This window comes from Humulus lupulus, chromosome 4 (genome assembly GCF_963169125.1).
Source record: "Humulus lupulus chromosome 4, drHumLupu1.1, whole genome shotgun sequence".
Lineage (NCBI taxonomy): Eukaryota > Viridiplantae > Streptophyta > Magnoliopsida > Rosales > Cannabaceae > Humulus > Humulus lupulus.
In genome coordinates, this window is record NC_084796.1 from 13,343,376 (window position 1) to 13,415,464 (window position 72,089).

At 33.1% G+C, this 72,089-nt stretch overlaps 1 protein-coding gene across 1 annotated transcript; it reads left to right on the forward strand.

Annotated features, from left to right (window-relative positions):
• Positions 1-39,596: 39,596 nt before the first annotated feature.
• Positions 39,597-50,509, forward strand: LOC133829994 (uncharacterized). The gene is made up of 3 exons (XM_062259867.1): positions 39,597-39,884; positions 39,997-40,207; positions 45,515-50,509. The coding sequence occupies exons 1-3, from the start codon at positions 39,720-39,722 to the stop codon at positions 50,290-50,292; spliced, it is 5,154 nt and encodes a 1,717-aa protein (XP_062115851.1). The 5' UTR covers positions 39,597-39,719; the 3' UTR covers positions 50,293-50,509.
• Positions 50,510-72,089: the final 21,580 nt, after the last annotated feature.

A 72,089-nucleotide genomic window follows, 5' to 3' on the forward strand; every position in this document is an offset into this window, starting at 1 on the left:
CTATCTATTACTACAGACACATGGACTTCCATCCAAAATATGAATTACATGGTCATCATAGCTCATTGGATTGATAATAATTGGGCATACCAAAAAAGAATTATTACCTTTTGCCAAGTGATAGATCATAAAGGGGAAACTATTGGCAAAGAGATTGAGCGATGTCTGAATGATTGAGGTTTATCTAAGTTGTTTACCATTACGGTAGACAATGCTTCCTCTAATGATGTTGTCATTAGGTACTTGAAAAGGAAGTTCAGAGAGAAAGAGAAAGGACTTATTTTGGAAGGAAAGTTCTTACATATGAGGTGTTGTGCCCATATAGTAAACTTAATTGTCAGTGAAGGATTGAGGGAAAAACATGAGTCCATTGCTGCAATTAGAAATGTTGTGAGATATGTTAGGTCTTCCCCTTCTAGGCTTATAACGTTTAAGGAATGTGTGAAAGAGGAAGGGATTGAATGCAAGAGACTTCTCTGTTTAGATGTCCAAACAAGGTGGAACTCAACATTCCTCATGCTTAATTGTGCACTCAAATTTTGAAAGGCATTTGAAAGAATGGAAGGTGATGGAAATTATTCGAAATATTTTAATGAGGCTGACAAAGATGGGAAGCCAAAGGAGGGACCACCATCTGAAAAACATTGGCAGGATGCATTAATTTTTGTGAGATTTCTTGAGACATTTTATGATGTAAAATTGAAGTTTAGTGGGTCCACATACGTCACCGCCAATAAGTACTTCATTGAAATATGCAACATGCAACAAGAGTTGAATGACTTAACACTTGATGATGAGGAGGATGAGTTGTTGCGTTGCATGGCAAAGAATATGAAGCAGAAATATGACTAGTATTGGGGAAAGCTTGATGAATGTAATGAGGCACTTCTGATTGCCTTGGTTCTTGACCCCAGATATAAGCTTGATTATCTCCATCATTGCTTTGGTGATATTCATGATGATGTAACGTGCACTATGATGGTTAAAGGGGTGGAGCAAACTATACGGGCAATGTTTGATCAATATCATGAGTCAATTGATACACATGTTGATCAATCAATGACTCAGTCTCAAGCTATTGTTTCTGGTTCGTCCTCATATGTCATGTCTGCTCGACCTACCACCAGTAATACCAGTAACAAGGGTAAGAGGTCACGTAACTTGCATGATGAGTATGTGGCGCGAAAAATGAAGAAGGAGGGTGGTAAGACAAAAAATGAGGTCGATAAGTACTTGGAAGAGGCAATTGAGCTACCAAGTCAGAATTTTGATGTTTTGGGATGGTGGGCGAGTAGTGGATGCAAATACAAGATGTTATCGATCATGGCTCGTGATGTGTTAGCTATATCAGTTACCACAGTTGCTTCTGAGGCGGAATTTTCAACTGGGGGTTGAATTTTGGATCCTTTTAGGAGTTCACTGAGCCCAAGGATGGTTGAAGCATTAATTTGTCTCAAGAATTGGTAGAGCGATTCACATCAACCTATCATCGTTCGAGACTACATGGATGAAGCAGAAGTGCTTCAAACCTCTGACGATCTTGAGTCTGGTAATTTTATTACGAATTTTCATTATTTCAATTCAAGTGTCTAAGTGTTTTATATTCTAATATTTATCTTTATTTTAATAATATTTGCAGAGATGATGATCGATGCTAGTGTTCCCTCTGTTCATGCTCCATCTTTAGTTTCAGCCTCAGGCTCAGCAGCCTCATCGTCTGCACAACAATCTGGGAATTGAAGTTTGTTTGGGAATTATGGTTGTATTTTTTGGACTTTATGAACTAAATTTTTTAGTGTTTACTATTTAGTATTTAGTATTTACTATTTGGACGTTTGTACCTATTTTGGACTTTGGACTTTATGACTTCTTTTATTTTCCTATGTTTGTATTTTGAATTTGAACTATTGATGGACAATAGTTAGGGAAGAGACTTTATGAAGTTTTTAACTTTCTATAAATTGTGTTGAAACTTGAAATTATGTTTGGCATGATGGAAATGTGGTATAAAAATTATATTTATTTTTATACATTATGTTCAAATTAAGTTTCTAAAACAACATGACAAACGTAAAAAAAAATTACAAGACAAAAGTAAAAAAAAAACTCAAAAAATGACATTTTTGAAAGAAAAAAACTGCCAAAGCCCATTGAAGGCCCAAACCCGAGCCAACCCGACCCGAAACCCGAAAATGCTTTAAATCTGAATTTGTTTCGGACGGGTTCGGTACCATTTTCTTACACCCGAACCCGAGCACCCGAAAACCCACCCGATGTTCCGCCCTACAAACATCTCTTGTTTTTTGAAAACTACAAAAAATATTTTATGTTCTCATTTTTTAGAACACAACTTTAAAAACAATAAAATAAAAAACAATGTCAAACAAGCCCTATATTTTTAATTTTAAATTATTTTCACATTCTTATTCTTTCTCAAAATAATAAAAAAAATCATTTAAATTTTTTAAATTAATCAAAATAATTAAAACTTATATTTTCCTTTATTTTTTTTAAAAAACTTATATTTTAAATTGATGGAAAAATATAAGTTTTCAATTATTTTTTATTAATTTTAATAAAACATTTATTAATTTTTAATTTAAAATAGCTATTTTGAGAAATAATAAGAAAGATAAAATAATTTAAAATTTAAAAAATAATTAAAACCCTATATTTTTCCTTCATTTTCTTATAATTTCTCGAAATAATAAAAAAATAGGAATAAAAGTGCAACATTTTAAAAACATTGGGTATATTTACTGCAAAAAAAAAGTTGGGGTATAAAAGTGTAATATTTTGAAAACATTGAATATATTTATTGCAAAAAAAAAAGATTGAGTATAATAATGTAAAATTTTGAAAATATTGAGTATTTTAGCCACAATTTACTCTTTCATTATACTCCTATTTCTCTTATTATTACCTAATACTTATAATAAATGGAAAGAAAAAGAGAAAGACAAAATTAGTTCGTATTTTATTTATATAATATTAATTGACAAAAAAATACTTATTATAATCCATTAACGTACAAAATAGTAAGAAACTCGTTATTTAATTACACTCATATTATTATGTGTTATATTATTTTAAATAATATAATGTTAGATTAAATAATGTGTCAAAATATGATTTGTCACACCTTGTAACATATTATTGAGAGTTACAAAATCAGTTACAAATTTGTAACTCCCAAATATTATGCAATAATGTGTAGATTGAGAGTTACACATTTGTGTTTGAAAATATGGCTGTTGAAAACATGTGTTTTACCTGCCATGAGGTATATGGAGGTTACAAAATCATGATGGAAGAGATTGGGATGCTTTTTGGAAAACTGAAAAATTGGAAGCTGAAATTGCACTGTGGCCGCGACCATTGATTATCCCTGACCGCAGCCTGGGGGATAGAGGCTAGTGGCGGCGGCCACTGATACTCTTGGCTGCGGCTTGGGGCGCTGACAACCTATTCCAATTTTGTTTTTTCTCCAATTTGAACGGTTTTAACATCTCAAGTAACTCCCAAATCTTCATTTTAATTCCATAAACATCAAATTAAACATTGGCAACAGCCATGGGGGTTGGTGGAATTTGAAATTCAAAGGATATCTCAAACTCTATAAATAGGAGTCTAATGCTCACTTGTAATACACTAATTTCTATCCACAAAGCACTTGTCTAGAAAATACATCATAGATTCTTGATAATTTGAGAGAGTTATTTCCTTGCGAGATCACTTAGTGCTTAGAAAATATGAGGAAATAAGCTTTTGGACAAAGGTCTTAAACTTTGTTCAAGTTAGTGATCCTCACTACTCTACACTTTGGTTGTGTGAGAGTTCTTGTTCTTTATTTCTTTTGTTCTTATTTCTTTATTCTAGTCTTCATCTTTATTTGTATTATTTATGATTTGAGTTGTATTATTCTTCTATATCTTCTTTCATCTATTTGCTTGTATTTTGTGCAATTAAGTTGTAACATTACTTTCATCAAACACCTTGTCTATTGTATTTTTGCATAGAATTATATTTAATTTTTTCCATATTTCCATTAAATATAATATATTCTCTAATTCCATTAAATATAATATATTCTCTAACATTATGTATTTATACTTATTATATTTATATATCTACTACTATTGTTGATATTGTTTTTTTTCCTAGCACATAGAATACTAATTGACGAGAGTGAAATAGTAACATTACTTGCTACTATTGGCTAGAGTGGAACTGCTTTAATATAGCTTAAAAAGTTGTAAAATAATTTTTTTTTTCTAAATTTAAAATAAAAATAATTTGAAAATAATTATTTATGAAAAATTTAAAATTAAAAAGTGAACATACATTAAAATAAAAAGCTTGAAAAACAGTTTGGTAAAATATTTTAAAAAATGTTAAATTAAAATTACAAAACAATGTTAGAAAATAATACAACTTAGTTATGCAAGAAACTATGACATATTTTATAAATTATATATTTACAAACAAAAAAAGCCGTACAAATATTAACAAAGTAAAATTCCCGTTAAGTGGCAAAAATAGCCATATATAGTGTAAATTCCCCAATATGTTTTCACATCATATATATAGAATAATAATAAAAAAAAATCAAAAACTAAGAATTATGTGAAATAAATAAATAATTAGGAGTTAGTTGCTACAGTTTATAGAATTAAAGACTTGATTGCCAAAACATTTTCTTAGGCACTAAATTACCAAACATGATGAAACTTAAGGAGCATGTACGCTAAAAATTTCATAACTCAACATAAAAAATCAACTTTTTTACATTTGTAAATATTTTTTTATGCCTATCTAGATTATATTTTTTGTGGTAAATTTGACATAAAAAATCAACTTTTTTACATTTGTAAATATGTTTTTATGCCTATCTAGATTATATTTTTTGTGGTAAATTTGACCTAAAAAATAAATCATTGTAATATTTGTAATTGTACTTGAACGCACAATATCCAAATTAACTTTTTTTCTTTTCTTTTCCAAATGAATCCAAATTAACTTAAAAATTGCATTTTGGACACATTTAGAGCTAAGGTGAAAAAGCATCTCAAGTGTGGAATTAATTGCCAACTGATGGGTTCTTACCTATCAATGCTTCTAGCTATCACAAGATGAATGTTGCGATTATAGCAGAGCTACTTGAAGAGGGGATTATCACAACTGAAATGTACTTGCTGGAGCTGTTTTAATACTCTTTTTCTTGTTTTTTGCCCCTTAAAAGTGATTAACCTCTATTGGCCATTTAATTTCTAATGCCCGAAACAAATGTCTTCTTACAATTCAAGGGTTTCACTTACACAATTTGCACTACTACAAATAAACAAAACTTCCCTATTTAATGTTTGACTATTCATTGTTGATTAAGGTTGATCTACTCAATTCTGCACACTGATCTCATGTCACTCATGCTTGGGACAACAAGGGTGCCCAATGTGTATCCATCACTCATGTTGGTTTTTATTATTTATTATTTAAATTTTATATGCATGTATTAACATATTTACTCTAGTTTGTATAAAATTTAACAAATAAGTCCTTTGCTGATTTTGTTTATTTAATTTATTTTAGATTTTATCCTCTTATTTATATATTTCTACTATTATGTCCCTACTAATACAAATAATATTTATAATATTAATAAATTTGTATATTTAAAACACATTATATTTTAGAGAATTACTAAGAAGTACCATTAGTGCCTAACATCACACAAAAATGACACACTGTTATGGGTGAAATCCAATATTGAATTCTACATATTTTAATTTAATAATTATTATGAGGTATCGTTAACTAATTATAGAGTGTCACCTCTTAAGGTGTCAAATGACAACACTGGCATATCTATGTAAAATGTAAGTGCTTTATTATTTCAATAATAGAAATTTTTTATGGGTAAATAGGAGATTTTCCCTTTGAGCTTTTTTTTCGTGGAAAAATCCCTCTGAACTATAGCAATTATTGTAAATGTGCCTCTTATTTTTCATTTGTTTATTTTTTTTAAAATAATTTGCTCATGTAGCACTGATGTTGCGCTAATGTGGCAGGATTTGACAGTTCTAACATGCAAATATATACATACATACATACATAGTTATATAAAATATGTATATGCATTTTTAGAACTAATTTTTGTATAGTTAGCATCAATAAACTCGATTTTGACCAACTTCAGTTAATTAAATAAATTATCGTACTATAATTATACATGTGACATGTGGCTACATAAAAATGAATAATATGTAACAAAAGGGGTATGTTTGTAATAATTTTCATAGTTCGAATGACATTTTTGCCACAAAAAATAATTCAGGAGTTAAACTCCACAAGGTTATAGTTCAAGGGGAAAAATTGCTATTTGTCCAATTTTTATTAGAGGTATTTGTGGCATAAATATCAAATGTTTCACACTTGTTACAGTTAAATACCTATTTTTTTATTTTTATGACAAAAATACTCAATGTTCAATATATGTTAAAGATAAATAAATAATATTTTTTCTTTGTGACAAAAATATATAAAGTTGCTAAAACATTACTTCTGTAAGTACCTCATATGTTAGAATTATTAAATTGTTGACTAAGCAAACATTTGTCACTCTGTAATCAGTTCATTTCATAATTTCTTTTTAAAAAATATTTTAAATTTGAAAAATGAATTAAAAATATATTTTAAATTAATTCTAATTTAAAAAAATACATATTTTGATGACAAAAATACCCAAATTACGAAGTTATACATAACTAATGAGTCAACATGTTCAACAACTCTAACAGAGGATGTATTGACAAAAGCGTTTTAACAACTTTGAGTATTTTTGCTGCAAATAAAAAAGATTAGGTATTTATTTTAACATATATTGAACATTGATTATTTTTGTCGTAAAAATAAAATATTAGATATTTAACTGTAACAAGTGTGAAACATTGGGTATTTATGTTGCAAATACCTCTTTTTATTATACCACCGAGGTTCTATGACATTCTCTCATGTACTTCTGCCTAAGACCATCTCCAATGCAAAATATAAATTTTGTGCCAAATTTAGCACAAAAAATGAGATAGTGTTATATTTGACCCAATATTTGCAATTGTGCTTCAATGACAAGATGCAAATTAACGCAAAAAAATCAATAATTCATTTAAAATTTATTGAGAACATACAAAAATTATTATTTTTTTGTTATTTTTTATTATCCAAATTATGTACTTCAAGAAATTTGTTACCAAAAAATAAAAAATGATATATGACTGATCATTAATTGTCAACAGTAATTAGTAGTAATGTGGTAACTAAAAAAGTAGTATTTATTGATGTGTCAAATTTGGTTAATGTATTTTATGCCAAATTGATACAACTTTTAGCATGTGCCAAATTTGGAATATTTTTTGGCACTCCATTAGAGGCGTCAAATTTGACACTACATTAGAGGTGCCAAATTTGGCACTTTTTGGCTCATGCTATATTTTATGCCAAATATGTATGTAGCACGCTATACACACATATTTAACACTTTTATCATGCGACAAATATAATAAATAAGATGAGTTAAATATAGCAGTTCACTATCTGTTGCACTCCTTAGGCCAACTCCAATGCAACAAGAATACAACATATATTTGTCGTGATTCCCTCAAAATCACTCCAACCCAACTTCAAATAATACCTCATTTAGCCGTGTGTAAACAGTGTTACAGTTTATATGATGTGCACTGTTCACACTGTAAAATACTACTTTTTTTTCTTCTTTTTTTAATATATATTTCATATCTCTTTAAAAAAAATTATATATATTTATATCATATCTATATATAAACATATGAGTATTATTTGAGTCAATATTTTATGTTGGGCTTTTAAATTATAAATACACATGTAATTTAATTTTCTAAATAAAATTTCAAATATTTCATAATTAATTTTTTATATAATTTATTTTAATTTGTGTATGAAAATTCTTACTCAACACTATAAGAAAATAAAATTAACATTGAAATTGATTAAAGATACGAAAAATAATTAAAATATTACAAACTTACATTCTAATATTAAAATCAAACATACCAAACATAAAACAGAAAACAACAATATATATATATAGAACACAAGACAAACTAAGATATACTTCTAATAATTTTAAAAATTATTCCCGGTTCCGCCAAGATATCCATAATATTGACTATAATCTTGTGAAGGATTTTGAGATCATTGATGTTCATCTTCAGCTCATTCTCCTTGTTCTTCTTCATATTGAGATCCTTGGAACTGAGATGCTCGATATTGAGATCCTTCTCCTTGTTCTCCATGTCCGGATGTTTGTGCTCTTGATCTGTAAATTTTTCTCTTTTCGCTTTGAATAAATTGGTGAAACTCTAGATTGGATATAGAATTCAAATTCGTAAATAAAATTTTATTCTCTTATCTCATTCTAGCTGCATCAACCTTTTGTCTCAGAAGTTCATTTCTTTCAAAGTTACCATTTTCTATAACGTTAACAAGTTTTTGACTTTGGTCCATTAATTTATTAAATTGTATCACTTTTTTGTTTTCCTTTTGCTTTTTTCACATCGATAGGTCTTTCAGATAAATTAATAGGAACTTCCTCATCATTCATATGAACTCATAACGGTGGGTGCCGATGTCGGTGATTCGAAGCTAGAAGAACAAGATTGGAGGGAATTGAAATTACGACCTTGTTGTTGGAATCTAGCTGGTGAATTGGTGTTGTCATTTGTAAATTTCTCACAATCTTTAAGAATGGACCACACATGATAAAATTTGAACCCTCTTCTGTGTTGGGGTTTTATGCCCTAATTAAAACTCAAATTCTTTGTAATCTCATTTTATTATCAATAAAAGAATAGAAATCATTTTTTGACTTGGTCAATCACTTTGCTCACATGTTTTATTTTCATGATTATTTATTTAATATAAACTTCTATTAAATCCCGAGTGTATAAGCTAATCTAACAACTGGCCTCAGAGCCTTTGGTAATCTTTATTTTCATGCATGAACATGTTTAAAATTAGATTATTTGATATATTTGAATAATTAGATGGTTTTCATGTTTTTATGAGCATATTGATTTTATTTGAATTTTAGCAATTTTTAAGTTATTTTATTGTATTTTCTATGCCATTAATTTTTATATATGCTTTATTTTGTATAAAACATATTAAAAATTAATTAGAAAATAATTTTAGTTTGAAAAATTGCACATAAAATTTTTATTTTATTTCTTTAAAATTTGACTTGGTTAGGCAGGCGTAAGTCTGATTTATTCGTGTATTGATCGTGAACATTGACAAACAGGGGTAAGCCGTGTTGCCATGAATCCATTGCATGGATCAATAGGTGACATAAGTCATATATATAATTCCTAGGATGTATTGATCCTCCCAAATAGGCATCAATGCATGGAACAGTAGCCAGCGTATGTGATCCTGTATTGTATTGATCGTGGAACCATGGATTTTTTTTTATTATTATTTTTTTTAATATATATATATATATATGAAAATGAATTATTTATAATAAAGTAAAAAATATCTTATTTGTTACGTATTTAAAATAGTTTTTAAAAATAAGATATTTTTGTTGGTTGAGATTTAAATAATTAGATATTTTATACAAAAATTCAAATTTAAATTTAAAATTAGACTAACAACTTAATTTTAAATCTTTTAATATATTAAAATATTAGAATTATGATATCAGATATTTAAGATATTTTCATTTAAATTCTTAAAATTTTTATTAAATCTTTATTTGAAAATATAAATATCTTTTTATTCTATAGTTTTTAATATTTAAATTATTTGAAATTTGAATATTGTTAGTTAGATATTTTTATGGATATTTGAATTTGTTTAACTATTTGAGATATTTTAGGGTTGTTATAATTATTTGTATTTTATTATTTTTAAATGGTTAAAATATTAGATAATAGTTGTAACAATACAAGATATTTTGGAAAATAGTTAAGATATTGATTTAAAAATTTTAAATTGGTTAAATTTTGAAAAATATCATTTTTTTCAGCCAATTAATAAAATATTTTTTTTAATAAATGGGATTTAAATTAACTTTGGTTAATTGTTGATAAATCCTATTTAAATTAAATTAATATTTTTTTCAAATTAACCTAAAACCAAGTTGATTGTTGATAAATGAAATTTAAATTAACTATTGTTAATTGTTGATAAATTTCATTTAAATTGACTTATTTTTTGTAAAAATTTAATTAATTTGAATTTTTTTGATAAATTCTAGATAATTAATTGTGGTATTTTTGCAAATGAAATAAATTGTGGTATTTTTGCATAAATTCATAGAATTGCTCATATAGTAACATGATTAGGCCCATCCAATTATAACATGTCTCTTTGCACTATATGTGGTATTTTTGCAATTGGGCTTAGATGCATATAGTGGTCCATATGTTTGTTAGATATATGGTATTTTGCCAAATAAAATATTCATAAAATGATAGGTTTTATTTGGGCCCATTAGAAAATGTAAAGTTTAAATTCCTCTCTTGTGGGTGATTCCACTTGTGAAGGCCAATTTGCTTTGCATGACTATAATGGGCCTAATCAATTAATAACAATTTATAAAACGAATGTTTAAATTCCTGTCTTTTGGACCTTGTATGGAAGATAGGGGGCCTTTGTAGTGGGAACGACATACTGGACCCAGCCCTCCTCCATACAAGCCCAATTGTTAAGGCCCATTTACCTGAGTTGGACTTAATTGTATAGGTTCATTATATTAGTTAAACCTAAATATTGATTAGCAACAAATTAATTATAAATTAATTGAATTTGTTTCAATGTGACACTTTAGAATTAATAAGAAATTATAGGACTTTGGTTTTAAAAATTTTAATCTGTTTAATTTTTTTTTTTTTTTTTGAAAAACCATAGTCATTAATTTTCTAAAAATAAATAATAAAAATACTAATTTTAATTTTATAATGAGCTTATTTTAAGAATTTTATTCGATCTCCACCGTTGGTTTAACATAGTCAATAGCTTAATGGGGCCTCGAGGTGCTTTGATTCGTCCCCCTACGGAAGGTGTTCATTAGTTATTTTGACAAGGTTAGATTTCGAAAGATAGATAATTATAGGTCAAATTCTACTAGACTCACCCATACGGTGACTACTAGAACTAAATCTATGATTATTGAAACCGTGGGTCTAGCTCATAAAATAAGAGATTTTGTTTTCTTATTTTGATCGAATAGTAGGTTGTTAATAATGGTGCCATTATTAAATGAGTTTACAACTCTATTTAACTAGTGATATTTTTGACTCTCGCCAACCGGGACAAGGATATCATAGATTAGTTAAAAACCTAAAGAAATAGAGATATGATTGTTTTTGGTATTTTTTCTCATATCTTACATATTTTTGGTATATGTTGTGCTATTTCTTGAAATTTGTGTGAATATAAGTTTTATTGAGCAAATGTGATTGATTTCTATTTTTTTGGTACTTTGTAGTTTTGAGTTATGGCTGTGTCTACTCCCATCCTTTCTCAACTTTCGATGGAGAAACTCACTGGAGAAAACTTCCTTAAATGGAAGCAAAACATCAACATTGTGTTGATTGGTGACAACTCCGAGTTCGTCATGATTGAGGAATCCCTAGAACGAGCATCGTCTCCGCATGTTCTTGATAGCACTGTAAATGCTTGGATAGCACCGTCGCTGCACGTTCGTGATGGCACCGTAAATTCTCGGATGACACCATGTCTGCACGTTTGTTCTTAACTCAACTATGGTCTGACGCAGCTCATGAATGAGCTTCAGACTTTTGAGTCTATTATGGGTGGACCTAGTAAAGGAGGAGAAAATAAGACAACTACTACTGCTGCTGCTGATCCAGCTAAGGCTGAAGCTAACCAAGCTTCATCTTCAAAAGCTGGAAACAAGAGGAAAGGTGGGCAAAACAATAACCCCAAGCCTGCAAAAGCTGCAAAGGCGAGTGCACAACCAAGTGCACAGACGCCTAAGGGGAAAAACAAGAAAAGCAAGAAATGTAAAGGTAAATGTTTTCACTGCAAAGAAAATGGGCATTGGAAACAAGATTGCCCCAAGTTTCTAGCAGATAAAAACAAAGGTAATGATTATAGTTCATTTATCTTAGAAACATGTGTTTTAGAGAATGATAACTCTGTTTGGATTATTGATTCTGGATCTACTAACCATGTTTGTAACTCTTTACAGCTTCTTGAATCGTGGGAGGAAGTGAACGAAGGCGGCTTAAAGCTTAGAGTTAGAAACGGAGCGTTCGTTGCGGTCCAAGCTAGAGGAAGAGCTCGTCTGAAGTTCGGAAATAAATTTTTAATTTTAAAAGATGTATTTTTTATTCAAGATTTTAGTATAAATTTAATTTCAATTTCCATGTTGCAATCAGAACGATTTGTTATGACTTTCACAAGTTTTAATATATCTATTTCTTTCAATGGATCACAATTGTGTATTGCATGTTTGGAAAACGGGATTTATATTCTGCGACCTAACGAACCCCTCGCTCTTAACAATGATTTATTCAAAGTAGCTAAACCTAGGACCAATAAACGTCAAAAGACCGATAACAATAATATGACGTATTTATGGCACTTGAGACTAGGTCACATTGGCTATGATAGGATTCAAAGACTTACAAAGGACGGACCTTTGAGGGAACTCACCTTAGGTGAATTACCTGTCTGTGAATCTTGTCTAGAAGGCAAACTGACCAAGCGTCCATTCTCTGCAAAGGGTGATAGGGCCAAAGAACCACTTGGTCTTGTGCATTCAGATGTTTGTGGACCTTTGAATATACAAGCCAGGGGTGGTTTTGAGTATTTTGTCACTTTCATTGATGATTACTCTAGATACTCATTTCTTTACCTAAAGCATAGGAAATCAGAAACATTTTCAAAGTTTCAAGAATTCCTAGCAATGGCTCAGAACCAATTAGGTAAGAGGTTAAAGATATTGCGATCTGATAGGGGTGGAGAATATTTGGATATGCAGTTCCAAGATCATTTAACTGAACTTGGGATTTTATCACAACTTACTGCCCCAGGTACTCCGCAACAAAATGGTGTAGCGGAACGCCGAAATAGAACTTTATTGGAAATGGTTAGATGCATGCTTAGTTACTCAACTCTGCCAACTTCGTTCTAGGGACATGCAATTGAAACCGCAAATGACATTCTCAATGTCGTGCCGTCAAAATCAATCCCCAAAACACCTTTAGAACGCTGGAATGGTCGTGAACCTAGTTTACGCCATTATAGAATTTGGGGGTGTCCCGCTCACGTCCTGAGGAAAAAGAAGGGAAAGCTAGAACCGCGAACTGAAGTTTGCATGTTTGTTGGCTATCCTAAAGGTACTCGGGGTGGACTTTTCTACAGTCATTCAGAAAAGAAAGTGTTTACTTCTACAAATGCTACTTTTCTGGAAAATGACTATGTCCAGAACTTTAAACCTCGCAGCAAAGTAGTTTTAGAGGAGATGGTTAAAGAATTGACTCCAACCAATGTTCCATCGTCATCAACGCGTGTTGATGATGAAATTCCCACTCTTCATGTACAACCGACGCAAGTCGATTTAAATGAAGAAAGTACCACTGTTCCTGAGCAAACAGTCATGGAGCCTCGTCGTAGTGGGAGGGTTTCTAGAAACCCAGTTCGCTATGGTTTGGATGGTGAAACCAATATGGTTGTTGGTGACACTAGTGATGATGATCCATTGTCTTTCAAACAGGCAATGGCTAGCCCTGAAAATGAACTATGGCTCGAAGCCATGAAACAGGAAATGGAGTCTATGTACTCAAATTCCGTCTGGGATCTTGTGGAAGCACCTAGTGACTTTAGGGCCATTGGGTGCAAGTGGATCTACAAGAAGAAACGAGGTGTTGATGGAAATATCGAGACTTATAAAGCTCGATTAGTGGCAAAGGGCTATACCCAAAGAGAAGGCGTGGACTATGAGGAAACTTTTAGTCCGGTAGCCATGCTCAAATCCATTTGCATCCTCCTATCCATAGCAGCCGCTCTCGACTATGAGATTTGGCAAATGGACGTCAAGACAGCTTTTCTTAATGGAAAGCTTGACGAGGTCATTTATATGGATCAACCAGAAGGATTTAAAGTATCTGGACAAGAAGGAAAAGTTTGTAAGTTAAATAGGTCCATATATGGACTTAAGCAAGCTTCTCGTTCCTGGAATCTTAGGTTTGATGAAATAATCAAAACCTATGGCTTTGAACAAAATATTGATGAGCCCTGTGTTTACCAACCGAAGGCAAATCAAATAGTGGTATTCCTGGTTCTTTATGTAGATGATATCTTACTCATTGGAAACAATGTTAAGAAATTATCAGATGTGAAGAATTGGCTGAGCACTCAATTCCAGATGAAGGATTTGGGTAAAGCAAGTTATGTTCTAGGTATCCAGATCATCAGGGATAGAAAGAACAAACTTTTAGCTCTATCTCAAGCAGCTTACATTGATAAAGTGCTTGAACGTTTCTCAATGACAAATTCCAAGAAAGGGCGTCTACCGTCCCGCCATAGAATTCATCTTTCAAAGAAGCAGTCTCCCCAGACTCCTGAAGAGGAAGATGCAATGAGAAAAGTTCCTTACGCATCTGCAGTTGGAAGTCTGATGTATGCCATGTTGTGTACTAGACCAGATATCTGCTATGCAGTGAGAGTAGTGAGCAGGTATCAGTCAAACCCAGGACCGGAACATTGGATAACAGTCAAGCATATCCTGAAGTATTTGAGACGGACTATGGATTATATGTTAGTCTACAAGGGTGGTGTTCTGAACCCTATAGGCTACACCGATTCAGATTTTCAGACTGATGTCGATGATAGAAAGTCTACTTCTGGAATGGTGTTTACTCTTGGGGGTGGAGTTGTGATTTGGAGAAGCGTAAAGCAGTCAGCAATCTCAGATTCCACCATGGAGGCTGAGTACATAGCTGCATCAGAAGCAGCTAAGGAAATAGTCTGGCTAAAGAAGTTCTATTCGGATCTTAGAGTTATTCCAGAAATGGATAAACCGCTTGTGTTGTTTTGTGACAATACAGGAGCGATAGCCAACTCGAAAGAATCTCGAAGTCACAAGAGGAGTAAGCATATAGAAAGGAAGTATCACATTATTCGAGAATATGTGGCCAGGGGAGATGTGAAGGTTATGAAGATTGCAACTGAAGACAATTTTGCGGATCCGTTTACAAAGACACTACCAGAAGCTACATTTGATAAGCATATCAAGGAGATGGGATTAGTAGAATTAAGGCATTAGTTTCAATTAGTGCAAGTGGGAGTTTGTTGGGGTTTTATGCCCTAATTAAAACCCAAATTCTTTGTAATCTCATTTTATTATCAATAAAAGAATAGAAATCATTTTTTGACTTGGTCAATCACTTTGCTCACATGTTTTATTTTCATGATTATTTGTTTAATATAAACTTCTATTAAATCCCGAGCATATAGCTAATCTTATTTATAGTGACGTAATCACAGTGGAATATTAATATGATTATATGTTCAAAATAAGTTAGTCCTAAGATTAGTCAGTGCACCGGATTTACACTGACTTGCCAATCTACGATATGATCTACTTACACATTACAGTGTTATGTTCTTTCCAGAACATTAGCAAAGTAGATAAGATCAGATGTATTTGTTACATCGGACAGGACCGATATTGACAGTTGATAAGATAAGTAAACATACCGTTATTATCTATTCTAGTCATATCATATAGTTGACCATAGGTCAATTCAATCTCAATTCTGTGTGGTTAGTATTCTAACTGATTGTATTATTTGAGTTCTTTGACTTGTTCGTTACCAGCTTACCCTACGGACTAGCCCATACTTACATCTTGGGAACTCGGTAGTATAATTGAGTGGGAGTGTTAATCATAGATATGAACATCTATGGCTTCTGATGAAGAAGTGAAATGATGGTTTCCTTTTAGTTTGGTTCAAGGTGTTAAATGATAGAGATCTCATTTCAGTAATTAAATTAGTTTACTTAAATATCATTTACAAGGAGCTAAGTGTTTTAAGGATAAAATACAATGAGGGGTAAAACGGTATTTTAGTCCTATCTCATTGTAGACCGTCTATAGAAGATTGAGTGACAATTATGGTTGTAACAATGGATAATTAATAGCGTATCTATATTTGTTATAGAGCGTTCTATGAATTCAAGAATGCAATTCCAAGTCTATAGTGGAGTCACGAGGAATTAATAAATTAGTAAATTTATTTGTTAAATTTATGATAACTTATTGGAGCTTGATTTCATAGGCCCATGGTCCCCATTGTACCTTGGATAAAATCATCTAGATAGTCTCAATTAATTGATTTAATCATCAATTAGAATTATCAAAGTTGATCAGGTCAATTTTGGATAGTTTCAAAGAGTTGTGTAATTTTGAGAAGAAAAGAGAAATTATGGCAGATTTATTAATTAAGATAAATTGGTATCTAAATTAATAAATAAATTTAAATCAAGGTTCAAATTATAAATAATTAATTTGATAAAGGATTTAAATAATTAAATCAATAGAAAATAATACAGGCCTTGATTTTAAGTCCAATGGGCTTATAATCAAATGAGAAATTTCACGGGCCTATAGCCCATGATAATTTCGACCTAGGGCTTCAAAATGACTGTTATTTTATTGATTTTTTAATTAAATTAAATGGCCTAATTGAGTCTATAAAAGGAGTGCTTAGAGAGAAGATTTTAGAGACAGCAGATAAGTCACAAGTCAGATTTTCTGATAGTTTTATATTCTCTCTAAACACAAGTCCTTTTCTAAGCCACTTTGTTATTTTCTCTTCTTCTCTCTATATCTATCTCATGTGTTGAGAATTGCCCACACTAGTCTAGGTGGTTCTAAGGATACATTGGAAGATCGTGAAGAAAATAGAAGATCGGTTCAGTTTCTTGATAATACTCAGCGACAGAGAGGATATAAGAGTTAGAGAAACTGAAGGAAGGACTCTTTAATTCCGCTGCGTATACTGTAAGTATTCTATTCTTTGTTTCTCTTGAATTCAATTTTAGAAACATGTTTTAGGTTATCTCGTATTAATTTGTTTAATATTAGATATACATGAAAATAAATAAAGATCCTGTATAAGCCTTTTTCCAACATTCTGTACTTTGGATCTTGTGCTAATAGCATCTTCTCTTGATTTAACTGTTGAATAATAAATAAATGTTGTCAATAAAATTAAAAACAAGTTACTAACTAAAAATTAACTATAACAATATATACTCACAATATCTTCTTGTGAAGCACCACTTGGATTTTTATTTTCAATTTGGTTAACGCATCCTGTTGCGAAATTAATAGTGTGTGCAAGTATACACAGTCGTCAAACACGTAATAAAGTGATAAGTCAAGTATCGTCTCCACAAGGATTAAAAATTGGAAATTAATTCACAAAATTAATTACTCACAAATTGGTTTCAAATAAAAGTAAAACAATAAGATAAAACTAAATTAATGAAAAACAAATAAAATTAACAAACAAAAACTAAAAAAAGAAACAACTTAGAATTATTAAATTGTCCTAAAAATGCAATTATGGTAACAATGTTGCAGAGGAATGCTATAGCAACTAGGCAGAGTTGACTAGGAATTTAAATTTCATAATCCTTTTTCCAAAGTGTTTATGGTTTGGTTCTTTAATTAATTAACATATTCCTATGCCCAATTAATTTCAAGAACACCAATATAAGTACAATTCATCTAAGTCATGCAAGGTGATATATATCCCTATACAATCACAAATCCAAATCTAAGAAATTAAGAACTTGCATCATTCAAGTTTGTGTCCATTAACATTAACCTTTCCAGAATTAATATTAATTCATCAACTCACAATTGGTGATCAAACAAAAGTAAGCATTAGACAATATACACACTTGAATGAACAAAACTCATCCACCAAAACATTCATGCAACAAAGTACCAAATCACAATTTCAAGTCAAGAAAATAATACTAGCAAAATAGAAATTAACTCATAAATAGACGTGCAAAAATACAAAATTCTAAATTAGAGAAAGATAAAAAGAAAAAACCCATATGGAGTTTGTCACAAGACTCCAAGCTTTTCCTCCAAAATCCTCTTCTTCTTCCTCTTGATTTTTGTCAAATCTCTAAATAAAATTACTAGAGAAAAATACCAAAACCTAAAACTAACACTCAAATAAAATATTTTTTCCTTTTTCTTTTTCTTCATTTTTCTGGGTGTTTTTCTCTTTACAATGGCAGTTCTCTCTCCAAATGGTGGCTGCTCCAAGGTTGAAGAAGATAAAAATTAACTCTCTAGGCTCCAAAATTGGGTATAAACCCTTTCTTTTTCTTCTACACGTGGGGACCACTCTTCTTTTCAGAAATTTTCAGCTCCTTTCCACCTTATCCTCACACTATTCAAGTCTCTCCCCCTCATTTAATCACTTGCCAAGTGTGCAAACTTTATGTTGCTGACTGTACACACTTTGCTTTAGCAAAGTTGATTGATGCTACAACAAAATGCCAGAATTTCAGCTCCAAGATGATTTTCTTGCACATGTTTCACTAAGCTTTCCAAGCACCCTTTCTTTTTTCCTTCAAAATAGATACCACATTTTTAGAATATAATCCCATTATTTTCCACAAGAGTTATCATTAATAAAAACAAAATACACAAACAAAATTAAAAGACAAAATGATTAAAACCACACAATAATAACACAAACACTCTATTTCACTTAAATTTTTAAGTTCAAAAGCTCAATTAATAACTCTAAAATATAGAGTTATCACATCCCCTTAATTTTGAAACTGCCGCAAGAATTGTCGTCATTAGAGTTTACAAAGATCTTCTCGGTCGAGGTTGACTAATAAAGTGTTCAGAGTGATACGCTGATTCAACTCTTGCCCACAACTGATCTTTGGATTGGTTAATTCCTATGATTAGATTTTGAGAAATGTCAAGATACACATGACCAAGTGCACATCTTCTTCAATTGAGTATGAAGAAGTTCAAATTGAAGTCATTTTGAAAGAGAAAGAAGTTGGTTTATGTAATGCCTCGAAATCCCTAATGCGGTTTAATGGCTGGATTAGTAGGCCGGGAGGACCATAATTATTTAATTATGCCATTAACTGATAATATGCATGTTTATGTGAATTATATTATAATATGATGTTATATGCATGCATGTGGATCCACATTTGATTATTAGGGTGTTTTGGTAATTTGGTCCATTGATGGCATATTTGTATATTTGGGTGCATATTGTGATTTGTGAATGAGATCTCATTATTATGGAGATATATTCGAGCTATTCGGCATGAGATGGTCTTATATTATTGATTAGCGATTTTGTCATAATGGGGGTCTTTTATTGGGATATTGAGTTATGAGGATGTTATTTGATGATAAATTGGGAGTTATTGAGATCAGGAGGAAATTCTGGGAGTTTTGACTATAATATCCCCGGGGGTGTTTTTGGGACCCCAAGCACTAGGTTTTATTTGAGGTTACTTAACCTTGAAGTAGCTTGTCAGATAGAACCGTACGTTAGAAAGCCTCTCTTCTCTTCCCGATAGTTCACTTTAACGTTTGAAGCATTTTTGAAGAAATCTCGAGTTCTAGGAATCAAATTCAAGCGAGGATCGAGGCATAGCGATCCTAGGAAAGATTGGAAGCTTATTAGCCGAAGGATTTAGTTGGAAACAACTCAATTGGAGGTAATTCAAGTTTTAAGTTTTTTAAGTTTTTAAGCTTAGAATTGGACTTTGTGAATCGTTGGGTTTTTGGTTCGTTTGAACCTCGGGATTTGAAGGCTTTGGATCATTGGGAAGCTTAGGAAGTTTGATTTGATGATTTGGAAGTGTTTAGGTATGTTTTTGGAGGATTTGGGATGATGGAAAACAGATTTATGGCTGGTTCTGGGTTGGGGGCTGCGACCTTGTTCTTGGGCGCCACGGCCCTAGCTCTAAGAAGCTGCTGGGGAGGTTTTGGCCTTGCTGGGCACCACGGCCCTGGGCGTAGGGTGCCGCGGCCCTTGCTCCTGGAGTGGCTGGGGGCCGCGGTCCAAGGTGTTAGGGCCGCAACCCTTGGACAGGTTTGAGCCCGTTTGAGTGTTTTGGCCCCGGGAACTTGGTTTTAGGCCTCGGGATTGTTCCTACTACTCGGATTAGTGGGGATTGATGTCCCGGAGGCTAGATCTTGGTTGTTTGGGAACCTTTGGTGTTCATTTTATTGATGGTGTCCCATATATGGTTATGACTAGGTAACCGCTAAAGGCTTAAAGGTTGATTGTTCTCAAGGGTTGTTCTTATATTAATTCTCACTCGAATCAAAGGTAAGAAAACTGCACCTTGTGTATATGTGACATGCATGGTTATTCTTGATGCATGTTGGATGCTTAAATGTGACATGCATGGTTATTGTTGAGGCATATCAAGTGATTAAATGTGATGCATGTGTTGCACGAGAAACATGTGACTAGGGCATGCTTTGAGTATTGAATATAAGATTGTTCAGAGCATGAGCCTCTGTGTTTGTGCATGGTCCTAATTATGCTGGTAGTTGTTAAGTAAGCATGTTGAATGCCCTATATTCGGATATTTGACACATGATATATGTTTGGTAGCATTGCTTGCTTGTGTGTGGCACCAATTGTTCAGGATCGGCACTGGCCGCATATCACTGACCTGAGAGCCAGAAACGGCATAAGCGTCGAGGACGCAGGGCCGAATGAAGATTATATGTAATCGATATTAGCGTTGAATGACTCATATGGGGTATTAATGCTGGACCAACCCGAAGGTCGATGAAAATTATAAGCGCTTGGCTAGTTTAGGACTAGTTACTCAAAGCCAGGGCCTAAGGCTTAGGTGACTGTTTGTCACATGGCTAGGGAACAGTGTTCCATAGTTATGACTCTAGGGTCATGAGGAAGGTTATGTTGGTGACTAATCATCATGCACCTATCCTGTTTAAGCTAGTGAAAGGATCACTTATTTATAAAGGGAACGGAACCCACCTTAGTGACTTGTACCACTCTCACTCTTTTATTCAGGGCTATCAGCCCGGTATGGTTACCGAAACCACCAATGATAATTCACTTATCTGATTGTGATTGACTCGACAGTCATCCCATCAGGAGGGCAGGATTCCTTATCCTGGATATCCATCATTACGCGGATTTGTTTGCCTGCTTGACTAGGGCTATATCTGCTAGGCGTGTGCCTTATGATTTGATGACATGTTATTACTATGCATGAGCATATTGAGTTTTCTTGCTGGGCTTCGGCTCACGGGTGCTATGTGGTGCAAGTAAAGGCAAAGGAAAGCTGGACCATCCTTGAGTTGGAGAGCTTAGGTGGCGATGTGTACATATGCAGCTGCTCGACCGCCAAGGTCGAGGTTTGAAGGAGAGAAGCTAGGATTAAACCTTGTTTTGCCGCTTAGACCGGTTGGTTGTAAATATTTTCTTGTAATAGACCTTTAAATTATATTTTTGGGATTCCAATGTATATAATAAACGTTCTAATGAAACGTTATATCTTAACCAAAAATTTTAATCCCTAAACCGCTAATCATACTTAGTACACGATTTTGGCCAAATGACTCGATTAGCGAGTTTAGCACTGTTTACAAGGCACATCGTAACGGTCCATGGAGTTTAGGGCGTTATAGTTTATAACTATGTTGAAAATGTGTGGTCATCTTATGTGAAGAATATGCCATTATATAGGGATGTAAAAGTTAGATTTCTTATCTTCAATAATTTGAAATCTGAAGACAAAATACGATGTGACAATATAATGCTACATGTATATTTTCTTAAGACAAAATAATTTGAAATCTGAAGACAAAAGACGATGTGATAATACAATGTTATGAGTATCTTTTCTTAAGACAAAATAATTTAAAATCTGAAAATAAAATACGACGTGACATTACAATGCTACGTGTATCTTTTCTTATCTTCAATAATTTTAAATCTGAAGATAAAATATGATGTGACAATACAATGCTACGGATATCTTTTCTTAAGACAAAATAATTTAAAATCTGAAGACAAAATACGATGTGACAATACAATGCTACATGTATCTTTTCTTATCTTCAATAATTTGAAATATGAAGACAATGGATATCTACACTATAAAACATTGTCTTCATGTAGACCAACAACACATACAAATCAACGTGGATTAAAGATGAATTCTCATTATGGTAGTTCATCTTATTTGGCATCGTCTTCTTCCTCAGATGATGAAGATGATTATTATGATGATTTAGAAAAGCAAGTGGTATGTTAAAATACTCCTAACAATAATTTTTGTATCGCTCAACACCAAAATAATGAAGGGTCACACAGGGGCTCAATTCCTGGTCATATAGTAGTCAACCGTGACCGAGAAAATGTTGATCGCAATCTCTTCAACGACTATTTTTCAGAGAACCCTCAATTTTCTGCCTCGATGTTTTGCCGAAGATTCCGAATGGATCATGCTTTATTCCTTCATATTTATGATGCTGTACAAAGGCATGACAATTATTTCGTCCAATGAAGAGATGGACTCGGTAAGCTCAGGTTATCGAGTCTACAAAAAGTAACAACTGTATTTCGAATGTTGGCATATGGTGTACTGGCAAATGCTATCGACGAGTACATCAAAATAAAAGAATCTACTGCTTTGGAAAGTTTGAAATGATTTTGTCGTGCTGTTATCGAGGTCTTTGGAACCCGCTATCTCCGATCACCTAACGCTGATGATGTTGCAAGGCTACTACACATTGGTGAAAGTCAAGGTTTTTCAGGAATGTTGGGTAGTTTAGATTGTATGCATTGGAAATGGAAAAATTGTCATGCGGCTTGGGGAGGACAATACGCTGGTCGCAGTGGATCTCCGACTATTATTCTTGAACCTGTAGCTGACTATGATCTTTGGATATGACATGCATATTTTGGTCTCCCTGGATCTAACAATGATATTAACGTGTTAGAGGTGTCCCATCTTTTTGCTGATCTTGCTACGAGTATTTCTCCACCCGTTAATTATGTCATTAAAAGGAAAGAGTATAATATGGGTTTGTAATGACCTGACTAACTTAAAGACCTCGACCATTAAAATCATTAAGACATAACTATTAATACATACATAAAATAATAGAACTTTATTAAAATATCCAAAATACGGGATCTCATTGTTATTACATAAAAATCACAAGGAAAATAAAACATTTAATAATTGTTCAAATACTAAATGCGGAAAAACATAAATACATAATTAAAAAGACTTGAAACACAAACGTCATCATTGATCTTTCCCATCAGTCCATTCATTCAGTTCTCGCCCAATACACATGCCAAAGCTGCCATGAATCCGTCCCGCCTTCTGTTATACCCAAAAATTGGAGAATGCATTCTAGGAGAGTTAAGGGGAGTGGTCCTAGGAGACCCCAAGGAGGATGTGGTCCTAGGAGACCCCAAGAGAGTGATCCTGGGAGAACCCAAGGATGAGGTCCGAGGAGAACTCAAGAAAGTGGTCTTAGGAGACCCCAAGGAGAAAGTGGTCCTAGGAGACCCCAAGGAGGATGTGGTCCTAGGAGACCCCAAGGGTGTGTTTGAGGTAAGCCTCCCAAGGTTTCCTAAGTGTTGGCTCGAACGTGTCCAAGGTAGGTAGCTAAGGAGGAGGAGTCCCATGCAAGTCAAGAGTGGAGACTTAGTTTTTGACAAGGAGAGCCTACACAATGTCCGATCGGACATAGTTGGGAGATGCTAAAGGAGAGTGCCTCAGAATTGTCCAAGGTGAGGTGCCAAGGAGGATGCCTCAGACCACCTTGGTCCGAGGAGAAGGCCACGAGGTCCAAAGGGACCTTGAATGGAGGAGGTATGCTCGGACTTGTTCGAGGAGAGAAACAAGAGAGAAGGATGCCTCGGACCACCTTGGTCTGAGGAGAAGGCCATCATGTCCGATCGGACATGTCATGGAGGAGGTTGCCTCAAAGTTGCCCGAGGTGAGGTGCCAAGGGAGTTGGCTCGGACCACCTTGGTCCGAGGAGAGCCAAGCTTGTATCACCTTGGTCCAAGGAAAGCTTGAAGGAGTAATCAACTTGCATGTGAGACTACGTCAAAATCCCCTGAACGACTCTAGCAAGAATTGGTCTAGGCACCCGGGAATCTCTCATTCCTCACTCAAATTGAGGAATTAGTTGTATTTTAAATATTTCTTGTAATATAAATATAAGATGAATAATAAAATATCCCTATCTAAAGGGGATATCAGTTGAGTATCCAAGGCCTATAAATAGATGGCTTATGGGATTAGAGAAGGGGTTCTTCTGCTTCTTCTTTCTAGAGAGAGAAAATTGGGTCTGTGTATTCTAGAGAGAGAAAGTGCTGATATTTGAGAGAACTCTTGTATTTTCACAATATGTACTGAAGAAACTCAGTTGGCTCAGTCCATCTGATCTTGAGTATAGGTCTATAAATCACAACTCTAAGTGGATTAGGCTATTACCGACAATCGGGGCTGAACCACTATAAAAATCTCTTGTGTGTTCTTTATTTTCTTTATTATACCGTCTGTGTCGTTTACATTCTCTTGAAGGCTTGTCGTTATTGGCGTTCTCACGTCGTTGGCTAAAAAGACAGTCAACACCTTCCATGCTCATTTTCCTGCACCATCTAAATAAAAAGGAATGAGCCTAATGCCAGTAAGGAAAAACTACTAAAGCATATCATAAATCATAAGATGTAAAAACATAACTCATAAAACGTATGACGTAAAAATGTAAATCATAAAACATATAACTACAAATTAATGGCCATTAACTCATTATCGTAGTATGTGATAGAAACCATCTAGGTCCTCTTACTACTATTTAGAAGTAGGTTTAGACACAAATATAGTATATGATAAACCATCTAGGTCCTCTTGCTACTATTCGAGGTAGGTTTAAACATAATTATAATCTACGATAATGATACAAATTCTTGGAATTTGCTTATTTGCTATCTAAGCAACTATATTTCCCAAATGACTACAACATAAAACATATACATAGATACATACACATAGCATATAAACATCATCATAACACATAAAATCAAGCCTATTTTCCTTACCAAAAACTGGGATACTGGAGACAAGAGCGGGATTGGAAACTCTTAAAACCAAATAGTAAGATCAATAAGTTTCCTAAAGAAAATAAGATGAAGAGAAGATCTAAAACATCAAGATAATAACTCACCAAAAACCTTAAGTTTTAAGAAACTCAAACACCTAACCAAAAGCCATTATAACAAGTTAGGATTTTGAAGAAAAAATGAAAAGAATAAGAGAAACTATAATGAACTAAACCTGAGGATAAATAATACCTTGGATAGATTAGAAATTCGATCTACACATCAATATCAAAATATCACTTTATCTTTAGAAAAGCTTAGATTGGAAAGCTTTTAGCCCCAAAACCCTAGTGTTTCTCTCTAGAACGAACTTCGCAGCTTGGAGGCTCTGAAAAATGCTTGAATGATGATGCAAATGGCTGAGTGAAAGGTCCTGTTTATAGAGTTCGAGGATTGAAACTAACTCCTTTTAAAATGAATAAATAATTAAATAAAAATTGAATTTTCTGCTTAACAGATGCCCAGAACTCGGTCAAAAACATTCAAGAGCAAGTCCAAGTTGTTGAGTGCTGTTTCTAGCTTGGATTCCATGGACTTTCAAAATATGTATGTGGAGTCGATACGTCGCCTCCTATAGGTGATATATCGCCTCCCCCATATTCCCGAGCCTTCGTGGTTTCGTTCGTGCGAAGTCGACGTGTTTTCCGTATCAATCATATGTGATATATCAGCCCCTATAGCTGCGATATATCAGCATACAATGATATATCAAACACGTTTTTGCACACTTTCAACACACTTGAATTTGTTTAAACCACTTTGATTGAGTAAAACGTGATCCTAATAGCCGAGGGAAGGTTCTTGTTGATCCCAAAAGAGGGTATTTTAATATTTAAACTCGCAAGTGCACGAATCGTTTCGGAATATAATGTTCATGTAAGTACGAGGTCGAACCCATGGGAGCTGACTAACATCAAAAGAAACTATTTCAAACAAAGCAAGAATATTCTAACCTAGTTCCAAATATTTGATGAGATTTTTGTTTTAGAAAAAATAAAAGACAAGTAATAAAAAGGAGTTGTCTAAAATCGAAAATGAAACTATTTTAAATCAAAATTAATAAATTCTAACCTAGCCCCAAAGATTGATGAGAATTTGTGACAATAAAATAAACTAAAAGATAATAATAAAGATATTAAAGACAATATATAAATATAAATTAATAATAGAAATCAAGATAGTAAAATAAGATTATTAAGGATTAGAATCCACAAAATATAAGTTCAATATTATTTATAAGTATATTCACTACTAGAAATATAGGTTTTTACTTCGGTTTTTATAGTGAGCATACAAAAAAAGCGAAGTAAAAACCTTTTCAAACTCTTTTACTTCGCTTTTCAAATTGGCGCTCTGAAAAAAATTACTTTCTACTTCGCTTTTTTAAAAAAACGAAGTGAAAAATTCATAGTGGAGAGGGCCGTGTTTGTTTGCACAAGCCCTTATATTACGTTTAGAGATAGTAAAAATGCAAAAAACTAGCCAAACCAAACGCGGCCCTTGTGCACTTTTAACTTCGGTTTTTTGGTAAAAACCGAAGTAGAAAGTGTACCTTCCACTTCGGTTTTTACCAAAAAACCGAAGTTAAAAGTCTCCAAGGGGTATGACTTAAGGACCTTTAACTTCGGTTTTTACCAAAAACCGAAGTTAAAAGTGCTTTATAAGTCCCTTCCCTAGACCCGAACGGTCATCTTCTCAAATCCTCTCTACCTTCTGTGCAAAAAGAAACCCCCAAAACCTCCATTAACCACCGTGAGCCAACACCCATTTTAATTCTCCAAGCCTTTTTTTTTTGTTTTTTGTTTATTTCTTGCAATATTTCTACCTTATAAACCGAAATATAGTCCAAAAATCTTTTTTTTTTTGTTTTTTAGAGAAAAAAAGGCATTTGGCCGTGGGTTTTTTCTCCATTTGAAAGTGGTGTTTCTTGCCGGATTTTGACCGGATTTTTGACATTGCAAGGGGATTTTGAGCTTCAAAACAGGTATAGATTACTAAAATGTGGTTTTGATGATAATTTTTTAATTTTCTATGTTTTTTTTAATTTTTTTTATTATTCCGAATTTAAAATTAATATAATTAATATTTTATTAATTTTTATAATTATTTGTTTATTTTGTTAGTTTAAATAATGTGATAAAAATTAGGTTTATTATAAATATATATATATATATATGCATATTAGTTAGTTTTAGAAATTTTTACAATAGATAAATTTGTTTTTTAAATATTTGAAAAAAAAATAACTTGAAGATGATCAAAGTGTTGTTCATTAGTTTCATTAACTAGTTTGATTTTTTTTATTTATTGATTTGATAATTAATTATGTAGTTTACTAATTATGTAATGTTTTAGTAGGGTCGTTGATTGAGTGGTGAACTTTGTTGTTCATCTCGGGTGCATTGAAGATTAATATTGAAGGTTAGTTATTTTTTGTATTTATATTACTATAAGATTTATGTATAAAGATAAGACTAATGTAATCATGCATATTAGATTTAGTGAAAGTTATGTTTGAAAATTAGTGAAGTAGGCTCTGGGAAATTTGCGTGCTGTGGTGATATAAGGATGGATTGATTTATGCTTGATTATTTTGTTTGTTTGTGTTGTTGTTATAGGAAATTTTGAAATTGCGGTATGCTATAGAAACAGAGGATACTCTGCCGAATTTTTAAAAAAATTTATAAGACTAGAACCTAATAATGATAGATTCATCTATGCTTGATTATTGTGTTTGTTTTAAATGGTTTTATAGGTAATTTTTAAATTACGGTATGCTATAGAAACAGAGGATACTCTGCCCAATTTTTAAAAAAAATTATAAGACTAGAACCTAATAATGATGGATTCATATATGCTTGATTATTGTGTTTGTTTGTATTGATTTTATAGGTAATTATGAAATTACGGTATGCTATAGAAACAGAGGATACTCTGCCGAATTTTTTAAAAAATTTATAAGACTAGAACCTGATATAAGTTTTTTTTCTAACTTATTAGGAATTGAATATTGTTATTAGTATGGATAAATCATGGATGCTTGAGAGGAGAGAAACATCACAATTTCAAGATGGATTCAACAAATTTTTAGAGTTTTGCCTAAAGAATTGTAGTGATCCACAAAAAATTCGTTGTCCTTGTATCGATTGTGGTAATGGAGTAAAGGGGAATATTACCATGATAAAGGATCATGTATTTTGTCGGGGATTTGATATGAGTTATAGTAAATGGTATTGGCATGGAGAATTATTAAATGATGACCCATATCCATTAGGTAGGCGAGGTGTAGATGATTTTGAGAGTAATGATTTTGATGATCATCCTATAGAATTGCTTGATGAAGCACAATAAGAGTTTTTTCATAATCCAGAAAAATTTGATAGTATGGTTAGAGATGCAGATAGACAATTGTTCAGTGGTTGCAATAAACTAAGATTGCCCACAATGGTTAAATTTTATAACATAAAAGCAGAAAATGGAGTTAGTGATAAGTGTTTCAGTCAATTTTTAGCTGCTTTCAAGGAGATTTTGCCGCTAGAAAATTGTTTTCCGGAGTCTACATATGAAGTAAAGAAAACATTAAGTTTGATAGGGTTGAAGTATGAGAAGATTCATGCATGTCCGAATGATTGTATTTTATATCGTAAGGAGTATGCAGACATGGACGCTTGCCCAGAATGTGGTTTATCACGGTACAAACCTAACAAAAGTAAAGAGATTAGGAAACTTATTCCTCAAAAAGTGCTATGGTACTTACCTTTGATTTCGCGGCTGAAGCGATTATATCGAAGTGCAGAACACTCTAAGAACTTAATATGGCACGAGACTGGACGAGTGAAAGATGGTAAACTCCGGCATCCTGCAGATTCACAGGCCTGGAAGAAGGTAGATTATATCAATCCAGAATTCAAAAATGAACCAAGACATCTTCGTCTTGGTTTAGCTGCTGATGGAGTAAACCCGCATAGATCTCTTAGTAGTAGGCATAGTTCATGGCCTGTCTTCCTGGTTATGTACAATCTTCCTCCTTGGTTGGTGATGAAAAGGAAGTTCATGATGCTTTCATTAATGATTTCGGGCCCAAAACAACCAGGACATGATATCGATGTTTACTTGGCACCATTAATTGATGATTTGAAAGAGTTGTATGAAAATGGTGTTGAGGCATATGATGGTTTTAAAAAAGAAGTGTTTAATTTGAAAGTGGTGTTGTTATGGACTGTTAATGATTTTCCAGCATATGGTAACCTATCAGGTTTAAGCACAAAAGGTTACCAAGCTTGTCCAATTTGTTGCACCAACACAAGGGCCCGTCGCTTGTCAAATGGACGCAAAATGTGTTATATGGGTCATAGACGATATTTGCATTTAAGTCATCCTGACAGAAATAAAAAAAAGCATTTGACGGTACTGTGGAACGAGACATTGCTCCTTTGCCATTGTCAGGTGAGCAAATTCTTAAGGAAGTAGAAAAAGTTGACTTTAGGTATGGGAAGAAGAATAAAAACAAAAAAGTCAATGGATGTTTTCAAAGAAAATCAATTTTCTTTCAACTTCCTTACTGGAAAGATTTACTCGTTAGACATTGCTTGGATGTCATGCACATAGAAAAAAATGTATGTGAAAGTATAATCGGTACATTACTTGATATCCCAGGTAAAACCAAAGATGGTTTGTCTAGTCGTTTAGATCTTGTCGAAATGGGTATAAGACACCGCTTGGCACCTGAAGAAAAGGGGGCTCGCACATATTTGCCTCCTGCTTGTTTTACATTGTCTAAAGAAGAGAAGCAAGCCGTATGTCAATCATTGGCAGGGATGAAAGTGCCTGATGGTTACTCATCGAATGTTCGAAACTTGGTGTCTATGGAAGATTTGAAGTTAATTGGAATGAAATCACATGATTGTCATATATTAATGCAACAATTACTTCCAATTGCCATTCGGTCAGTTTTACCAAAAAGAGTTAGAGATAGTGTGATAAGTGTGTGCATCTTCTTTAATCAACTATGCGGAAAAGAATTGGAAATGAAGAAGTTGAATGCATTGCATGATGAAATAGTTGAAACTTTATGCAAGCTTGAAAAATATTTTCCACCATCATTTTTTGACATCATGATACATTTGATGGTCCATTTAGTAAGAGAAGCCAAGTTGTGTGGGCCAGTTTGGGCGAGATGGATGTATCCATTTGAAAGGAATATGAAGGTGTTGAAAGGATATGTACGTAATCACCATCGCCCTGAAGCTTGTATGGTTGAGTGTTATTTAGCTGAAGAAGCTGTGGAATTTTGTTCAGAGTACATGGTTGGAATCGACACAATCGGAATTAGCAAACCACGGAATAACTCGGATGGAGTTGATAGAGGATTACGAGGGAAAGGAACAGTAGTGACCATATCTCGTGCAGAATTAGATCAAGCTCATTTAGTTGTGTTGGAAAACAATCCCGAAGTTCAACCCTATATAACGTAAGTTATAGATTTAATAAACATTATGCTCATTTTTATGTATAATTGAAATTTTAATATGTTGTACTTTGTATTGTAGTGAGCACATGGAGTTATTACAATCAATGATTCCCAACAAGGTTAAAAATAAACAGAAATGGATTATAGATGAGCACAATAAAACATTTAGTCGATGGTTGAAAAATATTATTCTAGCAAGGTTGGGAGAAGAAAACCATGGAGTGTCGACAGAGTTAAAACACATATCATTTGGACCAAGTGTTCATGTAATAAAGCACAATGCTTACATTGTTGGAGGAAAAAGATTTCACACAAAGTCACGAGATGATGCTCGAATGGTTCAAAATAGTGGAGTAAGTATTGTGGCAGAAGCAGTGCATTTCGCTAGTGCAAAAGACAATAATCCAGTTGCTGGTACTATGGCATATTATGGGGTTGTTGAAGAAATATGGGAGCTTGATTATTCCTTATTTCAAATTCCTCTGCTCAAGTGTTCTTGGGTGGACAACAATGTTGGGGTTAGAATTGATGAACTTGGATTCACTTTGGTTGATTTAAGTAAGAAAGGTCACAAGAATGATCCTTTCATCATGGCTACCCAAGCAAAACAAGTGTTTTACATAACTGATCCTGCTGATGATAAATGGTCAGTTGTTTTACGAACCCCGGAAAGGCAGTTTATAGAAGATGAAAATGACGAAGAAAACGATGATTTGTTCCATGACAATTTTATTGTTGGACAACCAGTACATGAGCAAGTTGAGAAAATCCATGATTTCCATGAAGTTGATGATGATGGGGAATATATTAGAAATGATATTAGAGACGGAATATGGGTAGATTGTGGATCAACCAAGAAAAGAAAAAAGAAAAGAAAATGTGTCCAGTGAGTAATGTATTCATTTTTATGTTAAATATGTATTTATTTATGTCATAATTGTAACGTTAATTCTTGTTTATGTGCAGATGACAATTTCTGAAGGGGAGAACACACCAAATAGGCGAGGCCCAACAAAGAAGAACAATATCAATAATAAAAAAGCTAAGGGAATAAAGAGAAATATTCAGTTTAATGATAAAGGTCAACCTATAGGGAAAGCATATAGTGAGATGCAATCGTACCTTGGAGTTAAAACTAGGAGAACGGTCTCTCTCAATTATAAGGATTGGAGACAAGTCCCACAAGAATTGAAGAATAGAATATGGGAGGATGTATATGTAAGAAAATATTTTATGAATATTTTAATTACTTTAATATATTGATCATTTTCATGAATTACTTTGCATTTCATTAATCATTTTCTTTCTATTTCAGGGTGCCTTTAACATTCCAGAAAATTGGAAACCAGAATTAATGAAAAGTGTGGGAAGAATGATGAGAGATTTTAAGACCAACATCACTAGTGACTACATCTACCCTTTGGCAGAAGACGGTTTGATAGATGAACTCCAAATCCTTCCTAAGAAATATCCAGAACTTGACCTAGAAGATTGGAGGACATTTGTTAGCCACCGTTTATCTCCTGAGTTTATGGTACTATTGTGTATATCTATTATATATATGATTTATTAGTTTTGAAATACTAATAATTGCTTAAAAACTTATTGCTACCTATTTAATGTAGGCTTTGTGGGAAGCACAACGTGAAAGAGCTCTCAAATATACTTCGAGGCATCGTACATCTCGTAGAGGGCTTGCCAATGTTAGAGAGGACCTGGTAAGTAATTCACATCACTATTTTATAACTGTCAACTTGTTATGAAGAATATTGCACTCACCAACTTTAATTAATTGTTGTATGTTGTAGAAAACTGAACTAGGTGTGGCAGATGTAGAACGGTACCAAGTATGGATAAGAGCACGAGAAAAGAGGAAGGTTTTTGTCACAGATTTGGACAAACAAATTGAAGCAAGAATTGTAAGTGGTTTCAAGCAAGTATTTTAAAGTAATTTAGGAATGATACAGTTCTTATAAGTCACTAATATAAGTGACCACTGGTTTGTTCCACAGAATGAGCTGAAAGAAAAAGTTAGTAGTGGAGAAATCATTGCAAAGGGTCGGAATGACATATTAACGCAAGCTTTAGGGACACCTGAGCACCCAGGGCGTGTTAGAGCACTTGGGTATGATATTATTTTTTATTTGTTGCATTTAACTTAATTCTATAATATTTTAGTTTTAAAATAAATTTGGTTGATTATTGTAGGTCGTTTGCGAAGATTTCGTCCGTCTTTGGAAGAAAACCAAAAATAGCAACAGAAATGGCTGATGTTGTTAGTAAGAAAGATGCAGAAATTGCGAGGCTCAAAGCAGAACTTAAAGCTTTAGAGGAGGAAAAAGCTAAACAAGCAAGTGGGATAGATGATATGGATGAACACGACAATGATGACGAGCAGAGCGACGAAGAATACCACACACCGTACATGCAGGATGACACACCGTACATGCAGGATGTGTTACTTTGTTCGGATAATATTCATAATGTGGTGGCAGAGGGTGTTATCATTGATGGGGTGGGTCCACTGACTATTCATGGTGTTCAACTGACAGACGAATATGCGAGGGTGCGAGTCACCAAAATGTTACAAGAGGATGCTGAAATCCCATGTTCTGTTGGGGAGATACACTATGTTCGAGATACTTATGACACATTTCTTCCTTGGCCAAAAGATTTAATTATGACTGACCAGGTATAAACGAATTCTTTAATTTGTTACCTATTAAAATATTTGTTGGTCCAGTATTTTAATATTATTTTAACTTGATGTTGTGTAGGGTCCTCTAAGAAAGAAACCTCCTATGTCAAAAAGTTCATCCAAGGATATGTCAAAACCTCCTATGACTAGCCCGCATCTGTCATCAGCTGGGTCTCACGTCAATCCCGAAAACACTCTGACCGAAGGCCAACCATTTGCCGATCACATCATGAATCGCATCCATGTTAGCCTTCAGTTTATGGTGAGAGAATTTTGCAGAGTTAAGGGAATAAACTCAGTCGTCTCCATTCCAGTGGACCCAACATTCATGAATCGCGAGTCAATATTCCTAACTTCAGAGGATGTGGAACAAGTTGCTACCTTGCATATGATTGGAGGCTCAGCAATGATATTCGGATTAAGGTATCCCTTAAACTAATTCTTTGGAATGATAGGAATTTAGAATCAGTTATGAGTACTGCTCTGTGATCTGTTGAAAATTTTCATAGACATTGAATGTTTACAGGTTTGGGAAGTCCTATTTATAGGGGAAACTCTGCCGAAATTTTTCAAAATATTTAACACTAAAGAAAATTTTGCAGATGCATTTGGGAGTCCCTATTTCCAAATCAGCGTGTCTATTACAAGTTTTATGACATTGAACGTCTTAGCATTAATAATGTTAACGATGTAGAGCGATCAACCATTGACTTGGCGAATTGGTTGATGACCATGGATAGAGTTGGTCAACTTTACTTTATACCTTGGAACATACGGTAAGAAATAGTGTAAATTTTTTTTATTTGATTAGTCATATATTAAAAATTTAATTATTTTACTTAACATACGCTTCTTATTTTAGGGAACATTGGATGTTGGTGATTGCTATGCCAAAAAGAAAAATCGTGTTCTTAGATCCATTGAAATCACACAAACGTCCAGAAGAAATTGATTCAATGATAATGAGGTAAGTCTTAAATTTTTTAAAATATTTCTTAATATGCAACAAATATTACATGTTACTACATTTTAATAACTTTTGTTAATAATTTTCTTTTTAAATAGTGCATATTATAGAGTTTCTTCCAATGCATTACTCGGCAATCCCACAAAGATATTCAATGTTACATGTCCAAGACAACCACAAAGTCATGAATGTGGTTTTTATGTCTTGAAGTACATTAGAGATCTTGTACGGGCATCAAATGCAATGACTACCCTAAAAGAAAAAGTAAGTTCATTTTTTATAATTTATTTGCTATCGATGATCTATGAAATTAATTTATATTTATTAATTTTACAGTTTGGTGGGAAGACGCAATATTGTGAGATTGCAGACCTCTTGCCAATCCAACACGAATGGTTAGGCAAATTGATACCATACATTTATCAGTAAGCCTATTTTTGTTTAGTTGTAAGTTTAGTCTTTTGTAAATGTATTAATGTTAAGGCTAGTTATCTTACTTAAGTACTTGTATTTTATATGTTTATGTACAACATTTTTAATTAATAAAAGTTATCATATTTTCATTCAAAAAAAATTCTTAACTAATTTCAATTGTAAAAATATATATAATTGTAATATTATATAATTAAATTGTTGAAAAATAATTAGGCCAAAAAAAAAAATTATTAATTAGATCAATTAAATAAAATCAGGCCAAAATATATATATATATATATTTATATAAAAATAGAAACCATCCATTTAAAAATAATTAGAAACATATATTAAATAAAAAATGTGGGCACTTTCTACTTCGGTTTTTAGGTAAAACCGAAGTAAAATGTACACTTTCTACTTCGGTTTTACCTAAGAACCGAAGTAGAAAGTCCCCTTTTACTTCGGTTCTTAGGTAAAACCGAAGTAGAAAGTGCACATTTTACTTCGGTTTTACCTAAAAACCGAAGTAGAAAGTGCCCAGGATGCTAGCGTATATACACTTTCTACTTCGGTTATTAGGTAAATACCGAAGTAGAAAGTGGGGATTCTACTTCGGTTTTTAGCTAGTTTTTACTTTGCTCCGAACTACTTCGGTTGCGAATTTTAGCGAAAACCGAAGTAAATCAAGCTTAAAAACCGAAGTAAAAGCCCATTTTCCTTGTTGTGATTGATTCCCAAGTTTAGATATAGTTGAAGTAAATCACACTATATATTTTTTTCAAAATATATTTTCTATTCAAGCACAAGTTACTTTAAAAAAGGTAGGATTTTTCTTCACTTATATAGGATATAATTTCTAAGCATTAGTTGTGTTACAACCTAATGAAACTACAAAAAATCAAAGAGATTATGTTTAGGCAAAATATGATACTTATGCTCTAAGAATTAGATGTGAACAATTTAATGAAAAACATTTAATCAAAGAATATCATATTTTTGCATAATGAAGAACTAAGTGTAATATGCTTTAACAATCAACACTAGATGAAAAATGCATATCTTTGATAGAAAAATCCATAAACAATGTTGTACAAATGAGAAATCAACATACAACAAAAAATACTATCTAGTTACATTTTTCTTCATCATCATCTTAATAATCTTTGAAAAAGATTAGAAGCTCATAATTAGATTGAAATAAAAATTACAAAATAATATACTTGACATGCTCTTCAAAAGATGAAAATGGTAGAGAGAAAATAGTGAAAAGAAGAGAGAAAAATATGTGTAGAAGATTTTGAAAAGATGAAGAAGAAGAGCTCCCCAAATGGTCTTACAAGACTCTATTTATAGGCAAAATATGGAGATTAAATTAATCAAATTAAAATAAATAAATTGATTAATTTAATTGTGTTGGGAAGTGATAGGATAAATAGAGTAAGTGTAAGAGTATTGGAAAGATGAAATGTTTGGTTGGGTAAAATATTAGTGAAAAGCTAGGGTAAAAAAAATGAATTATGAATGTTTATTTAGGTAAAAAAAATGGGGAAGAGTGAATTGATATTTGAGTGAAAAGAAAAAAGGAAAATATTAGGAAAATATATGATTTTTAGCTTTTTTCTTGGTGGCTGTGTTTGGTGAATTCAGTGGTGGGCCGAATGGAGGAAATGGCAGCAGCTGGCTCGGGTTGGGCCGTGTGGTTGGCGAAGGCCCACGATGGGCTGGAATGGGCTTGGGGCTGCTTTGCTGAAGAGGAGGCTTGGGTGCATCAGGCGTTGACAGCTGGCGTTGGTGGAGAATTGGATTGCTTCGGCTGGGTGCTTGAGCTTCGGTGGAGTCACGCTGGGAGGCTGAAGAAAGGAGGTGAATAAGTGCATTGCTGACAGGTGGCGGCGTGTGGATGATGCTGAAGGAGACCTGAAGCAGGCGGCTGGTGGGAAATGAGTGCAGGAGGCGTTGGGCCTGGGTGCAGCTGAAGTGGGCCGGCTGGAAGGTGGTCTTGGGGCTGCTGGGCTTGGGCCCAAATGAGTTGAGGCAGCATTTGGTTGGGCCAAGGAGGCTTGGGCACTTGGAAAAATGCTACTTCCCTTGCTTTTCCTTGCTTTTTTAGCTTTCTATTCTTTTTTCTAAGCACAAAAATACACCAAATTCCTTAACAAAATAAATTATAATAAAATATTTTCACTACAAAATAAATCAACTTAATTCTTTGAAAATATTAATTATAACTTAATTTATATTTAACATTTAAGCTTAATAATACCACATTTTTTTTATCTCAAATTAAATAACAATAATTCAAATAATTAACTATAACATTTTACAACAAAATAACTATAAAAACACACAAAATTATATAAAATCAAAATAAGACTAATAAATTCAAAATTACTTAAAAACTTAATAAATTGCTTAAAAACTCAAGTATTAAGCAACAATTATCACATAAAAAGTGGTAAAATAACTCTATTTTGTAGAGTTATCAGTTCTAGACTCCTAGGTTTATCCTTTATTAAATTTATTAATCTAAAATCCTTAAATCCCTAATAAATATACATGTGACAAGTGTCACATTCTTAATTGTTTTATCTTAACCTTATGTTATAATAAATATCATTTTTAGGACCAGCTATATTAATCGAATCTAATGTTAAAATTAATATTTCTAAACTATAGGCTAAAATTATAAAACCCATAACTATCTCTATGAGTTTCCAACTAAATTCAGGTTTGAACCAATAATCACGAAAACTAACATTCTACAACGCTAGCTACTACTATCTAGCTAAGTAAAATTTCGAGACGCTACATGGTTATTATTTAGCCGACAGTATATATCCAAAATAGTCTACTATTGTTCAAACCATTCATGAGTCACTTGGCCCGAAGAAACAATTATTTGCTCGAAAAGAATAAGCATGTAGAAAATATGTAGAACATGGTTTGGAGTATTGCAATCAAGATTTGACATTGTGGCAGGACCAGTGTGTCTATGGAATAAGAGGATATTACATGATATAATGACTTCATGTATTATTATGCATAATATAATAATAGAAGATGAACGTGACGTTAATGCACCCATTGAAGAACGACTCAAAGTGCCAAATCCAGAAGTTGAGATTGTGGGTAATGAAGATGCTTGATTTCAATAATTTCTGGCTCGACATAGAAAAATCAAAGACAAGAATGCTCACATTGAACTTCGAAATGCATTGATTGAACACTTGTGGGACGAATATAGTATTGGAAAATTAGTTTAATTTAATTAATATTTCAAGGTATTATGTTTTAGAGTTAATTGAATGTATTTTATTTTAGTGGTGTAATATTTAAATAGAAAAATGTAATGTGTTATTATAATTTGTCTAAGTTTTAATATTTATGAAATAAGTTTCATGAAATTAATAATAACATTTTTACTTAATGGATTAATTAAATAAATAAATGATAAAATAATATAATAATAGAAAGAAGATTTTATTTTATTAAAAAATAATATAATAATAAAAAATATATTTTTTTGGTATAATTATTGGTGCTATGGTTAGAATAAAAAAAATATAGTCATAAGCTTCTTTAATTTTGGTTTATGTGGACTAGTGCTCTAAACTAAACGGAATAGTTTTATTTTTTGAGAAACTAAATTGAACTGACACAACGATTATTAGAACATAAAGACAAAAAAAAAAAAAAAACTTTTGCTTTTCTTCTTTGGAAAAGTAAAAGGGTCAAGCATTTTTTGACTGTGACTCATCCATTAGAGTCAGTCGGCGAGCCAATCAGTGTACAAAGTTTGTGGAAAATTTTCATTTATCGTACTATCATATTCATACCCCAATCAAAACCCTCTCTCCACACCTTTTCCTTACCTTCCTCCCGAAGGTTTTACTTTTTTAAATAAATTACCAAATTTTAATACATCTCTCGTTTTCTTTTTAATAAAAAGGTTATATAATATTTAGAATAAATAATATTTTTACCTTGAATTATGATTATTGAATTATGATTATTGTATGATCGTGTTCCAGTTCGCGATGTTAAAAATTTTCTTTGAATTATGCACGTTACTAAAATATGAGATTTCTCTTAGATTTCATCCTATGTGACTAAGTATTGATGATGTAGCCTTTTGTTTCTTGATGTGACAGTACCATGTGTAGAATAATTAGAAATTTTGCCCCTCGAATTTTGACTACTACCAAATTGTGCTTTTTTTTATTAAGACTAATTTATTTTTAAAAATGATAATTAAATCCTTAAAAATTTTAAAAATAATTATTTTAAAAAATTAAGAAAATAAACAATACTAAAAATTTCAAATTAATTAAGTAAAATTCAAATACTTAAAAATTAAAAATCTAATTAATAGCAAATAATATTTTTTTTACTTTTTTTTACAATATAAAATAAATATATTTTAATATAAAAATTAAAAAATAAATCATAAAACAAAATTTTGTCCCTTTTGTCCTCATTCACTTAAATTAAAAATTTTATTTATTTATTTAAGTCTTTTATCTATTTTTTTTTAAAATAATTATTTATTGATAATTAAAAATTTTATTTATTGAGAATTTAATTATTATTTTTAAGCAAATAATATGTTTTTTATAAAAATGGTATAATTTAGTAGTGGTATAATGGTATATTTTTTTTATAAAAATATCATAGTTTAATAACATGCCTAGTTTACGATTAGGAGAATTTTTAACATATTGAATCATTCGAGGGACAACGATACTGGGCAAAAATGTAATTTATTATCATATTTAATGTCCTACTAATATGAATATATATATAGAGAGACAGTGCAAAGCTCAGTCTTATAGTCTTTCTCTCTGTTTTCTTACTCTGCTCTGCTAATTCTTCAAATTTAATACTGAGTTTTTGATCTTTGAACGTACGGAAATGGCGATGGAGAAGGCGAAAGAGCACATTGAGGAGATCAGGAGGGACAAATACTCCATTGGAGGTAAACCTAATACCTTAACTGAGGATCTTCATCAAGCTGTAATGAACCTCTCTGCTGAACTTTACGCTAAAGACGTCCATTTCCTCATGGAGCTCATTCAGGTAACCAAACTATATTTAGAATTTTCCTGCCATTTATCGATTGATTTTCTGGGGAAAATGAACTAAGTAGTTGTTTTGGTGTGGTGTGAAAATATTATTTATTAATTTGTAGAACGCGGAAGATAACGAGTACGTGGAGGGAGTGGATCCTTCGTTGGAGTTCATCATTACGTCCAAGGACATTACGGCCACCGGAGCACCGGCGACGCTGCTCATTTGCAACAATGAGAGAGGCTTTTCCAGGAAAAATATTGACTCCATTTGCGGTGTTGGACGTTCTACCAAGAAAGGCAACAGAAAGCGTGGTTACATTGGGGAAAAAGGTACCTCTTAATCTCTCTCTTCTGCACAGTACACACACGCAGTTATGCCATATACTATTACTCACATCAAATTTGGGCCTTGTTGCTAATGTGGATAATAAATAAATTTGTTTCTCTGTCTATTATCTATGATCTATGCATCTCAATATTGATTGGGAAGAGTTTATCAGTTTCCATCTTGACTTACTCATTTTGTTTTGAGATTTTGTTGACGTTTAAAGATTAGATTATCATTCTTTGCTGTGATGAATTTACGATTTTAGTTTCTCACCGCACTCTCACTAATGCATCTCTGGAATTTATTTTTAATTTAGGTATACTTTTGTTTTCCCTTTATTTTTATAATAGACGCTGCTTGGAACTCATATATCGACTGAGTGATTCTATTTTTTATTGTTTAGATTCTAACAGAAAAGAATCTATAATGTTTATTTATATCAACTAGAGTATATAACTAAAAAAACAACATTACTCCCAAGTCCCAACATAACTAGAAACACAAACCAAGAGCTCACAAGTAACTAGAATGTATAACTAGGGAGACAAGTAATGAAATTATAATACTCAAGAGCTCTCTTTATATAGATCTTACATTCAGCAAAAACAAACCATGCATAAAACACAAACCCACTAACACACAGACTTACTTATGACTAAGTCCGCTACTCTATAAAATAAACAAAGTGCGTAACCCACTAGGACAACATAATTGATTATAGGACAACATATAAGACCACAAGATATAGCAATCTCTCCCTTAAACTAAAGATGTTCAAATCTTTAGTCTGAAATCTTGTAACACTTCTATTCAAACAAAATTCTTCCAGGAATTCACCCCTGACTAACCTCTGAGTTTTTGAAATGTACCTAACTCGAGGGAGTTGGGAAAAATACAACAACTTGGACTTCACTTCTGCAATGAATGGGATCAATGACTCCTTTCTTTGTTTGATCCCTTAAGAAATGAAATTTCACATCTATATGCTTGCTTCTTCCAAGTAAAACAAGATTTTGGGAGAGCTTTATTGCTGAACTGTTGTCACACTAAATTTTAGTAACTCTTTCTTACTTGTAATGAAGTTCTTCAAGAATTTTTCTCACAGGCTGTCGCTGCAGCAAACTGTGCTTCAATTGTTGATAAAGTAACACATGCTTGCATCTTTAGAGACCATGAAATTGCTTCCAAGCCAATCATACAAACATATCCATACGTACTTCTTCTATCTATTATCTAGATCTCCTGCATAATTGCTGCCAGTTTAGCCAACTAAAGATGCTTTTTCTCCTTTTTGATAGAACAACCCAAAATAAGTTGTACATTGCAAGTATCGAAAAATCTCTTTGCAGCAAGACGATGCATTTCCATATACTTGCTAATAAGACTTACAACATACATTATATCAGGCCTTGTGGCTGTCAAATACATCAGACTTCCAACTATTTGTTTGTACAGGGTGCTGTCAATCTTCCTTCCTTCGGAATCTTTGATAAGCTTCAAACCAACTTCAGTTGGTGTGCCCATAGAATTGCAGTTCTTCATTTGAAATCTGTCTAAAATTTCTCGTTCATACTTTTTTGAGAAATAAAAAATACCAGCATGAGTTTGAACTGCTTCTATGCCAAGAAAATAGTGCATTATTCCAAAGATCAGATATTCCAAATTCAAGCATCATTAAGTGCTTGAATTTGTCAAACATGTCACTATTATATCTAATATATCATCCACATATGAACAAGCAATGCCCTCTTTTCTTCCCTTAAATTTAATGAGAAGTGTATGTTCATATGGACAGTTATGAAAACCTTCCTTCAGAAAATAAGATTTAATATGACTATACCGTGCCCGTAGAGTAAATAGCCTTTTTTTTAAAAAAAAAATTTTATACACTTTTTTGCCCGTTTCGCTCTTAATATAACCAGGAGGTTGATCAGTAATACTTGTTCTTCCAAGTATCCATACAAAAATGCTAATTTTATGTCCAACTGGTAAATAGACCATGAGTTTTATGCAGCCAATGATATCACCAGTCTGATTTTATCATGTTTTGCAATTGGAGCAAAAGTTTCTTAGCCTTCAGCTACTAATTGCACTTCACATTCTCATTCAGCTTCGTCTTGTACACCCACTTCACACTGATAGTCTTGTGCCCTTTTGGAAGCTCCATCAACTCCCACGCATTATTTCTTTCAATGGCTATGATTTCGCTTTTTGCCACTTTGGTTATTTGATACCTTCTTCATACTGCGTCACGATTTGAAAAATAAACAAAAATGCGTGATCGGGTCTTCTTTAGACTTGTCAAAATTAGATACCTCATAATCCATCATCCATGCAGGCTTTTTAGTCAATAATTGTGGCCTTTGTTCTATAGCTTCTTCAATAGCATGTGGGCTTTGTGTGTTGGTTGCTGGTTGTTGTACTGTAGTTTGTTGTTGTTGCTGCTGCCTTTTTTCTTCATCACCATCAAAATTTGCTGGAATTTGTTGTTGAACATTGTTCTTATTCCATGGCTAGTTTCTTTCTTCATCAAAAAAATATCACGACGAATAATGATTTTATTGGTGATAGATTGTACAGCTTATAAGCTTTTCATTGATCACTAACACCAATTAATATCTGCACGAGGTGCTTGAAGCCCACTTTACTTTTGTTGATCTTGGTACTTCTTCTTCATGGAATTCCAAATATGTTTCGAAGTATCCTTACCGATAATGATTTCCAAGCTTGAGCAATTAATATCTTGGAAAAGCTAATTCTTTGCCTTGAGATCTTTCAACCACTGTGCCTTTTATTCTACTCTTTGTTCATCCATCATTGTTGTGCCAGCTACTAGTTCCGTAATTCTTCAGTAGACAATTTGCCACTACTCTTGATAATATCAGTCAATAAGTCGTCGATGTATCGGAAATAATAGATGGTGGACATTTTTGTAGTTTAGAAAATATTTTTGTCTGTATAACTTTGAAATATTGGAGAAATTAAAAAAAATCGATAAAACTATAATTTCGAATTGGTTTAGTTATAAAATTCACAAATATCAACCATGTATAGAAGAAACTTCGATTGTATCAGTTGGATTTTCTATTAAATTAATAAATAATAATAACTTTTGAAAGAAAAACAAAAAGGAAATAGATAAATATCTTTACATGATATGTGAACTTTGTAAGAAATGTAATGTTTGAAAGTATTATTGAATATAATTAATGTTAGGTTTATAATTTTTGTTTATGAATAATTATTTCAATTCATATATTATTGAATATATTTATTTTTTAAAAATTTTATCAAAGATTTTTATACTTTTAAATAAATATTTATATTCATATATTACTGTATATCCATATTTTCATCCTTATTTGAATCTTAGAAAATTCTCCACCATTATCATGATCCAATGATTATAGTGACCAAGCGGGGAATATTTGGTTGATAAAGTTGTTGGTGTTGGTTGACATCGTTGACCGCTTATATAAACTGAATAGCTACTGCTATACATCCAAACGAGTTTAGTCTCACAAGAGTAACAACTGCCACTCATTTTTTAAAACTCACCATATCTTCTCTCATGCACCAAAGTGTACCACTGTCAGAATATCAAGAGATATAACAAGTTATATTTAAGAGAATATACCATTTTGTTCCTATAGATTTATGTAAAATACTAAATATGTCTCCCACTTTTCATAAATACCAAAATCGTATCCTATGTTTTGTTGTTCACACTAAAATGGTACCCTAGATCTATTTTTTATCAAAATTATTTTTTTAAGACATTTTTTATTCCTCAATCTTATATATTTTATTTATAATATAATTAAAGTTATTTATAATTATTTAATCAATAATAAACTTAAATAAAATATAAATAATAATAAAACTTAAATAAATTTATATACTTTAAATAAATTAATTAAATATATATACTTAAATAAATAATAACACTATATGTTTATTTAAGTTAAAATCAAATATTAAATAATAATAAAATATAATACTTGATTTTATTTATTTTATTATTTATTTTTTAGAAATTTACTTATTTGGTATTTATGTTTTACCGAATTATTTATAGCTTTGGTATCCTCTATTATGAATAATACTAATACAATACCTTAAATTTGCAAAATCAAAATAAAATGTTACCTGGCTCAAATTTTGTTACAAATGACAAGGTACCAAATGAGTATATTCCGATAAATAATAGGGTACCATTTTATACCGAGTTTCAAATTACAAAGTACTTGATGATCATTATCAAAAACACAAAGCACCAAAGCTATTCATTATCAAAACACAGGGTACTAAATGAATACTCACTTTTTTTATTATTTCTTTGAGTTTATATGTTATTAAAAATAAAGTTTAAAATATTATTATCAATTTATTAAAAGAATTAAAAATACTTTTAATTATAGACAAAAAATATATAGGTGAGGGTAAAAGGATTTGTGAAAATATAAATTTGATTAAAAATAGGTCTAGAGTACTATTTTGGTATGAATAATAAAACAGAAGGTATTATTTTGATATTTATGAAAATTTTAAGGTATATTTAGTATTTTATATAAATCCAGCAGACTAAAATGGTATATTCTTATATTCAATGTAACAAGAGTAATAATTTTTTCACAAAAAGGTTAAAAAAAATTAAAAGCCGATTTTTGGGAGAGGATTTATAGAAAAATGTTTTCCTCCCTTTCCTCTGTCTTAGCAAATTTCAAGTTCCAAAGAAACCCGAGTTTTTCTTTGTTCTGGATGCTTGTCACCTTAGTTTATACCAATCTAAGCCTTCAAAAACAATAATATCCTCCAAAATTTGATGGGATAACTTGATAAATAGTCATTTTCAGGACTAATTAACCAAAAATAGTTACTAAAAATATTCAATTCAAATTTACCCATTATTATAATTACATATCCTATTCTACCTTACTTAAAAAACTAAATCAAGTAACTGTAGCTGCAGCTGCATAGATGTGGAGAAATGGAATGGAAACATTCATTATAAATCTGAGTATAGAAGTAAAAGGTTTAATAAACGGTTAAAAATTAAAAAAGGTGATCAAAAAGTGGGCACCGGGTCAAATTTCCACAAATTAAATATTTTATTTGATTCCTCTTTTAACAAACTTATCTAAGATGTTACTATGCATAACAACATGATACGAGTAATGAATTTAAAGAGCCAAGTACAATATTTTGATATATGTTTGTTTTCTTTCTTGATGTTCTGTTTTGGCTTGCTGTTGAAGCTAATGTTTATTTATATGTGTGTTTTACTTAACTTTTCGGCGTGTTTGCAGGAATTGGGTTCAAGAGTGTATTCTTGATCACAGCTCGACCGTACATATTCAGTAATGGATACCAGATACGTTTTCATGAAGAGCCTTGCCAGCACTGCAATCTTGGCTACATTGTTCCTGAGTGGGTTGATGAGAACCCCACTCTCTCTGAACTCAAACAGATATATGGTTCTTCTGGTTCTGCTCTTCCGACCACAATTCTCATCCTGCCATTGAAGCCTGACAAAGTCAGACCTGTGAAGCAGCAACTCTCTAGTATTCACCCCCAAGTTCTGTTGTTCCTCTCCAAAATCAAGAAACTCTCTATCAGGGAAGATAATGAAGACCCCAGACTCAATGCTGTGAATGCAATAGCAATATCTAAGGAGACAGATTTTAGGCAGAGGAAAAACATTGATGCTGAATCTTTCACCCTCCACCTATCAGCAGAAGAGAATGGAGCCGAAAAAGAATGCATGTTCTACATGTGGAAACAAAAATTTCCAGTTCGGCCGGAAAATAGAGAGGAAAAGAGATCAGAAATAGAGGAGTGGGCAATCACGCTGGCATTTCCATTTGGAGAGCGGCTTCAGAGGGGAACACACTCTCCTGGGATCTATGCATATCTTCCTACGGAGATGGTCACAAACTTTCCATTTATTATTCAGGCTGATTTTCTCCTAGCATCCTCAAGGGAGACAATTCTCTTAGACAGCAAGTGGAACCAAGGAATTCTTGGATGTGTGCCTACCGCTTTCATAGACGCATTTAAATCTATGGTGAAAACAAGTGAAGATGCACCAGTGTGGAATTTGCCTGATAAGTTCAGGTTTTTGCCTGTCAACCCGTCCAATCATGTAGAGCTGAATGTTGTGAGGAACGCAATCAAAGCAAAGCTACTCGAAGAGGACATTGTCCCGAGTGAAATGGTGATGGAGCAGAAGTTCTTCCATAAACCCCGCGAAGTGGGAAGGCTTATGCCTGCTTTCTGGTGTATTTTAGATAAGGCAGCGAAAGAAGGGGTGAGTATGCTCAAACTTTCTTCCCATGGAAAATTTATATTGAGTTCGTCATTTGACAGAGAAGAATATGATCACATACTCAATTTCTTGGAAGTCCAGCCAGTTGATAATGAATGGTATGCGAAGTGCATTCAGGGTTTTAATCTTGCGGGTGGAGTCTCTGACCATGTCTATTTGGAGCTTCTATTGTTTATTGCTGATAATTGGAGCTCCAAATTTTACTCCACGAACATCAAGAATATACCACTTATAAAATATGAGGACCGTAATGGGAATATCTCTACGTTCAGCATCAGTGAATCTGTAACCTGGAATGGTCAGAGTCTGGTTTACCTATCTCATCTTTCTTCTCAAACTTCTTGGTTGATTAAGTGGAACAAGGAATTTGGGCCTGTGAGCAATCGTTTTTTCATGCCAGAAATCACGCAGGAAGTAATATGGTCATTTCCCAGGAAAGAGACATTACTGAAATGGCTTCAAGATTACGTGAAGATTGGTGTCGTAGAAGTTAATGATTATGCAGTTCTCCTGAGTAATTCTGTTTTTACAGAGCGGAAGCTTGCTATATTGTTTGCTCACTTCTTGTATCACTCAATGCTAAAGAAATATCTCATGGTGTATCAAGTGGATCAATTGTGTAGCATTATGCCACTGGTTGACAGCTATGGGTGTGTCATTACTCGACGAAGTGGAATTCTTGTCCCTTCTAAAGGAAGCAAATGGGCAGGGTTGGTTCTTAAAAACTTGTGGAGAGGAGAAGGCTATGTTGAGTTGAATGACGACTATTTGAGCCCATTTCGTCATGCTGGAAAATTGATTACACAGGAGAATGGGCTCATTAGTTTCCTTAAAACTCATGCTAAAGCATGTGATGTTCCTTGCATACCTCCTCCTGATGCTCCGATTGCTGCTGTATCTGGAGTACTTACCAAGTCAAACACATTCTTGCTTTTAGATTGGATTCGCTACTTTATTCGGGAGCGCATCCCCATCCCCAACAAGTTCTTGACGAGTATAAAAGAACAAAGTTGGCTGAAAATCACTTTGAATGGCTGCCCTGGTTCCAGACCACCGCCACAATCATTCCTCCATAGCAGCTCGTTCTATTCATGGGGAAGTGTTCTGCAGAATGAATCAGTGCTTGTTGATATTCCTTTGGTTGACCTTAATTATTATGGTGAAGAAATAAGGGACTACGAGGAGGAGCTGAAAAAAGTTGGAGTTATGTCTGAGTATGGTGAAGCTTGTCAATTTATTGGAAAACATCTCATGTCTCTTGCTGCTTCCGGTACCTTGACTAAAAGCAATGTGATTTCAATACTGAAATTCATCAAATTTTTGAGGTCCAGATGTCTTCCACCAGAAGAATTCATCAACAGCATTAAGCAAGAGAAATGGTTGCGGACATCTTGTGGAGATAGGTGTCCAGCTGAATCTGTTCTGTTTGACAATTACTGGAAAACTGCATCGAAAATCAGTGACATTCCGTTCATTGATGAAGAATACTATGGTGAAGAAATCTTGTCTTTCAAGACAGAACTTGGATTGCTGGGAGTGGTAGTTGCTTTCAGTGGAAGTCACCAGCTTGTTGTTGACCACCTCAGGCCATCTTCACACTTGAGTTCTCTCTCATCCGATTCTCTACTTTTGATATTGCAATGCATGCGTCATTCAAATTCAACTGAAAAGATTGTAAGAACACTAAGGGGAACAAAATGTCTGAAGACAAAAGTTGGTTACAAGTCACCTCATGAATGCATCCTATGTGACCCCGAATGGGTTTGCCTTCTTCAGGTGTTCAATGATCTTCCAGTCGTGGATCAAAATTTCTATGGAAAAAACATCTTCATTTACAGAAACGAGTTGAAGCAAATTGGGGTGGTGGTGGACTTTGAGGGAGCCACAAAACTATTTGTTTGTTGGTTTAAAGAACACGCTTCAAAAAAATCCATTTTCAAAGAGAATGTCATTTCATTTCTCTCATGCTACAGACGGCTAAAGGAAACTTCTTACAACTTCCCTACAGAGGCGAAAAATTGCATCCGCAAAGAGAAGTGGCTGCGGACTCGCCATTGTGATTATTATAGGTCTCCAAAAGACTGCATTCTCTATGGTTCTGATTGGGAGTCCATCTTTTCCATCACTAGCCTTCCTTTCATCGATGATAGTGAAAATTGGTATGGCACTGCAATTTACGAGTATGAGAAAGAGCTGAAGAGTATGGGAGTAGTCACTGATTTTAAGGACGGTGTAGAGATTATTGCTACTTGTCTTTATTTTCATGATGTCAGTCGTATCACGTCTTCAAGTGCACTTTCGTTGCTGGAATGCATCAAGATTTTATTGAAGAAAACAGACTACAGTTTTCCTGAAAGTTTTCCTGTGAATTTCAGGAAAGAGCTTTCCAAAGAATGGTTAAAGACATATGTTGGTTATAGACGTCCTTCCGAATGCTTGCTGTTTGATTCTAAATGGGGGGAGTTTCTGACAAAGATGGATGGACCGTTCATTGATGAAGAGTTTTATGGCTCTAAAATTGTATCCTATAGTGGAGTGCTCAAGGAAATTGGGGTGATTGTTGATGTGGACAAAGGGTGTTCATTAATTGCCAGCCAACTTGGTTCCCATACTGAGTTATCAACAATTGTACGGATATATAATTACTTGAGTAAGTTTAAATGGGAGCCTAAAAGTGAGGAGGAGAAGAAGATATGGATTCCAAATGGAAGTTATAAAGGGGTTTGGGTTGGTCCAGAAGATTGTGTTATTTCTGACAAGAGTGAGCTATTCAGTTTGCAGCTGACCATTCTGGACAAATACTACAAAGGCAATCTTATTTTCTTTTCTAGTGCATTCCAAGTCAAATGCAGTCCTAGTATCGAGGACTACTGTAAGCTTTGGAAGTGTTGGGAGAGTTCGGGACACAAATTGTCACATGATGAGTGCTGCAAATTCTGGAGTTACATTATCAAACACTCATCTTCAAAGGCAGAAAAAGACCTTCGTGATAAGCTGGAGAAAGTACCTGTCAACTCATGCTCCAATAGCATTGTCTTGGTGGACAAGCATGATGTTTTTGTCGCTGATGATCTTCAACTCAAGTATCTTTTTGAACAGTCTTCTTCTCACCCCATATTTGTTTGGTATCCTCAGCCTAGCATGCCTAGTCTCCCTCGTACTAAGTTGCTTGAAGTTTTCCAGAAGATCGGTGTTCGCACTATCTCTGAATCGGTTAAGAAAGAAGAGGTTTCCATAGCGAAAGGCGCTGAAAATGAGCAGGTGATTCCAAGAGATGCTTTGATTGGGAAAGGTTTGATAAAGCTTATACTTGGGTTTCTAGCTCATCCTTCCCTCAACATGGATGCTAAAGAGAGGCATGAAGCCATGGAAGATCTTCTCAATGTTACTGTTCTTGAGACAGTTGAACCAATTGATGTAAGCTATAATTTGTCATTGTCTTCTGGGAAAAGTCTGAATGTGATAGCCAGTGGAATGGTGAGATGGGACAAAGAGAGCTCCAAAATCTTCAATCAAAAGATGGACATGTCTAAAGGGCCTGAAAATCTTATTAAGCGTGCTACATATTTCTCTCAAGTGATAGCGGAAGGTGTGTTATGGCAGAACAGTGACCATATAGATGCACTGTCCGAGCTGCTCAAGTTTGCCTTTCTGCTGGAATTTAACGAAAAAGCAGTGGATTTCTTCATGAAGTCGAGGAATTTGCAGATTTTCTTGGAGGATGAAGAATTCATTTCTTCTGCCTTCTCTTCTGTCTAGGTATGCTTGGTAACTTTGTATCTATACTAGTATCTAATGAACTATGTCGTAGCCTAGTAATATTGGCTCTTTAACTCTGTGATATCTGCCTTTGGTATTTCTGGAGTTTATAATAATGTATAATTATATGGAATATGCTTTAGTATGTATGGATCAGTCTACTTCTGTAACATTCCTCTGAAATGAGTATATATATATACAACAGTTTGCCGTGATATTTTTGGATGAGTAAAATGATCTTTTCAATCAAAGTCTATTAGTTTGAACAATGATACTAAGCTATAAGATACTAACTCCAAGTTGATAGCATATTTCATATGACAAAGTGATTGTTTTTGGTAGAAACCCAAGTTCCCTTAACAAATTTTGATTGAGGTTCAGAGCTAAAAGTTACAGAGATATGTCTAGTTACTGAAGTTGTATGAAATGAATTCATGTCATTCTGTCTGAAATTAAAGTAGAACGGTGACGTTTTCCAAAGCTTTAAATATTCAGAAATTTTGTTGGTTGATGCAGTGCTGATTATTTTTAAGAAATAAACCAACCACTTTATTAGTGAAGTTTGTTCATGCATTCAAGGTTTTGTATTCAAGTAGTTTTAGAAGATCCATAGTACTCACTCTATATTTATGTAATTTAGAGAGACCAAACTAGGGAAAGAAAGAGTGATTGTAGTAGGGTTGTAAGAGAGAGTTCGTAGGGTTTATGTCCAAGAAAGAAAACAAAAATACCAATAAAGGGGAAAAAAGCCATGGGGGGAGTGAATCCTTCGTTGGAATTTATCACTGTCGAGGGCTGGACCTAGGATTAAAATCTAGCGGGGCAAAGACTAAAATTTCACATTATACAAATTTAAATCATAAAATATACAATATTTCTAAATAATTTCACAACAATATGATAAAAAGACTTAATCTATTATATATAAAATATAATCCAAACGTGATAAAGCAATATACTTGTACACATTAATAATTTTAAAAAATAATTAAGAAATTGTTTAAATAAACAAAGAGGCTTACTAGTTTTTTAAACAACAAAGAGTTAATTAGTCCACATACAAGTGAGAGATGATGAGAGATTACTAATTTATAAAATGTAATTAAATAAAAACAAGAAACATAGATTTATTTTTCTAATTTGGTTGAAAATTTCAAAATTCAAACTTCGAGAACTTATCAGAAGAATAAAGTCATTTAACTATGTATTATATACTTTTATACAGGAGAAGAAAAAAAATAGTAGCAAAAACTAAAATTGAAATTAAAAAAGGATGATTTATTTATAATTTATATGTACTCTTAGTTAAAAGTTGCTTTTTCACTATAAAACTAAAATTGGAGTAAAAAACTACAAATACCAATTAGCAAAGGTAAAGTCACGTTTAAAATGGATTGTTCTCTACTATATTTATAAGTTATATTTCTATATATCATAATTGAATTTTTATTATAAGTTATTTTATTTTATTTTTTTGGGCCGGAGGCCATTACTATTTCCTTCATCAAACCCTCCTACAAAGTCCTAAAAGAATATATCTAAGGCCTCCAAATTTAGTAAGTGTCAATTGAGACCTATTCCTGAAGTCCAATTCATTACTTTACAAATCCCTCCTGAACTTATTCCTCAGTGGATTGCTCATGGATTACCATACATTAAGCTATTACCCTTCATGGCAGAAAATGTCTTCCGATCGGTTGCCGAATGGGTCTGCTAGACACCTGAATGAGGTAATATCAGCATGCAAGCATTACAGCTATAGAGACTACATTAAATGCAGGAACAGTAATAACTACATTGTTCCCTAACTTTAAAGTCTCTCAGAGACAATCGATTGACTGATGCTTTCAAAGTTGAAGTCAAATTGATTGGAATTGACCAAGATCTCACTTCTATTGGAGCTACTCTTCACTACCAGATGACATACAGATTCCAAGATCACGCTTTGGATCTTTCATTGCTAACAGCTGAAGAAGCATTGCTGGTATCGGTAGACTCTACCAAAGTTCAAACATGCACTCATATTCCAAGGCAAATCTCTACAATTGATCTTATGAAGATTTTGCCTAGTTCGTGGATAACAAACTATGAGATGCTCCACCAACCTCAAAAAGCTGCCCTGACTCTGACCGAACCATCTTATCACAAGAAAGAAGATGGCTATGTCGAAATAGTCATTGACAGAACTTAAACAAAGACTCCTAGTTGCTTCACCACTCAGTACATGATGACTTCTGTCACACCAACTAATATGGAAATCCAATCTTTTGATTCTAAAGGCCGCCCTATATATGCTTTTGAATATTCATAAGGACATAAGTATTGAGATGTTTGCGACTGCAAAAGCTGCCTAAAAACAGAAAAAGACCTCCCAAAGTGATGCCCTAGCTTAGGAAAACGACTTAAGCAATGATTAGAAAAATGAGAAAAGAGGATAGGGTTGTTGGGCCAACCTTCTGGAAAATTTGACTATATTGTCAAATATTCTGCTCCCAAAGACTTATTTGACCCTGTCCCAAAACCAAATGGATGAGACAGAGTTTACTCCACCAAGCTCTTGACAGTCTCCACCTCCAGCTCATCAACTAAACATCCTACCGTGCTATAGAAAAACAACAAAATGGATGCAACATCATGGAGAAGTTTTTCCTACTCAAAATCAATTCCACAAGTCTGTATGATGACTGCCACTAATTATGAGTCAGATTTTCCTTCTCTAAAAAAATTTGATATACAAGAGGACCAAAGTGCACTTTCTCATCAACCAAAGGTTCAAAATCCCACGACCAAGAATGTTGATGGGTCACTCAAAAAAGTCTCTCCAGCCGAAGAGGTTCTCAACTGGCAATCAAAGAATATGATTGCCCCGAACAAGGTCTTAAAACAGATCGAGTTACAAAATACCAAGATAGAGACACCGGTTAAGAAATCTCAGACTATTGTCATAGATAAACTCACCACAAAGATCCAACAAACTTATGAAGAACTTCTGACCATCATAAAAGCAAACACAGTCCCAATGTCAGTCTTCTTAGCAAAAAAAGACGAGATGAAGAGCCTAAAAACTCAATATGAATCTCTCAAGAACCGTTTTTGCCAACAAGAACCCACAAAGGCTCCTTCCCACATCTATCTAGGCAACTCATCCCTTTACAGGATAACCACAATGTTAGTTCCTTGGCAGTTTGCTACAATACTAGTTACTTGACAGTTTGCTACAATGTCAAAAACTGCCCAACATTTTCCTATTACTGTGTCTATACAGGAAGACTATGTTGTATGACTAAGACAAATGCTTGATGAAAGTCAACAACAGAAGATAACAAACCTAAGCAACTTATGGTTCACCTAGCCACCAATCCTTTGTGACAGAGGATTGATGGTTGGGTGAACCATAAATTGCTTAGATTCTTTTGCTGGTTGACTGGATGATTCTTTCTTCTTTTTCTTTTTTGTCTTCTGTTATACAACAATCTTCTTTTTTCAGCGTAATTAGTTTAATGTTTTATTGTTTCACTATCATTTTCTCAAGTTTTCATTTATTTTTTTCGTTATTGAATATACTAGATGTGTGTATGTTTTCCCTCCAGTTTCTCACCACATTGATACTATTACATCAATAAAAATATAATCTAAATCCGTACCAACATTACCTCAATACTTAGTACAGGTCCCCTTGTTGTTGGCCATTAATTTTTTTCGTTGCTTATACCCAACTTTTTATATAATATAAGCCTAACATTGTTTTAAATCAATGAAAATTTCGATAACAAGTGTCATAGTGGGTGAAAAGTATGAACCTCCTAAAGTTTTAAAGATGTAAACATTATTTATAATTTTAATAAAAAATGTTTACTATATTTTTTAAATATATATATAATAGAATGAATTGTATTTTTATAGTATATATAAATATTTATATCAATAATCTCTACATATATGACATCTAAATATATAAATATTTATATCAATAATCTCTACATATATGACATCTAAATATATTTACATGGCTACATGACATATGTATATAATACAATAGTATTTAAAAAGAAATTAATAATAAAAATAATATAAGAGTAGAAAAAGTCATAGTATAGACAATAGTATACATGCATAAATTATTTTTAGTTTCTAATGTATCTCACAATGTCCTTTAGTGAATTTGATGAATAAAAAGAGCTCTAATTACTTGATAAAAAAACAAATTATTACATAAATTTATAAGATAAAAAAATAATATGTATGCATTTATTATTTTTAAATAAATATGATTTACACTACTAGAAATATAGGTTTTTACTTCGTTTTTTACGCACAGAATATAAAAAAACTGAAGTAAAAGTCTTTCAATGGGTTTTTACTTCGCTTTTGGGAATGGTAGTACATAAAAATTGACTACTACTTCGGTTTCTTAAAAAGACGAAGTTAAAATAAAAAATAGACAATGGTCATGTTTGGTTTGCACACTATATTGTGACTTTCCATTTCGGTTTTTATGAAAAAACCGAATTGAAAAGTGGAGCAAAGCAAACGTGGCCCTGAAATGTATTACAACCCTTTTACTTCGGTTCTTAGATAAAAACCGAAGTAGAAAGTAAAACCGAAGTAGAAATGGTACTTTCTACTTCGGTTTTTATCTAAGAACTGAAGTAAAAGAGTTTTAATACTCTTAATATCTAGCTCTCATCTCATTCATCTCTCTGAAGAAAAAATCTCAAACGCTAAACCCATAAACCTTCCATTGTTGTCGTACTCCCACGAGGATTTCACTAGATATACCTTTTTTATGTTTTTTTTACCATTTGAAACCATTTTTCTTACTTAAAAATAGAAATATTAGTTCCATTTTTATTTTTGAGGGAAAAAATAAAGACTTTGGGTGTGGGTATTTTTAGGGTTCGAAAATGGGTATTGTTATTGGACTTTGGTTGGTTTTCTTACATTAAAATGTGTTCTTGAGCTTCAAAAAATATATGAATCACTAAATCTTTGTTTGTATGATTTTTTTTTTTATTTTCTATATTATTTTCAGATTTTTTTCTTATAGATATAATTTGTTTATTACATATATGTTTTAGAGTTGCAAATATTGATTTAGAGGTTATTTTGAGCATCAAAGAATGTTTGTTACCTTAAAACTTTATTTGTGTTATTTTTTTTTATATTATTCTGAATTTAATACTTATTTTTTAGTATATTTGTATTATATTTTTTTTATTTATTTTGTTATTTTATATAATGTTATTAATTATATATATATTTATATTAGTAAAATTTAAAAATTGTTGTGACTTGTTATTTAAATCTTTAAACATAGCTTCAATAGGTAATGTTGTTGCCAATGTTAGAACTTGAAATGTTTGGATTATTAGTGGCATTTGTTTTTTATTTTCTATAACTAGCTAGCTTGATATGTTGTTTGATGATTATGTAACTAGTTTAATTAATTATGTAATTGATTTTTATTTGTTTTTGTTTAAGCTTTTTAGTAGGGTTGTTGATTTAGTTGCCAATTTGGTATTGATTTTGGGTGACTTCAAGAGAAATATTGGAGGTGAGTAATTTTTAAATTTTATTAATTACTATTCCAATATTAATTTATAAAATTAGAGTTAAATCATGTATGTTTACTTTAGTGAAGTAGGTTCTAGAAAGTTTGTTGTTGGCGGTGATATAATGATGAAATTATGTGTGATGATTTTGTGTTTGTTTGTATTGAATTTATAGATAATTATAAAATTGAGATATGTTACAAAAACAAAGGAAACTCTGCCAATTTTTTATAGATTTTATTAATTGTTTTCATTTTTCAATTTGTGCACTATGTCGAGATATTCTGTGTGTTATTTACATGTTTTAAAATTTTGGGAGATATTAAAATGCAGTTGTTATGGTGCCGAAATTTTGTTAGACTTAGGAAAATTTAATAATTAAACTTCAATTATGTTGGATATCCTAGAAAAAAGAACTAGGAGTGGAAGATGTAGAGGGATATGAAATTTGGATAAGAGCACGAGAAATGAAGAAGACTATTGTTGAAGATAATTTGGACAAAAAAATTGAAGAAAGAGTTGTAAGTGTTTTAAAGTAAAGTAGGAAATTTTGTTTAGTGTTGTTATACATTACTAATTTAATCTATCGTTGGTTTGTTTTGCATAATGAACTAAATGACAAAGTTACTAGTAGCTAAATTGTCGCCAAGGATCGGGAGAACATCTTGCCAATCCAACAAGAACAGTTAAGCCGATTGATGACTTAAATTTATTAGTAAGACTATTTTGTTTATACATACATTTAGTTTTATGTGAATGTATATATGAATGTTTATGTTATTTTACTTAATTACAATTATGTGAATATGAATGATTAGGTTATTCCACTTAACAATTATGTGAATGTATAAATATTTAATTTTATAAGAATTTTAATTCTAAGTGTATAAATTTTGTGATTTTTATTTCTGTTATAAATTAAATGAAAATAAATAAATAAAATTGAAAGTAATTAAAAATAGAAATTTGTAAAGAAAAAATAAATTATATATATAATTCAAATTTAATTTCAATTTTATCAAAATTTGGTAGATTTTTTTTTTTAAAAAAAAAATTGACATTCCACTTCAGTTTTTATGTATCAACCGAAGTAGAAAGCCAGAAAGTAGGCTTTCTACTTCGGTTTATACATAAAAACCGAAGTGGAAACACCTCAATATGGATGCGCCACCTCAATATGAAGACCTTCCACTTCGGTTTATATGTATAAACCGAAGTAGAAAGCCTATTTTCTTCTTTGGTTTATATATAAAAACCGAAGTGGAAATTCCATTTTTCCACTTTGGTTTTTCACCACTTTTTACTTCGTCCTAAACTACTTCAGTTGCGAATTTATGCGAAAACCGAAGTAGTTCCACCTTAAAAACTGAAGTAGTAGCATTTTTTCTTGTAGTGTTAATTATGTAAATTATCATAAAATATCTTTAAAATATTCTATTTTAATTAATTAATTAATTAATTTTTGTTTAAGTTTATGTTTGTTCTAGATTATTAATTATATATTATATGTTTAAGTTTAAGTTTAAGTTTAATTAAATTTTATTTAAGTTATTAAATATATGATTTTATTATTTTTAAATAATTATTATTGTAAAATATCTCAAAAATATTATATTTTAATTTATTTAATAATTTATTTATTTAATTTTATTTAAGTTTAAATCATGTTTATAATTTACGATTAAATATAAAAATATTTTGTTAAATATAATAATATTCCGTTAAAGGTAATAGAAAAAAAAACTGTTAAAATTAAAAATTCTCTTTAACTACACAATTTTATAGTAAGAAGAGATATATTACTTCAATGACTATCATCACCATCAACATGGTATGTAAATTAACAAGGCAATGAACATCTATGGCATGGTGTCTATTGATCACCATCATCCGTGAGCATCACAATAAAACCATAGCATGTAATTAAAAATAAATAAATAGATAACTCTCAAATCAAATCTATAAAAAGGAATACAGAACCCAAAATGTTTATTATTCTAATTTCTTAGAACTAAGTTAGAAAATTGCTGATAAATTACTTAAATTTTGTATTTACTTGCAAATAAATATTAAAAAAAAATTCGGCTTTATAAGTACCAAAACGTTATTTTTGCTGTCATTCTATAGGTATCAACTATTAAATCTTGGTTTTGTCAAAATATTTGTAGTTAAAATAACTAAACTTTATATTTATTTACGGTTAAATACCACAACTTCATTTTTTTTTACAGTAAAAGTATCAAAATGTTAAAATAATTAAAAAATCAATTTTTTTGCCATCTTGAAATCATATAGTAATTTTAAAATATAAAAAAGACTAATAATATATATTAATTAATTTAAAAATATCAAAAAACTATTTTAATTAAAATAAAAAGATAATTAAAAAGAAAATCTATGTTCTAAGTTCATTAATTCGTCAATAATTGGACTAATAAATGATAATGATGGATAAATTATATTTAAATGATAATAATAATAAATAAATAATATTTTATCTTTTAGTTTTATTAAATGGTATTGAAAAGAAAGTATACTAATATATAGTCACATATATGTAAAAGATAAATATATTTTAATTATTTTTTAATTTTAAAATTACTATAGGATTTTAAAATAGTAAAAAAAATTATTTTTTAATTATTTTAACGTTTTAGTACTTTTAAGGCCAAAAAATAAAGTCTTGCTATTTATCCATTAGTAAATGTTAGGATGAGTGTGACCGCTCTAATGAGGCACCAATTTTGTTATTTTATTAGTTGTCATGGTCTGTTATGTAACTAATTCTGTTGTAACAAATTCTCAGTTGTTTAGCTCAGCTTCTATATATTGATATGAGTCTCATCTTTATTGGTTGAGCTCTTTATTTCACTCATTTTACTTCTCTTTCCAGCTTTGTTATTTCTTTCTGCCATTGTTTCTCTGGTTCTGTTCTTAAGTTCAGTGAACTCTTACATGGTATCAGATTCTCCTGCCATGGCATCTGACGGATCTAACAACTTAGTCGCCAATCAAAATGCTCAACAAGTTCCTCCTCTTGTTGTTTCGGTTGCAGCTCCACCTCCGACAGCCGATCCTGTCAGCCTTCCCAATAATAATCTCCTTCCGCTTAATCTCCGACTAGATCGCACAAACTACTCCTACTGGAGAGCTCTGGTTCTTGCTACAATGCGTGCCTACAATCTTGATGGTTATATTCTTGGCACAACTCCATCTCCACCAATCACTCTTGCAGGTAATGCACCTAATCCTGCTTATTTCCAGTGGCTTCGCTTTGATCAATTCCTCATGCATTGGATGATGAATTCTGCGACTGAGGTGATGCTTGGACATGTGATCAACTGCCGCACTTTTGCCAAGATCTGGAATGTTTTTGCTCGTCTATTTGTCACCAAATCCAAGGCTAGGATTCTACAGATCAAAGGACTTCTTCAATCGACAAAGAAAGGCTCATCTTCCATTGATGATTATATTTTGAAGATGAAACAGTACGTTGACACTCTAACTGAAGCTAGTGAATTGATTTCTGATGACAGTCTCTGTCTCTATATTCTTGGAGGCCTTGGTCCCGAATTCGAAGCTACGATGGTTAATCTCACAAATTGATCTGAGCCTCTCAACATTCAGGATGTGCAGTTCAGACTACACAGTCAGCAAATGCGTCTCCAACAACTCACCAGCTCTACTCTAGACAATGTTTAGGAAAATTTTGCAAGCTTGTCTCTCTGAGGAAATAATCGAGGCTATGGTCGTGGTAATCGTGGATTCAGTTGTGGTAGCCGATCTTCTAATACTGGAAGGACTTTTGGCTGTGGAAGCAAGTTGATCTGTCAACTGTGTGGTTAACCTGGACATGTTGTTCAGAATTCTTATCATCAGTTTGATATTAACTACATTGGAACTTCCACTCCCACAGATGCTTCTTCCTCTACTCCAGTTGAGCCACCTCAAGCTTACATCACTAAATCATACATTCCAAATACTTCTTCGAATGCCTGGAACTTGGATATTGGAGCAACTATTCATATGGCAAATGATTCTTATCAGTTGTCTCACAAGATCAATTACAAAGGCAAAGCTAAAGTTGTTGTAGGTAATGGTCACTTTGTCCCTATATTGCATATTGGTTCTAATTCAGTTACCACTTTTGATTTTGTTTTGAAAGACATTCTTCATGTCCCAAATCTCACTAAGAATCTACTTAGTATCTCTCAATTCACCACAAATAACAATGTTGTCTTGGAATTTGACTCTTCTTGTTGTCTTATAAAGGACAAGACCACGAGGTGAGTACTTCTTCGGGGTTCCCTCAGTGATGGTCTCTACAAGCTTCATCTATCCCCAATGTTGTTTTCAGTTCTCAACCACAATCAATAACCAAAGTATCATGTAATAATGCAGCTTTAAACTGCACAACCACAAGTAATCCTGTAAGAGACAAGTCTCAAGTTGCTTTTGTCTGGCATTGTAGACTTGGTCACCCTTCCAAGTTTGTCTTAGTCAAGATTTTGTCTGTAGTCTCACCTTCTGTCAAGTGTAATGCTGTTGATTTTTGTGATGCTTGCCAAATAGGCAAGTTGCATCAGTTTAGCTTTATAAGCTCAAGTAATAAAAATACTCACCCTTTTGAGTTAGTTCACTCAGATGTTTGGGGTCCCTCATTTCATACTTCCATGGATGGTTACAAGTACTATGTCAATTTTGTTGATGACTTTACAAAATTTGTGTGGCTTTTTCCTATGCAAGCAAAATCTGAGGTTTCACTCATTTTCAGGCAATTCAATGCTTTTGTCGAAATAATGTTTCAATCCAAAATAAAGATTATCCAAACTGACTTAGGAAGCGAATATCAACCATTGTATACACTGTTTCAAAATCTGGGCATTGTAAGGAGAAATTCATGTCCTCATACTCATCAACAACAAGGTCGTGTAGAAAGAAAACACAGGCATATTGCTGATATTGGCCTCACTCTTCTTGCTCAGGCTAATATGCCTCTAACATTCTGGTGGGAAGCTTTTACTTCTGCTGCATATCTCATTAACAGATTACCTACACCAGCTCTTGATTTTGTTTCACCCTATGAGATGTTATTTCACCATGTTCCAGGCTATAACATGCTCAAGATTTTTGGTTGCTCCTGTTTTCCCTTACTCCGACCATATCAACATCATAAAGTTGCTTTTCAGTCTTCAAAGTGTGTATCCATTAGTTACAGCATGAATCAAAAGGGATATAGATGTTTGAATCCTAGTGGTCAGGTCTATGTTGCTAGGAGTGTCACTTTTAATGAGTCTGAGTTTCCATATTCCACTATTTTTCCTCAACAGTCTCCTTCTAATACCACTCCCACCCAATTTGTTGATGCCAATGCATACAAAATTACACATCCTACATCCTCTACTTACATCAAAGTACTTCTCTTCCCACTGTTATTTCTTCAGTGTCGAATACTACTTCTCATTCTCAGTCATCATCTGTTTCTTCCTCACCAAATTTGTCCTCTAATAATCATAACTCAGCAGAATCTTCCCTATCCTTACATGAGTATGTTCCCATTGTCTCACATATTCCCATTGAGAACTTAGAGGTACATTTGCCTATTCCACCTACTATTTAGAATACTCATTTGATGGTAACCAGGTCCAAAGTTGGGACTTTCAAACCAAAAGCCTACCTTACTCAAACCTCATCTAAATTAGAACCCATCAATGTTAAACATGCTCTTGCTAATCCGAACTAGAGACAAGCTATGCAGAGTGAATTTCAAGCTTTACAAAACGATAATACTTGGACTTTGGTTCCCTCTACACCTGATATGACTGTTGTGACAAATAGGTGGATATTTCATGTTAAGCATAATGCAGATGGGACTATTAGTCGATACAAAGCTCGACTTGTAGCTAGAGGATTTCAACAGACTACAAGATTGGATTTCTTTGAGACATACAGTCCAGTTGTCAAGCCTTTCACTATAAGGGTAATTTTTACACTTGCAGCTACATTTGGTTGGGAAATACAGCAGGTTGATGTGAATAATGTCTTCTTAAATGGAGAGCTACATGAGATAGTTTATATGCATCAACCACAAGGATTTGTTAGCTCCCAATTTTCAAATCATGTATGAAAACTTAATAAGGCTTTGTATGGCCTTAAACAAGCCCCAAGAGCTTGGTTTGAGAAGCTTAAACACTTATTGTTACTGTGGGGATTTACCAACTCCAAATCAGATTCAAGTTTGTTCTTTTCTCGTATGAGCAGCAAATTGTTACTTATTTTGGTCTATGTTGATGATATACTCATCACTGGTGATGATTCGATGCAAGTTCACAAGCTCATACTGTTAGGAAAACTTATACATGATATTTATTTATTTTCATGTATATCTAATATTAAACAAATTAATATGAGATAGCCTAGAACATGTTTCTAAAATTGAATTCAAAGAGAAACAATGATTAGAATACTTACAGTATACGCAGCGGAATGAATGAGTCATTCCTTCAGTTTCTCTAACTCTTGTATCCTTTCTATCACAGAGTATTATCAAGAAACTAAACCGTTCTTCTAATTTCTTCACAATCTTCCAATATATCCTTAGAATCACCTAGACTAGAGTAAGAAATTATCAACACATGAGATAGATACAGAGAGAAGAAGAGAAAAAAAAACAAAGAGGCTTAGAAAAAGACTTGTCTTTAGAGAGAATCTAAAACCTATAAGAAAATCTGACTTCTGAACTTATGTTTTGACTTCTCTCTAAGCACTACTTTTATAGACTCAATTAGGTCATTTAGTTTAATTAAAAAATCAATAAAATAATAGCCAATTTGAAGCCCCAGGTCGAAATTATCATGGGCTTTAGGCCCGTGAAATTTCTCATTTGATTATAAGCCAATTGGACTTAAAATCAAGGCTTGTATTATTTTCTATTGATTTAATTAATTAAATAATCATTTAAGTCCTTTATCAAATTAATTATTTATAATTTGAACCTTGATTTAAACTTATTTATTAATTTAGATACCAAATTATCTTAATTAATAAATCTGCCATAATTTATCTTTTCTTCTCAAAATTACATAACTCTGTAAAACTATCCAAAATTGACCTTGTCAGCTTTAATAATTCTAATTGATAATTAAATCAATTAATTGAGACTATCTAGATAATTTTATCCAAGGTACAATGGGGACCATAGGCCTATGAAATCAAGCTCCAATAAGTTATCATAAATCTAATAAAGAAATTTACTAACTTATTAATTCCTCGTGACTCCACTATAGACTCGGAATTGCACTATTGAATTCATAGAACGCTCTATAACAAATATAGATACGCTATTAATTATCCATCGTTACAACCATAATTGTCACTCAATCCTCTATAGTTAGTCTACAATGAGATAGGACTAAAATACTGTTTTACCCCTCATTGTATTTTATCCACACTTAGTTCCTTGTAAATGATATTTCAGTAAACTAATTTAATTACTGAAATGAGATCTCTATCATTTAACACCTTGAACCAAACTAAAAGGAAACCATCATTTCACTTCTTCATCATAAGCTATAAATGTTCATACCTATGATTAACACTCCCACTCAATTATACTATCGAGTTCCCAAGATGTAAGTATGGGCTAGTCCGTAGGGTAAGCTGGTAACGAACAAGCCAAAGAACTCAAATAATAAAATCAGTTAGAATACTAACCACTCAGAATTGAGATTGAATTGACCTATGGTCAACTATATGATATGACTAAAATAGATAATAACAATATGTTTACTTATCTTATCAACTGTCAATATCGGTCCTATCTGATGTAACAAGTACATCCGATCTTATCTACTTTGCTAATGTTATGGAAAGAACATAACACTGTGATATGTAAGTAGATCATATAGTAGATTGGCAAGTCAGTGTAAATCCTGTGCACTGACTAATCTTAAGACTAACTTATTTTGAACATATAATCATATTTATATTCAACTGTGACTACGTCACTATAAATACAATTAGCTATATGCTTAGAATTTAATAGAAGTTTATATTAAACAAATAATAATGAAAATAAAACATGTGAGCAAAGTGATTGTAACGCCCTGGATAGCCAAGACCGCTACACTGTGCGTTTATAAAGGTGTGAGACTTGCTAATCAAGTCGTTTACTCAAAACGTGTCATTAGCTAAAGTGTTCTAGGGCTAAAAGACATTTTGGCCACAAAAGAAACATTTTATAGATTATAAACCATTTACAGAAGGGATCCCCAAAAGTACAACGTTTAAAAGTTGGTTTACAAAATTCTGCAGTTAAGAGTAAACATTAGCCATACTAAGGCAAAATACAAGGTTTTGGTCCTCCTGTCCCTGTAATCTCCTCAACCATGGCGGTTGAGCGGCCTGACATGTACAGCCACCCTGCAGAGCTCTCCAATCAGGGTTGATCAATCTTGCCCTTGCCTTTACCTACACCACGCAGCACCCGTGAGCCAAGGCCCAGCAAGAAAACAACATACACAGCATATACAATATTTTCAAACAAATATTCTAGTAAGCATGTTCAGATATTCAAGCCATAGCATACAAGCTTACTTCAAGGTACAATAACATCATCTATACTTAGATTATTCAACACTCTCATTAATCACATTCATAGTCAAATATAATAATCAACAATCACAAATACTAGGGTCGACACCTTAGGTCGCACCCTCTGTTTAACCCACTGACTCTGGCCCGCTTAAATCGAGCTCAGTGCATAATAAGCTGTCCTTGGATACCAGTGTCCGAGCTGTGCCCATTGAACAAGTTAACCGTGGCACCCTTAGGCCGTTGGTTTACAATTTACATGGCATAATACCATTCTTTCAGTCATATATATCAGGGAGCCCTTAGTCCCGTTCAAATATTCATCCGGGTGTAGTTTTCTTACCTTTAGCTTCTAGATGAATTAGTTACGGGCGATACTCCTTGAGCGTGATCCGATCCCCGAGCCCTAGCTTAGCACCTAGTCACAAACATGATGAAGGATACCATTAGCAATCTCAAATGAGTTTCTAAACCAAGTTCTAGTCCTCAGAACATTGAACTTCACCAAATATGGTAAAAGACTCAACCCCGAGCACCCTAGGTTAAATTCCCAAGCCTAAAATCTCAAAATCCCAAAATCCCTTAAGGGCCCCGGCATGGCCCCAGACAGAACCCTCCATGGGCACAAAAACAAGTAAGGGCCGCGGCATTCCTTAGGCCATGCCGCGGCCCGCCCTCCTTCCTCAGTACAACTTAACTTCCAAGGCCCGTGGCTCACCAAGAACCATGCCGCGGCCCGACCCCTTCGAACCCAGAAAACCACCATTTTTAACTCCCAAACCTCAGGCAAACTCACTCAAAACCACCCCAAATCCACAACTCAATTATCCAAAGACTTCCCACAAGATTCCAACAACTCAACCCAGCTGAATCCTAGGCTAGAAACCCATCAAAGACCCATTTCAATTACTGAAACTTCCTAACTTAAAAACACAAAACCCAGCCATGGAAACTCTAAAATTCAACCATCAAACCTTGAATTGAATCTTACCTCAGTTGTAGAATTTTTTCTCCAAGGACCCCCTGGCCTATCTTCAGAGTTTCAAGCCTCAAGCCCCACCTTAAATTTCAAAGTCACAACTATCAAAACTCAGCCATTTTTTCCTTAAAGTTCCTAACCACAAAACGAAAATCAAAGCTTACCTTGGCTCTAACTCAGTCCTTGATTAGTTCTTGAGCTCAACCTCTAATTTAGCCCTTTAATTCCTCAAAGATTCAGCTTGATTCCAGTAATTCCTCCTCAACTTTCAATGTTGTTCTTCCTTAGGAGAGAGAAGAAAGAGAAAGAGCAGAGAAAGGGTCGGTTTAATTTCTGTGTCTAGTATTTTCTAAATTTTTCCAAGTATATCCTTAGGTTATTAAACTAATCCCAAAGCTCGGGGTGCCGGAAACGTCCCCGAGAGCAAAACGGTAAAATCCCCCAATAATCCCGCCTAGACATCCTAACCTCAAATATATCTCAAATTATTTATTTTCATCACCCGATAGTCTAAATCACTACCCGATACCTAAAATATTCCTTGACTTGTCCAAAGTCAATTATAATGCCCCGTTGTGACTTTTCTCGCTATCTAGCCCTAGGATCGCCTTGAGTCGCCGGCTGCAGATTTATCCACATAATAATGTGGTTCTCACATATATCTCATACATATATATCATATCATCATATAATATTATCAATTATCATATGCACACTATTAATCATATAATTACGCATTTAAATCAATAACATTCATTCTAATCCCAATTATGCCCTCCCGGCACACTAATCAAGGCCCTTAAGCCTTATTAGTGATTTTGGGTCGTTAGAGTGATTGACCAAGTCAAAAAATGATTTTTATTCTTTTATTGATAATAAACGAGATTACAAAGAAATAGAGTTTTAATTAAGGAATAAAACCCCAACAAACTCCCACTTGCACTAATTGGAACTAATGACTTATTTATACTAATCCCATTTCCTTGATATGCTTATCAAATGTAGCTTCTGGTAGTGTCTTTGTAAACAGATCCACAAGATTGTCTTCAGTTGTAATCTTCATAACCTTCACATCTCCCATGGCCACATATTCTCGAATAATGTGATACTTTCTTTCTATATGCTTACTCCTCTTATAACTTCAAGGTTTTTTCGAGTTGGTTATCGCTCATGTATTATCACAAAACAACACAAGCGGTTTATCCATTTCTGGAATAACACCAAGATCCGAATAGAACTTCTTTAGCCAGACTATTTCCTTAGCTGCTTCTGACGCGACTATGTACTCAGCCTCCATGGTGGAATCAGAGATTGCATACTGTTTTACGCTTCTCCAAATCACAGCTCCACCCCTTAGAGTAAACACCATTCCAGAAGTAGACTTCATGTCATCGACATCAGTCTGAAAAATCTGAATCGGTGTAGCCTACATGGTTCAGAACACCACCCTTGTAGACTAACATATAATCCCTAGTCCGTCTCAAATACTTCAGGATATGCTTAACTGCCATCCAATGTTTTGGTCCTGGGTTTGACTGATACCTGCTCACTACTCCCACTGCATAGAAGATATCTGGTCTAGTACACAACATGGCATACATCAGACTTCCAACTGCAGATGCGTAAGGAACTTTTCTCATTGCATCTTCCTCTTCAGGAGTCTGGGGAGACTGCTTCTTTGAAAGATGAATTCCATGGCGGGACGGTAGACGCCCATTCTAGGAATTTGTCATTGAGAAACATTCAAGCACTTTATCTATGTAAGCTGCTTGAGATAGAGCTAAGAGTCTGTTCTTTTTATCCCTGATGATCTGGATACCTAGAACATAACTTGCTTCACCCAAATCCTTCATCTGGAATTGAGTGCTCATCCAATTCTTCACATCTGATAATTTCTTAACATTGTTTCCAATGAGTAAGATATCGTTTACATAAAGAACCAGGAATACCACTATTTGATTTACCTTCAGTTGGTAAACACAAGGCTCATCAATATTTTTTTTCAAAGCCATAGGTTTTGATTATTTCATCAAACCTAAGATTCCAGGAACGAGAAGCTTGCTTAAGTCCATAGAAGGACCTATTCAACTTGCAAACTTGTCCTTCTTGTCTAGCTACTTTAAATCCTTCTAACTGATCCATATAAATGACTTCGTTAAGCTTTCCATTAAGAAAAGCTGTCTTGACGTCCATTTTCCAGATCTCATAGTCGAGAGCGGCTGCTATGGATAGGAGGATGCGAATGGACTTGAGCATGGCTACCGGACTAAAAGTTTCCTCATAGTCTACGCCTTCTCTTTGGGTATAACCCTTTGCCACTAATTGAGCTTTATAAGTCTCGATATTTCCACCAACACCTCGTTTCTTCTTGTAGATCCACTTGCACCCAATGGCCCTAAAGTCACTAGGTGCTTCCACAAGATCCCAGATGGAATTTGAGTACATGGACTCCATTTCCTGTTTCATGGCTTCGAGCCATTGCCTGTTTGAAAGACAATGGATCATCATCACTAGTGTCACCAACAACCATATTGGTTTCACCATCCAAACCATAGCGAACTGGGTTCCTAGAAACCCTCCCACTACGATGAGGCTCCGTGACTGTTTTCTCAAGAACAATGGTACTTTCTTCATTTAAATCGACTTGCGGTGGTTGGACATGAAGAGTGGGAGTTTTATCATCAACTTGCATTGATGACGATGTAACATTGGTTGGAGTCAATTCTTTAACCATCTCTTCTAAAACTACTTTGCTGTGAGGTTTAAAGTTTTGGACATAGTCATTTTCCAGAAAAGTAGCATTTGTAGAAGTAAACACTTTCTTTTCTGACTAACAATAGAAAAGTCCACCCCGAGTACCTTTAGGATAGCCAATAAACATGCAAACTTTAGTTCGCGGTTCTAGCTTTCCCTCATTTTTCCTCAGGACGTGGATGGGACACCCCCAGATTCTATAATGGCGTAAACTAGGTTCATGACCATTCCAGCATTCTAAAGGTGTTTTGGGGATTGATTTAGACAACACGACATTGATAATGTCATTCGCGATTTCAATTACATCTCCCCAGAATGAAGTTAGTAGAGTTGAGTAACTAAGCATGCATCTTACCATTTCTAATAAAGTTCTGTTCTGGCGTTCCGCTACACCATTTTGTTGCGGGGTACCTGGGGCAGTAATTTGTAATAAAATCCCAAGTTTAGTTAAATGATCTTGGAATTGCATATCCAAATATTCTCCACCCCTATCAGATCGCAAGGTCTTTAACGTTTTACCTAATTGGTTCTGAGCCATTGCTAGGAATTCCTGAAACTTTGAAAATGTTTCTGATTTCCTATGCATTAGGTAAAGACATGAGTATCAAGAGTAATCGTCAATGAAAGTGACAAAATACTCAAAACCACCCCTGACTTGTACATTCAAAGGTCCACAATTATCTGAATGCACAAGACCAAGTGGTTCTTTGGCCATATCACCCTTTGTAGAGAATGGACGCTTGGTCAGTTTGCCTTCTAGACAAGATTCACAGATAGGTAATTCACCTAAGGTGAGTTCCCTCAAAGGTCCATCCTTTGTAAGTCTTTGAATCCTATCATAGCCAATGTGACCTAGTCTCAAGTGCCATAAATACATCATATTATCGTTATTGGTCTTTTGACGTTTATTGGTCCTAGGTTTAGCTACTTTGAATAAATCATTGTTAAGAGCGAGGGGTTTGTTAGGTCGCATAATATAAAGCCCATTTTCCAAACATGCAATACACAATTGTGATCCATTTAAGGAAATAGATATATTAGAACTTGTGAAAGTCATAACAAATTGTTCTAATTGCAACATGGAAACTTAAATTAAATTTCTACTAAAATCCAGAATAAAAAATACATCTTTTAAAATTAAGTATTTATTTCCAAACTTCAGATGAGCTCTTCCTCTAGCTTGGACCGCAAAAAATGCTCCGTTCCCAACTTTAAGCTTTAAGCTGCCTTCGTCCACTTCCTCCCACGATTCAAGAAGCTGTAAAGAGTTACAAACATAGTTGGTAGATCCAGAATCAATAATCCAAATAGATTTATCATTCTCTAAAATACATGTTTCCAAGATAAATGAACTATAATCATTACCTTTGTTTTTAGCTGCTAGAAACTTGGGCCAATCATGTTTCCAATGCCCCTTCTCTTTGCAGTGAAAACACTTATCTTTACCGTTCTTGTTTTTCTTGTTTATCCCCTTAGGCGTCTGTGCATTTGGTTGTGCACTCTTCTTTGCAGCCTTTGCAAGCTTGGGGTTTTTGTTTTGTCCACCTTTCCTCTTATTTCCAGCTTTCGAAGATGAAACTTGGTTAGCTTCAGCCTTAGCTGGATCAGCAGCAACATTAATAGTCTTATTTTCTCCTCATTTACTAGGTCCACCCATGATAGGCTCAAAATTCTGAAGCTCGTTCATGAGTTGCGTCAGACCATAGTTGAGTTGATCACGAACGTCTAGACACGGCGCCATCCGAGAATTCATGGTGCCATCACGTACGTGTGGAGACGGTGTTATCCAAGCATTTATGGTGCCATCACGAACGTGCGAACACGGTGCTCATTCTGGGGATTCCTCAATCATGACGAATTCAGAGTTGTCACCAATCAACTCTATGTTGATGTTCTGCTTCCATTTAAGGAAGTTTTCTCCATCGAAAGTTGAGAAAGGATGGGAGTAGACACTACTTAACTTAAAACTAAAAATTACCAATAAAATATAAATCAATCACATTTGCTCAATAAAACTTCTATTCACACAAATTTCAAGAAATAGCACAACATATACAAAAAATATGTAAGATATGAGAAAAAATACCAAAAACTTTCATATCTCTATTTCTTTAGGTTTTTAACTAATCTATGATATCCTTGTCCCAATTGGCGAGAGTCAGAAATACCACTAGTTAAATAGAGTTGTAAACTCATTTAATAATGGACAACACTATTAACAACCTACTATTCGATCAAAATAAGAAAACAAAACCTCTTATTTTATGAGCTAGACCCACGGTTTCGATAATCATAGATTTAGTCCTAGTAGTCACCGTAGGGTGAGTCTAGTAGAATTTGACCTATAATTATCTATCTTTTGAAATCTAACATTGTCAAAATAACTAATGAACACCTTCCGTAGGAGGACGAATCAAAGCGCCTCGAGGCCCCATTAAGCTATTGACGTTGTTAAACCAATAGTGGAGATCGAATATAAATCTTAAAATAAGTTCATTATAAAATTAAAAATAGTATTTTTATTATTTAATTTTAGAAAATTAATGACTATGGTTTTCCAAAAAATTGTAAGATTAGAATTTTTAAAACCAAAGTCCTATAATTTCCTATTAATTCTAAAGTGTCACATTGAAACGAATTCAATTATTTTGGAATTAATTTGTTGCTAATCAATATTTAGGGTTAACTAATATAATGAACCTATACAATTAAGTCAAACTCAGGTAAATGAGCCTTAACAATTGAGCTTGTATGGAGGAGGGCTGGGTCCAGTATGTCGTTCCCACTACAAATGCCCCCTTTCTTTCATACAAGGTCCAAAAGACAGGAATTTAAACCTTCATTTTATTTATTGTTATTAATTATTAGGCCCACTATAGTCATGCAAAGCAAATGAGCCTATACAAGTGGAATCACCCATAAGAGAGGAATTTAAACTTTACATTTTCTAATGGGCCCAAATAAAACCTATCATTTTATGAATATTTTATTTGGCAAAATACCATATATATAACAAACATATGGGCCACTATATGCATCTAAGCCAAATTGCAAAAATACCACATATAGTGCAAACAGACATGTTATAATTGGATGGGCCTAATCATGTTACTATATGAGCAATTCTATGAATTTATGCAAAAATACCACAATTTATTTCATTTGCAAAAATACTACAATTAATTTTCTAGAATTTATAAAAAAAATTCAAATTAATTAAATTTTTACAAAAATAAGTCAATTTAAATAAAATTTATCAACAATTAACAATAGTTAATTTAAATTTTATTTATCAACAATCAACTTTGTTTAGGATAATTTGAATTTTTTTTTTATAAATTTAATTTTGTTGACGCCGTTTTTCGTCAACTTGAAAAGGAGAGCGATTAAACAAGAAGATATCAGAGGAAATGAAAGAAGATGAATACCAGAGATTTTTACGTGGTTTAGCAGTTAAATCTGCCTAGTCCACGAGTCCGTGTTATTAGCACTTAGGAGTTTTCTGGAAACTCTTCAGAGAATAGTTGCCTAAAGTTTTTTCTCAAGATCTCATAATTTTGATCCCCCACAAATGGAGTTTTCTTCTCTATTTATAGAGAAGGTTTCATAATTCATTCCCACATATTTCGGGAAGATATTCTGTAAATCAAATAATATAATGCCATTTAATGCATTATTTCCTATGTACACGGAAAAATCCCATAAAATGTGGGATTGGATAACAAATTATATAATATCCCTTAAACATTGGGATTTTATAACAATAAATACATTCATATGTAAATGATTAGCGCATATATGGAGTTCATTACATCTCCGAGACTATCTGTCAATTACGAGCTCATCATCTTATTTCGCCTATGTTTATAGCAAGTATCCATTGATGAAGTCATCACATTAGAGCTTACCCTTCCCGAGCT

What these genes read in the sequence shown, in the direction of transcription:
- LOC133829994 (XM_062259867.1), top strand. Translation starts at nt 39,720, where the DNA reads ATGGCGATGGAGAAGGCGAAAGAGCACATTGAGGAGATCAGGAGGGAC. An exon ending in TCCTCATGGAGCTCATTCAG is followed by an intron (nt 39,885 to 39,996) that starts GTAACCAAACTA and finishes ATTAATTTGTAG; the next exon opens with AACGCGGAAGATAACGAGTA. An exon ending in TGGTTACATTGGGGAAAAAG is followed by an intron (nt 40,208 to 45,514) that starts GTACCTCTTAAT and finishes GCGTGTTTGCAG; the next exon opens with GAATTGGGTTCAAGAGTGTA.